The 71505-nt window shown below is 45.5% G+C and overlaps 1 protein-coding gene across 1 annotated transcript; it reads left to right on the forward strand.

Annotated features, from left to right (window-relative positions):
- Window positions 1-737: 737 nt before the first annotated feature.
- Window positions 738-42147, forward strand: PDXK (pyridoxal kinase; the record flags this gene model as incomplete). The annotated part of the gene is made up of 11 exons (XM_084263539.1): window positions 738-830; window positions 19223-19277; window positions 26610-26714; window positions 29648-29731; window positions 32651-32697; window positions 35393-35478; window positions 36259-36304; window positions 39056-39167; window positions 40513-40649; window positions 41211-41277; window positions 42035-42147. The coding sequence occupies 11 exons, from the start codon at window positions 738-740 to the stop codon at window positions 42145-42147; spliced, it is 945 nt and encodes a 314-aa protein (XP_084119665.1).
- Window positions 42148-71505: the final 29358 nt, after the last annotated feature.

Here is a 71505-nt window from a genome sequence, read left to right on the forward strand (position 1 = left end):
GAGAGAGGCGATGGCAGCAGCCGGTGTGACATGCAAGACCCAGCCAAGAGTGGCCGTGGGTAGGCAGCGCGTGGGAGGCCGGCACAGGCAAGGCAGCGGTGCCAGCAGCGGTGCCGGCGGCCCTGCACTGGGCAGGGCTGTGCCTCCGTGGGTGTCAGCGGGCGCCTCAGCTGCCGGCGGTGGGGCACAGCGAAGGACGGAGGGGTGGCACCGCGCTCGCCGGAGGGCTGAGGCGGCGGGGAACAGGAGGGTTTGGCCGTGCAGGGGCGGGCGGTGGGGCCACTCTCCCTGCGGGATGGCGCCGCTGACAGCAAACGCCGCTCGCCGCCCCGCCGACTGCGGGAGGGGCGGCCGCTGAGGCGTGACGGCGAGGGGCGGGTAGGCGGGAGAGAGCCGCGGCGGGACCTGCAGTGAGAGCGGCGGGGGGGGGGGGTAGGAGAAGGGGGGGCGTCATCAGGTGCCGCCGGTGGGCTCCCCGTGCCCCGACCCCGCCGCGGCAGCCGCCTCCCCCCGCGCAGGGAGGGCGCAGGCGGCCATTAAGTTTCCTCTCCGATCGCCTGACAGCCTCGGGCCCGCGCGCGCGGCGCCTCCCGCGCGCTGGGAGGCGGGGGGGGGGGGGCGGGGGGTGTGTGTGACAGGAGGGGAAGGCGAGCGCGTGACGCCCTCCGCGCTCCGCCCCCCCCGGCTCCTGCTACCGGCGCCACCAGATCGGCCCGGCTTGGGCGGGCGGCGCGGCCATGGAGCCGGAGCGGGAGTGCCGGGTGCTCTCCATCCAGAGTCACGTCGTCCGCGGCTACGTGGGCAACAAGGCGGCCACGTTCCCCTTGCAGGTGAGCCGCTGCGGACGGGGCCTCCGCCGCCCTGGGGCGGCTGGGGGAGCCGGGAGCGTGGCATGACGGTAGGGCTGCCCGGAGGGTTCCGCCGGGCCGGGCCGAGCCGAGCCGAGCCGGGGGGCGGGTAGGCAGGTGGACGCCTCCTGCTAAGCGGGGGCAAGGTCAGGGACCTGGCGAGAGCAGCCCGCCCTCCCCACCCTCTCAAGTGTCAGAGCGCGGGGCCGAGGCGGGGGTAGCCGCGGGCAGCGACCGTCCCGGCTCCCCGCGCACGCTGGCGCGCCGGGGCCGGTGCGGCTGCGGCTCCCGCCGGCTGCGCTTCTCACGGCGCGGCCCGCGGCTCCCTCTGCCGTGATGCCGGCTTGGCGGCTGTGCGAAGGCGAGCGGGCTTACAAGGGTGGGGGGCGAGGGGGAGCGCCTGTGGCGGGCTTGCCCGGCGTCGTGGCGCGGTGTTGTGCGGGAGCCCGTGCCTGTCACCCAGGCGTGTGCGCCGGGCGCCCCTGCGTGAAGGTGTCCGCGGCTCGGGCTTGCGTGTCCCGCGGTGGGGCCGGGCAGCGGGCCTTCCTGGACAGGTGGCCTTGTGTTGGTACGAAGCGAAGTCCTTCTGGTCCCTGGGAGCGGCGGGGCTGGGGAACCCTCCGCCCTTCTGTTTCTGAGGCTGTAGGGAAGCTGTAGTAGAGTATAAGGACCACTCAGTGACTGTACAAGGCCGGGACAGAACAACTGGCTGTTGTGTTCTGGGGCTGGATCTTGGCCTTCACGGCTGTCATGTGCTGACTTCAGAGTTCCTTGCTAAGGTCACCTATCTGTGTGCTATACAGAGAGCCTTTGCATGTCTCACCGTGCCTGTATCTCATTCGTGTCTCAGCATCGAGAGATCTTTGAGGCTTGGCGCAGGTGTGGCTGTATGAAGCTTGCTGTCTAAGAATCTCACGGCCAGAACAGAGTGTTTTGTGACGTTGGGTTATCTGGGTACGTGTTTAGCCAACGGTGGTGTATTCTCACTCGACTAGGCACGGCACGAGAGATGGTATTGTCCGATAAACCGTGCACTTGAGACCAGGCCTGCAGCAAGCTAGCACTGCATCCTCTTAGCACCATCCACTTACAGTGCAACCAAGTCTCTTGAGCACTGGTGTGTGGTGAGGGGTGATGTACTTATGAAATCCATGTATTGTGGGAAAAACTCTGTACGTGGAGACCTGTGCCTTAAAGGCTGTCATGATCTGCAGGCCAACTGTCCCTCGTTTCCTACCAAGGGATTTCTACATTGTGTGCCCCTCCCTGCTCCACCAGCTATTTTTACTCTGCTGTAACCTTTCTGTGGCATGTGAGCCTCTGTATGGGTATCTTGTACGACTTGGCAAATCAGTTCTTGTAAAGTGTCTTTACTTCCTTGACTGTGACGTTATGAAATACTACTTCAGTTAAAAAAAAAACCCAACAAAACCCTGTTGATGATGGGTTCAGTTTAGGAGGCTGTGTGATGTTCCTCAGTCTGTGGGGCTAACAGGAAGTTGCTGGAGTGGGAAGGAAGATAGTTGGGGAACAGCTGAGCTCCTGTCACTACAGGCTGCACTTGAAAGCCTGTGTAGACAACCCTTAATGAATCTGTGCTTGCTAGGATGTTATTTAAACCCTGGTTTTGCTGGAACATCAGATGTACCAAGTTGCCACCAAGGGAAGTTTTCCTTTTTTTATGCTTTCTTGAAACAAGGAAAGGAATTACAAACCCGAGTCTCTTTTTTTTAATGCATGTGTATGAATGAAACCTGATGTTAGTCTTGAGGATGGGTGCAAATCTGGCATGTTTAGGGTAATTTCCCATTCTCTTTTTTACTTTGGTCTTCTGAAACTCTGGCTAAATGAAGTTTCCTTCTGAGCTCTTCAGCACTGAGTTTGCAAGGCACGATATACATAGATCTCTGCGTGTGCATCTGAGGTCTGATGGGCTGAAATCCTGACAGAACAGTTCAGGAATCTGCAATTGAATTGCAGCAGCCAAATAGAAAACCAGACTGGGTTTCACCTGCTGTTTGCAGGCTTCTGCAAAAACATCAGTTGCACTTGAGTCAGTTGATCTTTGGTGGAAGTCTGTGATGTTCTTACTTATTGGCAATAGCGTAGCAATGTGCACAGCAGAGAGGTGTTTAATGTCCTTTCTAGCCAGTTGGCTTTGCTTTGTCAGGCTTCCATTACACTAACAGCTAAATTATTTTAAAAGTATTGTAAATGTAGGTGTTTGGAAATACTTTCTCTGTGAAGTACATGGTAAACACTTTCTATATAGCAGTCACAGCACAAGAGACCATACATTAGAGCAGTGATCATAATGGAAGTAATATAACGTGAGTGTGAAATGCTAGAACTCTTTATATGATTTCAGGTTTGAATACATTTAAGTAATTTGAGATTCTAGATTAACTAATAAATCTTAGAGCAAACATGCACCTGGATTTTCCAGGCAGTAAAATACCAGGAAATGAACTGCCCTCAGCGGTGCTTTGAATTCTGCCTTGCTGGATTTAAGATTCATATATTACACCCATTGTAACGTTAGGTCTTTTGAATGAGTGTTTTGGTCTGTGTGGTCAGTCCTTTGGGCTCTGCGAGTTTCTGAGCGAGAGGTTTGAAAGTCCCAAGAAGGGACAAGAGAAGGTCCCAGCCCATTTCACCTGGGCACCGGATGTCAGGGTTTGATTATCCTCCTGTCTGCAAGCCAGGAACTGTTGATCTTTGCTTACGTGTAGGTAACAGTGAGATCCAGAGAGGTCTGTACTTTCTGTTCTTACCTTGTTTGATAATGCCAATGGAACATGATTTATGGCTTGGGTTTTCTTCTTCCTGCCCTAATACTCATAGAATTCGAGAAAAATCTTGCCTCTGTTTTGAATATTTAATTCTTGACTTGTTTTTATATCTGCTTGCCTTAAAGATAAAGCTAAAAACATCGTCAATTGCCATTAATTATTTGGGTCTGGAGAATGAAACAGTTCTGTATGGTAAGACAGCACCATAAACAGCTGCTACAATACAGGTTAAGATGGTCTTTTGAAACCTGTTCAGTGATATTTTAATTTTTTTTTCTTCCCTGCTGAACATAAATAGTTGTCTGTTCAAGTATTAATAAGAATAGATGATTCTCACTCTTAGACTAGTCCTCAGTGATTGACTTCTGCAAAAGAACTAGTAAGTCTACATTTTAGCTCCTCCTTAATTGTAGAAAAGATGGGAAAATAGCTTTGGTCAGCATGGATGGTAATTTCTTTGATATTTAAGGATGGTCTTGAATTGCATTGTTCAAGGCCAAGGGTATAATTTGCTTTCATATGCCAAGACCAAAACCATTATCAACCCATCCTTAATGATTATCTGCCGCCCTAGCAAAAAAGTGTAAGTTTTTTTTTTCTTTCTTTCTTTTGTTGAACAATGTAGTCAAAGGTATTAAGTACTGTACAGAAAGAGAAAGAGCATCTCTTATTTAAGATGACTGCTCTGGTTTTCAAAACCTGCTTCTATTGTGTTAATTATGAGTCAGAAGAACGGTGAATCAATCAAAAGCCTTTACGAATGACAGTAAGAAATGTTCCTACTGGCTACCTCTTATTTTTGTTACAGATCAAAGGCTAAAAAAAGCCTAACCTTTAAAGAAAAAATAAATGCAAAGATAAAATAGTTTATTTTATCTTTGTAGTTCACAATTATTGTCCTCAATTATATATCTGAAATGAATTGAGCCTCTAGAATCATACTTCAAATGACGCTTGTGGAAGCATGGTTTTCTTACTTGCCTCTGTATCTGTTCTTAGAAAGGTAAATGAGGGACAGATGAGTTCAAAACCAAACTAACTCCCTCACCCCTCGGGGAAGGCTTATTCATAACGTTTTGTTGTTGTGTGGATGTCAGTAGTTGCAGAAACCTGGCAAATACCAGGTGGAAAGTGAGGCTCTGAAAACTACTTGTAACCTGGAAGGTCCTAACAAGGTGATTCATGGCAGTCTTGGGTTTTTAAGGAAAGGCTTTACCAGAACTTCTCAGAAGTGCTTGTCCAGATAGACCCTCCTAAGAAGAACAGGTGGCTCTGGCCCTCCAGGAGCTCTGATGTACTGTGAGAACTTTGAACTTCTGTGAAGGTTGTAGGAGATGGACCTTTGACCTGTGTGGTAAACTGGAAGGGGGAGTAAGACAGGTCTCACAGAGCACAGGAAAGCGGAACACTCCTTGAAATGAAGTAAGAAAGTAAAATAGGGGTGGTGACCATCACTCTTTCAGCTCTTAATACTGCTTGAATACAGACTAGACTGAGGCAAAAAGCTGAGAGAAGAATACTGGGATCTCCCTTAGCAATATTAGGTTACATTTGCGTAGCACTGTAAGCTAAGAGATCCCAAATTTCTTTACAAACTTTTAACAGAAATCTTTTCTACTACTAATGCAAAATGCTCAATCTGAAAGATTACAGTAATTTCAGCCTGTGTAAAAGAAGTGCAGCCTGGACTGCTGACGTGCTGTGGACTCTAAATTGCAGAGTCTCTAATGAACTCTGCGAGAGCGGTGCTGACTGAACATCTGAGGTCGAGTCGAAGTGTGTGTGATAGTAGTGTCCATAACTGTTCCTACAAATCACTTAAGTGTGGCAACTTGTTAAATAAGCTTTTCTTATGAAGATACAGAAATGCTGTGGCATGTTCCTACAGGTTGATTGTATATTACAGCTGAAAAGCTGGAAAAAGCATTTTAAGATGCATTAAAGTTTGTTTTGCAGCACGTCTATAGGGCCAATTGACCAGTTGTCATTTTAAACTTTTCTTTTTTCTTTTAAAAAAAAGGAGATTATAAATATTTACAGTGATTGATTATAATTATAATTTGTGATCTTTTTCATGGTATATTGTGAAAATTGGAACTATGCAAATGCATAGACTGAAATTTGACATGTTTACACATGGTGTGCTGGAGGGTGTGCTATAGCAAAGAAGTAATAGCTTTTGTTTTTAGACCTAAATGTAATCCTGTGATCCCACACAACACAGCAAAATGTATTAAGGAGGATCCCATTTGGTGACTTCAGAGCAAGCAAAACTGCCTTACCCTCGTTTACCCACTTGCTTTGGAAAAAAATAAGATTGAGTCATCAAGAAATTGCAAATCATATTGAAGGACTGGAAAACCTTGCCTAAAGGTGGATTTGCACTGTTTGTATGAAGAATATAGTGTACTGAGAGGCTTGGTAGCAAGTGTTTACTTGCTTAAGGCATTTTTTTTCTGCTAGGAAATGGCCTTCTGTCTTTAAGCCTTAGAATTTTTTTTATCATTTGAATTCTTATGCCTTATTTCTGCTCCAGATGAAACAACAGAGAAACTGTTTTTTTTCTGTACAAACAAAAAAGGATGGGCAGCAGAGTCAATATTGATCAGATTTCTAAAAGAAAAAATGGGAGCTTTAAGTTGAAGTTAATATCTATATTAAAATGTACTGAAATAAATGAAAAAAATAGAAGTATAATTTGAAATCTGAAATGAAATCTTCAATTGTATGTAGAGATACAGCTGAGGAAAATGCGACATAGAAAGCTACTCATACTTCTCTAAAATGTCCCTTGCAGTGTTGTCTCTTTTCCTTTTTCCTGTCTACATCCAAAATGATGGTCAGCTTTCCTTGAAGAGCATATTTAGTCATTTTCAATAAAGGATACAGCATTATCCATGGCTGGCTGAGCACACGCCAGGCAAGTATTTTTAGCCTCTTTAGGCTGAAAAGATGCAAGTGGAAGTTCCACTTCAGTTGCTTGTGCTGTGTGGAAAGCAGGCTTGAGTTGGTGAAGCAAGGATAACGTCAGGAGTCTGACATCAGTCCTGGTATAGCGTGCAGCTGTATAGTAACCCACAGGGGGGAACAAAAATAACCAACTGAGGAGGATAAAATCTGAAACGTGCCAAGCAGAGCTGTACTGGTAGATAATTTGAGCCCAAACAGAAGCCAGGATAGTTCATCACTGTGTGACTTGGCAGCCGGGGGGGTAGCTTGTCATAGCAAAGAAGTATCACTGAACTGAAATCTGGCTATGCTGAGATACCTGATTTTTTTTGAAGCGTTTGCTTGGGGGTGCTGGTGGGTGCGAAGCCCGATGTGGCAGTGTGCGCTCGCAGCCCAGAAGGTCAAACGTATCCTGGGCTGCATCCCAAGCAGCGTGGCCAGCAGGTGGAGGGAGGGGAGTCTGCCCCTCTACTCTGCTCTTGTGAGACCCCACCTGGAATGCTGCGTCCAGTTCTGGGCCATGAAGATAATTAGAGGGCTGGAGCACCTCTCCTGTGAAGACAGTCTGAGAGAGTTTGGCTTTCTCAACTTGGAGAGGAGAAGACTCTGGGGAGACCTTATAGCGGCCTTCCAGTACCTGAAGGGACCTACAGGAAGGCTGCAGAGGGACTTTTTAGAAGGGCATGGAGTGATAGGATGAGGGGACATGGTTTTAAATTGAAGGGGGTAGATTTAGATTGGATATTAGGACGAAATGTTTCACAGTGTGGATGGTGAGGCACTGACAGAGGTTGGCCAGGGAAGTGATGACTTGCCCTCTCCCTGGAAGTGTTTAAGGTTAGGTTGGATGGGGCCTTGAGCAGCCTGGTGAAGTGAGAGGTGCCTCTGCCTGTGCCAGGGGGTTGGAACTTGATGATCTTTAAAGTCCCTTCCAACCCAAACCATTCTGTCATTCTGTGACTCATTTGTTGATGCTGTTTCATCTGTGACGCTTCTGAGCTCCAGTTCCCTGAACATCTGGAACAATTACCCATAGAGCAGGAGAGTGAGCTGTGAACTGCAATACCAAAACCTCTTACATGGTTCATTTAAAAAAGTGAACACCACAAAACCAAAAGAGCAAAAAACCAAAACCCCCTCACTTCACTTCCTGCCAGCCAGTGTAGGTTTTAACCATATGGACTAGTTTGGGCCGAGTAGAAATCCTTCCATGGTGATCTAACTTGGCTCTCTTGGGAATGCAGAGCACCTCTTGCCAGAGGGAAGTGTGGGGCTGAGACGATTCAGCACTTACTGAGAACTGGTAAGAGTCTCCCCTGTGGCAAAGCAAAAGCTGGAGAGCTGCTTTCTGATCTGTACATGCAGTTGTTTTGGAGAACAGACGTAAACTGCTTTCCTGACCAGCAAAACCTTTCCAGTCTAACCACAACTGACCCTCTCTTCCCCACTGTGGGGTCCAGTTGTGTTTTGCCTCTCAGAAGAGGATCTGTGTGGAAATCTCAGGCAAGGGCAACACAGCGGTCAGTGACATAAATAAGTGGAAGGGGGAATCCATGGCAATTTTCCGGAATAGCATTCACTAGGTCATCATAAATGAAACTGCCAAAGCAGTGAAGTGCTGGTCTGTCCCACAATATCAGAATAAGGCAACATTTTTTTCTCTTACATTCACTTTTCTGGCAGAAGGCCCTATCTCATAGGTCTGAGCACCATGTTACCTGTGGAAACCATCAGACACTGAGGAGAAATGGGAAGAACGTTTAAAACTGAGGCCAGCAGGGATAGGATTTCCTGCAGCACCTTAATTCTTTATCCTTGCTGGTTGTGGACCAGCACAAGCTACAACCAGCATCGCAGCTCGATACCTTTATAGTCAGATGTTGCTGTTAGATTTCTATTGGGGATGGTGGTTTCTGTTCTCACTGTAGTTAGTGGAAGTAAAATTGTACCTTTACTCATTCATGTAACAACCAAACCGTTATATGGCAACTTAGTGTTTAAATTTGAGAGATTTTATGTTGTCACCTATCCTCTAGGTATAGTTTCACGATCTGCTGGCTCTGGGAGCAAAGCCAGCTTGAGAAGGGCCTGCTCTTCACTTATCACCACCAGCTGGTTCTCCCACCTGCACTACTTTGCTGCCCACTTCAGCTCTTCAAGGAAAGTCATTTTGTGAGGCCACGTGGAAACCTGCTCTTAAGAAGCCATCCAGATAACAAAAAACCTGACAAAGAGTGAAAAGAAGAAAATGTTTTTTTATCTTGTGAATCAGTTTCCTGATCCAGTTCCCCGCACAGCCCCACAGACATCTTTGTCATAACTGAGGTGCCAGAGCAGGAGCAAGCCCCAGGCTCCTGCACCTGGCATCCATGGAAGGAAACATTCCTCAAAGTATGTTCTCTATTATCTAAGACATCTGCTTGGTCTGAAGAATTGGTGAGGCATTTAACTGTTCTCTCCTTTCCCTGCGGTGCCCTTGGTGTGGTGTTTCTATGGTGCAGTGTTTCTTTTGGGGAGTTGCTTCCTGTTCTGTTGTGCTGCAGTTTAACATCTGCAGCCTTGGTTAGGAGGGTGGTACCCATTCATAGCCTGCCAAAGAAGGCCGGATAAAGTGTATGTGCTGGGTATGACAAATCTTTCTTGTAGGGCAACTTCACCCTAGATGGACATAATGTGATTGCAGTGCCTTGCTGATGGACTGGGGTTAAAGGGCTAGCTGTCCAAAATATGAACAGCAGGATTAGGAATAAAATAAAGAATGCATTGTGGGATTCCCTCCCATTTCACTTACTAAAATAAACAATAGATTAAATCCATGCCTGTTGGAACTATTGCTACTGTTATGCCAGCCTCTCCTAATCAGTGTTTGTAAACTTCCTTGGTTAGCACTGTGGGTGATTCCAGTTGGCAGGAGTTTGCAGTGACAAGTCTGGTGTTTTTGTCAGATGACATCCAAGTGCAGAAGGAAGGAGCATGAAGATGATGAATCTGAAATTTGCAGATTTTATAGCTCTACAGAAGAATGTGAAGTTGCAACTTCTTCATCTGAACTTAGAAGTCACTAAAGTCACTCTTACCCGACAGTAAAAAGAGGCTCAGGATGGGGGTGGGAATGTATTTTTTGGGTAGAATGAGATCAGGCAGCTGCAGTACCACCTCATTGGCCTTTTTTTTAATGTTTGTCCTCTAGTGGAGAGAATGAAGGGGGAAACAGAAGCTGTTACTTCCTTGTCTTTCATTACCTTTGCCTTTACAAATCAGTGTCTTACAGATCCATTGCTTGATCCCACCCCAGATGGAAGGAATGCCCTCCTGCCCGTAGGAAGGTTAATAGAGCAGCTGTACCACAAACCTCTTGACTCTGCAGTCGGGTTGATCCTGGGCTGAACTGGTGTAACACATGGAGCAATGGCAGTGAGCGTGTGCATCCCAGGCACAAGAGGCTGTTTGTTTGAGTGGTCTATGAAAAAATGCTGATGATGTAGAACAGGGAATTTCTTAGTGCTGAACAAAATGGCTTTGAAGGAATTTTGATAAAGGCACGAATTTTATGTCAGCTTTGTATTTTGCATTGAATAGTTAACAGTGTATGCTAATTAGTCTGTCAGGGTGGAAAGTGAAACAGAGTGACCTGGTGGTATTTGCTTTAAAGTATTCCAGTGTCTCCAAGGCTTATTTGGAGAAGCATCTCTAAGGCACAATTATCCTTACTTTGAATGTGGCCTGATTATATTTCCGATATATACTTCTATTGTGAGCCTTTTCAGCAAAATCAAGAACTAAACTATTTGAGAACAGAATCACTGCAGTCTCAGGCTGTTCTAGTCTTTTCTGTTCAGATGGTCACGATGTAACAGCTACATCAGCCCATCTGCAGACTCTCAGTAAGCACTGATTTTGCCAGAGCACCTTGACAGAAATGGCAGTCTGCTCTGGCAGAAGAGAGAGGTGTTCGGTTTTCACTCCAGTCTTTAGTACGTCCTCTGTGGCATCCAGTGCTGAGATCAGCTTGTAAATCCTGAAAATTGGTATGCAGTTGATCAGAGGTGAAAAGGGAGTGTCACTCAAGAAAGGGCTTTAGGCTACCTGAGGTCATCATCTTGTCTTGTTTTGGCTCATGTGGGGCTAGTTGTTGTGGAACCTGAGAAGTTGTAGCCATAGAGCAACAATGAAGCATCAAATAAATGTGGCTGCAGAGTATATAGAATATCCCAGACTTCTCCACACCTACCCTGCTCTCATGGATGTTCTTTGTAACTAGAAAGCTAAGTTGGGAAGGAAAGAAGACATTTCAGAGACACAGACTTGAGATTACAAGAAGTTGAGGTGAAAGTTGAGGAAAGTGCCTGGTGGTTTCTGCTTCTGCTTTTTCTGGGATTTTATTTTTTTTCTTAGTGTGAAGGTGAACAAGTCTAACCAGGTTGTTCGTATTGATTGTGTGTGTTGATTGTATAGTCTTCGTATCCTGTATTTTATAGGTTGGGGTTTTTTGTTTTTAAAGAGTGTAAAGCTCTCATTTTTAACAAGTATCTGGTACTATCCAATTACTTTAATATATGTTAGAGCCTTCCCTGTGTTTCCTGTGCCTACCTTTGTTCCTGATGAAATAACTTCTTTATTTTTCCTCAAGGTCATCAGCTGTATTTTTTTATTGTGTTTTGTAATTGTCTGTTTTAACCTCAGAATCTGAAGTGGCCTTTTTTGTACCTGATTAATGAATCGCCAACATCATCTCCAACATCCCTGTTCCTAAACTAGTTTGTTTGTTCTTGTATTTTTGTCCTGGGACAATGTCTCTGATATCTTAATGATTTTCCATTGCCGTGCTTTGCCAACTGGTGCACTAAGATACAGCGATACTATACATGTTAATTAAAATTCATAGTCATGGCTAAGATATTTGCATTGGGATAAACTTCACATTCTTAAACTTAATAAAAAATTGTGTGTATGTTTATTTGTATTTTGTGTATATATATTGGAGATGCAGGATTTGGTCTTAATTTTTTTTTTAAATGCTACCATGTGCTTTGATTGATACAAACCAAAGCTCTTCACCATTACTTGGAAAGCTTGACTGGCTCTTGAAGCTGAGGACTTTTTTTTTTTTCCTTTCTCTAGAGCCCCTAGGCTTTTCTTCTGCTTCCATTAGCTTCTGAGAATTAACCACTGTGTTTTGTTTTGAGCATATTGGAAGGATTCCATAAAAACCCATTTAATTTGTGGGGAAAAATAGCAGGGTTTTGTGTCCGTGGGAGTTGTTGGAGCAGCAGGTGGCATGGTCTGTGCTCTGAAAAACAAAGTACAAGACCACACGTATTGCCCAGTACTGCAGAGCTCATGGCAGCAGGCAGGTAGAGCACATAGAGTGCAGTGTAATCCATTCTCAGTACCGTAAATTCCCGAAGCTCTTTGGTGGCGGGAAGGGACCCGTGTCTTGTTCTAGCCTGGTGTCTGAGGAACAGGACACTGGCTTTTTACGTCTGAGTTCAAGTGACACTAGTTTAAGCATGATGCTTTGCAGAGTGAAGGTCTCCCTTCTTTGTCCCTTTCTACTGAGACGATGGTTCCACGCGAGCGTAACGCTTGTCCAGGTCACAGGGGTCTGTGGCGGCTTAAATCCGTAATGCCTTCAGGAGGGGAATAGCATTTGAAATGGCATGTGTTCTTCACAGCTGCTCTGAAGCCTGTAGTGGTGCTGTGTTCTAGATAGGGGGATGACAGGCCATGTTCTCTAGTAGCTTTCCTTTTACTTCTTTAAATGGCAATGCAATAGATAGAAAAGTGTTCAGAAATGTGGAGGTCAGACTGCAGTGATCTTCCTGTAGTTTAGAACTTACCCATCTTGACCAAGAGTGCAGCTGAAAAGTCTTTCGTTAGCACAAACTGCTGGTGTTGTACCAGGAGGATGAGTGCACACAGGTTTGAGATAATAGACCCTTCTAGAACTGGTTTAAAACAACATTGTAAGATCTTCCATGTTCCCTTCCTCCTTAAGCTCGCTGCAAGGACATGTTTTCCTGCAGAGACTGTGGTTCTAAACTAAGATGTTTTTGCAGCACGTAGGTCAGAGTCTGAGCCAGCTAGCAATAAAGACAAGCCTGGTCGTCACTTCTGATGGAAGCACTTAGATCTGCCAGGGTTTCATGACTTCGTGACTTGTCCCTAGGCATGATTCAGCCACTGAGTAGGAGAGCACCTGAAATTAGTGGTTGTTTCTGAAAAACATACCCATGTGTTGATCTTGCCCAGTAAAGAAAACAAATCAGTAGCACAGTTTGAGTGCACATATCCAAATCCTTGATTTGGAATTCTGCCCATAATTCACCGTGCTGCCTTTTAAAGTTCTGTCTGGATGATGTTGATTCGCTTCTCTAGTCTGTGCTAATTTTCTTCTCACTGTTCTTAATAGTTGCTGCTACTTTGCCTAACTCATCAGTTAGTTACCATCAGGAGGTCCCCTGCTCAAGGCCCCACCAGCACTAAGTTCAGCCCAGGCTGCTCAGGGCTTTGTCCTCTTGGGGCCTTTAAAACCTCCAAGGATAGTGATTCCACAGCATCTCTCTTAGCCTCTTCTAAGCCTCTCTCTAAGTGTGACCATGTAATACAATGGAAATGGTTTGTTTTCTTGGTTTCTAATGGTTAGTACCCAGGAAAGCAAGAAAACGTGGTTTAATTCAGAAGCTCATTTAATTCAAGTGGCAGGTTTTCTTGCACTTTGGAGACCTAAGATATTTATCTGTTGTTTTTTTTTTTGTTAAACTTTTTTTTTAATCCCAAACCTAGTACAAGCAAGGAAAGATAAAGGAGAACTTCTTGAGTAGTATAACCCTTGTGTGATACTTTTGAAATCCATTATTTCCCTGCAGTAGTAAAGCTGCAATACAGACTTTAAACAGAGGCAGTTCAGTAACGACTTTTCACATTTCTCTAAGCCCTTCTCAGAGTAAATAAAATCATTAAATGAGAATTTATATTAATATTTACTCTGAGGCAGAGCTAATCTCTGAAGTTAAGAGTTTTCTATTTCAAGTGGTGTTAACAATCCAATACCAAGTAGAATTAGGAGGTAAAAATGAGCCCTTTTATTTGTCTCCAGACGATTGTTACATAATGTAGATTATATAAATGTAAAGTTTAGCAATCATTAAAACTGAATTTGAGATGTTGCATTTGCTCCAGAATGTTCCAGTTAATTTCTCTGTTGCTACACTCACAGTTTCCCATAATGTGGCATGGTTTTCTTTCTCTTGTTGCTTTGACAATCCCTCCCTCTACATAAACAGGCACAATTTCGGTTGTCCTCGTAAGGAAATGTAGGTTTGGAATCTGTCATTTCTAACAATTTTAGGTAGTAGTTCTTTGTGGTGAAGAAGTAGCATGCCTCAGTATATGTATGACTGAAATGTTTTCTGCAAGGGAGAGTAAAAGATACGCTACATTTTAAGCCAAGCTCGAGTTCATTTTAAGCAAAGCTGTAATTCATGTGTTAGCACACTGGCAAAGTCCAAAAGGCTGCATTTTTAGAGGTGTCCCAGAACTGAGACATGGCTCTAAATAAAACGTGTAAACCTGTGGCATTTTCTGTCTGTCTAGGTCTTTAGGTTATTCTACTAGTAAAACAATCAGCAAAATTTGTAAAATCTGAATCCTGAAGGAGATCCATTTTTCTGGCTTCTTGTGTTTTGGTGGCTGGATGTAAGTTTAAATTACTTCCATGCTTTTAGGAAAACTAGACTCTATGTCCAAACATAGCCAACGCCTTTAGAGGTTGTCCATGTATTTTGAAATCTCTTCTTCCTTTCTTGTGTGTGGACTTTTTCCATGAGCACTTGCTAGTTGGAAGATGGGCATTTTAACAGCTCTGTAGATGAGGTGCCACTGTGGGTGATGCACCTTCTCTTTGTGAGGCTGGGATGGTTCTTTCTCCACTGCAGGAAGAAATGTGATGTCTGTCCCCTCAGTTATTTGTGAGGAAGAACTAAGACCAGTTTGAGCTCACCCATCTTGTTGGAATATGTGTTTCATGTTGGCTGTTCCCTCAAATGATGCTGCTCCAGTGTGTGTATTTTAATTTAATCTCCCAAATATTTTTCTGAAGTGTGTCACTCAGAACTGCCAGCCATGCCTTTCGAATACAAAACTCCTCCGGTTTTGATGGCTTGTGATTTATTTTTAGCAGTGTAACTCTTCTGCCTCCTTTGCTTGGAGATAATTAAAAAATGTGTTGGAATCACCCATTTTCCTCTGAGACTTCACTCACAGTAAATGGCGCTATATGATGTGATAGAGGCAACCTTAGTTTGGGTCTTAAGAAGAACGGTGTTTGGGTTGTGTTTAGAGTGGAGGCTGGGAGATTTAGGGTGAGCTCAGTTTATCTTTTCCCTTTGAAGAGCACTTATCATCCTTACCCAAACTGGCTATGGGTTCAGATTTTCCCAGGATTTGCAGTTCTGTGGACAAATGATACTTACACAGAATGACAGCAGATGATGAGGGAGTGTCGACCAACAAGAGAACCTGTGTAGGCAGGATAACGTCTTGTGGGCCAGGACCCCCGTTCCTGACAGGTCAGCCCCAAGGTGGGGGAAGAAGGGGAAACAGTGAGCCCCCCAAGACCCTACAACCCACTGACTCATTTCTAGACCATTCCTGAGCACATACTGTGCCCGCTCAGTGGTGACTAAACCATGGAGTGGGCATGCTGGGATATACAAGGGGGAAACATAAGTTTTTGGAGCGCGCCCATCACCTGAAGTCTACAGCTATGAGCAGAAATCCTCACTGGAATGCAAGGGCAGTGGTACTTATATTTTTTTTTTCCCTTCTCTCTCTCTCTGCCATTCTCTTTGTCTCTAACTTCATCTTAAGCACATAAGGGTAAGAGCATTTCAAGTTTTGCTACACCGTTACCTTTCCTAGTTCCACTGAGTTTGAAGTAAATTTCTGATTTATTGTTTGAACCTCCTGAGTAATTGTCCAGACTGCTGCACAGAGATTTAAAATTTAACCTCACCTGCCAAGTGAGATGGGACACCATCATAAACCATTGCCAGCTTGAATTTTTTCTCTGTAAACTGTATGCCACAGGACTACTGCGTGGCTCTAGCTGAACATTTATTTACTGTTTCACTTGCAGTCTTTGCTGAATTACAGAATTTTGATTGCTCACGAAGTAAGAAAAAAGTGTTGGACAATTTAACTGGTGCATATATATATACATATATATACTTATTTCAGAAACATGCAGAGGCTTGTTTCCATATGTAGAAAAAGCATCAGTAACTAGATTGGACTCATTATAGAACCGTGAATTAAAATAAGTAATTTAAATGTGTTTCATATCAGCAAGAACAAAACTTGATATAAATAATTGAGTCCTGTTTTGAATTTGTACTTAATAGTAATTTTCCAAAGGAAAGGTTGATTCTTACTGGTTTATGACATTGTACATGTTGTTGATACCCAGCTAAATGCATGGATTTAGGTGATACTCGGTACTTTTGTATGCAAATATGATAGAGTCCATTTTTGTCTCATCTGATTCATTACTTTTGTTCTGATCTCAATTTTCTCTGGTCTGTACATCTGAAAAATCACCTATCTCTAATTGGGTAGCTGACTTTTGCTTAAGGTTTATTTAACATCTGGTTTGGGTGGCATTTTTTCAACAGCCTCAGAATCGGTGGTTTTAGTTAGCTCTCCCCAAGAAATTAAAAATATAGGTATATATTAAAAAGATTTAGCAAGACAGCTTTTGAATACAGCTTCCTTTGTAAGCAGGGAAAGTACTCAGCGTTCAGTGAATCATAAACTGATACGTATGGTCCGTTAGATGTGCAAGGATGATAGCTACCAGTACTGGTTTTTATTTGCTGGCTGAAGGAGAAGATAACGTTTCCTTATCCACTTTGAAAGGTCAGGTTGTTAAAACGAACTGCACAACCCAGAATTAACATCCAGTTTTCTCTGTAGCTGTAGAAGAGGTGGTTGCTCTCAGAAGCTGCCTTGGGCACCTCAGCATACCCTCTCTGCAGGTCGTGTTCTGACACCTGAATTCCACAAGACTTTTCAATTCAGTTTGGCAGCAAACTCTTACTGGTTTAACGTGACTTCAGCATCCTTTTTCATTATTTTAATACTTTATACTAAGCCTGGACCTCAACATCTGTTGTTCTTGTTTCAAAGGTAATATTAATTAGGGGCTTTAATTTTACTTTGGTTTTTAAGTGACATGATGTCTTTTAATTACTCTCTGTTTTGATAAGAACATTTGTCAAAGGACGTTCCTTGAAGTGGAACAAGTGTGGTTTATTTTGAGGGTTGAATCAGGACTCCAGATTTGCATAATGAGATGTGTTACATCGCAGTCATGTACATTTATTCATAACAAAACTTCAGGACAAGTTACAAAGTGCAACAGAGTAGACTATCACCATTAAGTGATGTTTAGGGAGAACTGCAAAGGCTTTTTAGCCTCTTTTGTACTGATGAGAAAGCTCCTTTGTTGAATTTTTGTGAGCGGTGACTTTAACTGTTCAAAAGCACCTCCTTCAACTCTCTTTTACCAACTGTGCAGCCATGTCTTGGAGACAGCTGGGTGTTGGGTTAGGGGTGGCTTTTGTATTTTCCCTTCTGCCGACTGAAGTAGACAGACTGGCCAAAACAAGCTAAAAATCTCTATAGAAAAAGCTTGCTAAGAAATCAAGATAGCTAGCACAGGTGGAAACAGTGAAGGACTGCCCTTTCCACTGAGCACCACCTGGTAAGGGTTTTATCTGTATCATAAAATAGCCCTTCCTACAAGCAGGTGAGCATGCTCTTCTTCCCTAAAACACCAGGTGTAAACCTGATGGTAAATCAGTATATATGTTCTGTATTTAATAGTTGGAAAGATGCAATCTAAATATTACATGGAAATGGATTAATTCACATTTGTTGCCAAGATGTTTGAAGGAAATTAGAACTTGTTAGGTCTGTTCATTGCAGGAAGGGGAACTGAATGTGGGATTACAGTCTCACTAGAAGCAGTATTCTTGTTTATTTTTTGAAGGGCATGTGCAAACATCAAGGTTAAGGTCGTAACAGTATTGCCATGTTCCCACCCCTGTCATCCCAGGGTCTTTAAAATGAAATCCACCGATGTGAAACAAGAAAGAGGGGTGAGAGTAGAAGCAGATGTTAATTTTAACTTGATCATGGGGAGACAACCCACCAGTCTGTTTGTCATTCACTAAGATTACTTTGCTTTCTGGTTCGGAATAAACAGAAACCTTGGTTATGTATTGGAAGAAGATGCTTGTTCTGTGAAGTCCTGTGCAGACTCGGGGCTGCGAAATGACACGCGTGCAGCGCCTGCAAGCAAAGGGTCTGCCCGTTGCAGCACGTACCTCCATCTCCTATCAACCCAGGGCTTGCAGTGAGGGGCTTGTCACTTAATGGCTTTCGTGGGCGAGAGCAGGTACATGCACAGGGGAAACCTAATGTCTGGCACCACACCACCCAGAGACACTTTTAATACATGTGAAGGGGTTGCCGTCGTGATAAAAATGGAGAGGGATGCGTCGTGGTGAAAAACGTGACTGGTAAAGACCTTCATTTGTTCCCCCCCTCCCCAGCAAATTGCCTGAAAGTGGATCATAAACAGCCATGCATCATTACTATTATCTCCTGCTGTGACTCACCGAGCCATATATAGCAGCTCATCTTTTGAGGAGAATTCTTACTCAGAGCAAGTAGGATGTGGAAACAAATCCTGAATGTCAGACTGTTATGTCACGGTTGCATTAGAATTTCATTCGTGGCAGATAAAATGTCTAAAAATGGTCTCAGCAGCAATGTCTGTCTGTTAAGCAAATATTGTCAGGTTAAAAAGCCTCATTAGTTTTCTCTTGATCCAGTGTTCTTATTTTCATAGTATTTACCTCTTTTTGGGCAACAAGACTGTGTTGTTTGATCTAGCAAATTCTTGGATATTTCAGTATTTCTATCGCTGTTAATGCACAGTATCAGGTGGCTTTTGGACCATGCTTTAGTTTCTTTTACTTTGTGTTTTTTAAGAGCCCTCTCCCTTTGATTCTGTTACCACGGCCCAAATTAATTCTCTCTGATTTCTTTCTATTCTCTTTCAATTGCAAGGAAACTGCTTACGAGCCATACTTGGGTGTCACAACGATCCCTTTTAAAATTCTTCTGTCTCCCTTTTAGAAAGATTTGCTTTTGGAATACTGACAGCATCTTTCCTCCGTATTTTGCGTTAATGTAGTACCTTGAACCATAGGCTGTTGTTCTTGCCAAGAAAGACTAGCTAAGGCTTGCTTCAGGGCTTCAGTGATTGCAGCTGGTCCAGCCTCTCCATCCTTATCCCCAGATGAACTCTAGCCTGAGGATCCAGAGCTCTGCTTTTCTGGTGCTGTCGCCACTGTCACTTTCGCTCCATGTCCCCTGCTGCAGTGAAGTACTGCCTTGTTTGTTTGTGCTGCACGTATGTTGACTCAGCTTTCACTTCAAAACAGCCTTCCAGGGTTTGGAACATGCCCTGGGAAATAAGAACCTTTTCTTGTGTTTTGTGATGTTGGTAACATACTAACAAAGCTGTGTTACTAACAGACATATTCCTGTGCTTCATTACAGGTTTTGGGATTTGAAGTTGATACGGTGAACTCTGTCCAGTTTTCAAACCACACAGGTAAAATTTTACGTGTGTCTTCAGATACCTCTCCACAGTCATTCACATCTACTCAACATGTGGCTCACCTCATCACAGGACAGGAGAAAGGAGATCAATCTTAGCACTTCACTCACATTTCTACAATACAGGACAGAAATGTAATTTCCATGTTTGGATTCAAGTCTCACAGAAGTCTGGATTCAGGATTAGGACGTGATACGATGTGGTAATGCTGTCCTGTTCTGCTGCTTCAGAGTGTGAGTTTCTTACGTTAGGCAGTAATCTAATTAACTCAGACAGTGAAATGAGGCAAATATGGCCCTCTGTGCAAGCATGCCTGTGGGTGGGAGTCCAGTCCTCTTTTCTGTGCATTATGGCCCTGTGACTCTAACCATATTTCCAACCCAAACATCAGACAAGTCCTCGCCTAAATGCACATCTGCTGTCTTGGTGGTGGCAGGTTATCTGAGGGGAGATCTACTCTAGATAAAGAAATTCTAAGTGTGTCTTAAATAATCCAAGATCAAATTCTGACTTTTAACATCTTGGAAAAAGAACAAAAATTGCTTCTGACAAAGAAAAGAAAAAGAAAAGTTGAGATGCTTTACTCGTGTTGCACAGGTACAGCTCCATTAATAAACTGCTGAATTTTTAGAACAGAGAGCAGACCAGGAAGCCTCTGTCCTTTCTTACTATATTGAGCTCCATGCAGCTTTCAGAAGGTTATAAGCAATTCCAGTCATGGAAAGAATTTAGTGTCACCCTGGGAAGAAGAAATTAATGTTTCAAAGGTAGCTAGAAAGGAATCCCTGTTGTTGAGGAAAGGTACAAAAGAAGTAATAATTAAACTAGGGGGTGTGGTCTTCCCTGGCTCAGGCAAAAAGCTGCTTATTTTGCTTGTACCCTTTGGCACAGTACAAAGGTTCTCTCATTTTTTAAAAAAAGATAATTAGATGTGACTAATGTTTCTTGGGGATTTTTTGTTTAGTTAGTGGTAAGTGGGTTAGGCTGTTGTAATATTCCACAAATGAAGCAATTTTTTTTCACATGAAATAACTCTGCACTCAAAATGGATGAGCACTTGTCGTTTGCTGGCTTTCAGTTTCAAGATTAAATTAGTTTTATAAGGCGTTAAAAGAGCTTAATAGAGTTTTTATTGGACCATAAACTGAATGTGTCTGAAGGTAGGAAAATTACATTACCAATAGAGTGACCAGGTTCTAATACAGAAAATAAGGAAGATTTTTTTTTTTAAATAATATCACAGCTGGAGAAAGGTTATCAGGCTTCATTCAAGGCTTCACTGATCATGAAGATAGTAGAAGGAACAACGAATCAGTAATGTCTCAAAGATCACAAGTCTATAAAATATGTGAAGCTTTTAGTTGGTGTTCAGGAGTTGCTTTTTTGGTGATGTTGTTTTAGTAAATGTGTTAAAATCCCTGAAGATTGCTGCGCAACCTCGTGACTTTTGGAAGCCAAGGTTTCAGGAAACAATGAAAATACTGGGTTTTGACACTTGCCAAACATGAGTACAAGGAGGTTGTATTTCAAAGTGTTCGGCTGTTGGGCAGAAAGAAGAAACACTGGAAAAGAAAGGACGGGCACATATTGCCTTTTATGGCAGGTCTAGTTTTCTAATACAGCGGTTTTCCCATTAAATCCTTTCTACTCTTTCTTAAATTGAAGGGTAGATTCTAAGCCCAGTGGCTTTGCACCTTCTCTTTGAGAAGGGCACGGAGATGTCCTCATGCGAATATTCCCGCTGCCTGCACATACCTGCAGATGGCTCTTTGTGCGGCAGCCTGTGCTGCTGGGGGATTAATGAACAGAAACTGCCTTGCTGGGCTGGGGCTTGGGTCTGGAGCAGTGCTGCAAAGCCCAGGATGAACTGGGAAAGACAACATGAGAATAATGAGATCTTATGAGAACCCTGTTTGTCATCATCATTAGAGCTGAAGGGCAAATTTTTTGCTTCAAAAAATGTGAACTCCAGTTTCTAAAAGAATGTGACATAGCAGAGGGGACACAGGTAGCAGAGGTTTTGGACATGGTGTTCATTCCTTCCCCATCCCTGTCTTTAAACCAGGTCTTGTTGGCAAAAGATAAAATGGAGAGAGAATTTATGACTAATGGGCTTTCTTTGGTGAATCATTATTGCCCCCCCCTCCCATTTTTAAATTAGTAAGATATTACTGGCCTATTTCTGCTTACTCCTGCTCAGAAAATTCAGCTTTTTAAGTGTTTGATAATGCTGTAATTCAGAACGTGTGCTTTACATCAGTCCCCCTAGGAGAGCGGTTTGTCACGTTGCTTGGTGAGGAACTTTTATGATTGGAGTGACTCAGCCTTGAATGGCGTCATGCTTCATGTACAAATAAAAGAAGCTGCCATGCAACATCTAAAGATTCTGTGGTTTTATTCTATTTTACTGTATACACACACATTGTCTGATGTGCAAAAAAAAAAAACCCAAACCCTAATTTTTAAAAAAATTGTATTTTTTTTGGGGTGCATTTTTAATTCTTAAGTGACTTGCTTTTTATTTTTTCTCTGTTTGGTAGGTTAATGGCAAGCATATAATGTGCTTACTGTACCATCCAAATCCTACCTTTGAAACTCCTCCAGAACAAATACCCCATTTTGCTGCGGGTTTTTTTCCCTCTTTTTAAGCAAAGCACTTTTGACTTCCACTTAGTGGGTGTGTAGTGGGTGGTTGGGTTGGCTGGTAGGTCTAACAGATGAGAAATAATAATTACATCTCATTGATCACAGAATCATAGGGGTTGGAAGGGACCTTGAGAGATCATCGGGTCCAACCCCCCTGCCAAAGCAGCTCCCCAGCTCATATTGCACAAACAGGCATCCAGTCCAGTCTTGAGTATCTCCAGAGAAGGAGACTCCACCACCTCCCTGGGCAGCCTATTCCAGGGCTCTGTCACCCTCACTGGGAAAGAGTCTTCCCAGCCCTCTGCCCACATGCAGTCAGCCATTCACACCTCTGCAGCACAGGACAGAGAGAAGATCTCCACTGGTGCCTGACACGGGTACTATTTTACTCCCACACCCACCAGCTGTAAAAAGTCCTATGCAGAATTTGGTACTGTATTTCTGGCTTTGTTGAAGGCCTCCTGGTAGCTGAAGATTAAGTCATGGGTTTGCACCAGGATGTCTGCTGGAGTTGCGTGGGAATTTAGTGGCACAGTTGAGGCTGGGTTACCTGCCCCTCATGTGCCTTAAATGCTGGGTCACTCTTCCTTTATCCCAAGTAAAATACTTGGTTACTGAAGCTGCTTGGAACAGTTGTGCAGGAAGCACCACAGGGGGAACTCGGAACAGAATGTTCTGGGTTGGGAAACAAAGAAGTCTTACGTGCCTTGCTGTGCTTACATGGCAACTGGGGGGTTTGTTGGGGTTTTTTGTTTGGTTTGTAGTTTGTTTTTTTTCTTCTGGTATGCCTGGGATTTTTTGACTTTTCTTTTTTCCCTTGTTTTTGGAAGCAGTTAAGTGTCTTATAAATACATTCCAAAGGAGTAAAAAATGTACCAGTGGAGGAAGGCCAGAACGTATGTAAAGTCACGCTGGTTGCAGTACTAGCTGCTTTTCTTAGCTGTGGTTTTGTTTTGGTTTTTTTTTCTTTCTTTTCTTTTTCATACAGATGAAACGAGACATTTCCTTGGAGATTAATGAATACGTTTGTCGTTTAGAGGGATAAGTGACAAGAGTCACCGTATCGTAGCTGTTTTTCATTCCCTTATCTGCTTAAAAGCAACAATACAACATTTCATTGCAATAAAAGGCCATAACACAGATATACAGAAGGACTATAAAGATGTTTAAATGTTTATGTTCGTCTGTGCATTTAAAATTATTACTGATCTGGGAGATTAATGCAGTCAATCTGAGTCAAGTGCAGTTTTGGAGAGTTGTACCGTGATTTGCAGTGTTCTCTCTGCTCTCTGAGTCCAATGCTGAAGGGGACTATTTGGTGGCTTTGTGACCAAAACAAGGAAGCCTAAGAGTTCTGCCTCTGTGGAAGATACAGGCCAAGATCTTTTCTTGGATATTAAGACAAGAGAGCAGTAACTTGATCCAGCTGCTACGCTCAACCAGCTCTGTCGGCTCCACATGGGGTGCAGTTGTACAAACTTGAAACTCACTCTTTGGTTTTCTTTGGCTGTGGCTCTTGCATTACTGTGTGCAGATGGGCAGGTACTGTGAGACTCTGAACTTCTGTACTGAGTGCCACAGTGGAAATACTACTGCAGGGTATGAGTGGGGGGAAGTGGTCAGTTAACAGGGGATTTTGAAGTTTTCTCTTGCTCTTTGTCAGATATTTGTATCTAGTGGTATAGGCACAGGGATAACATTTCTAGGAAGCTGACTTACTTTTAGATCTTGCAGGGCAACTCTGGAGCTTCAAACATCCTCATTGCTGACTGAGTTCTCATGCCTAGCCAAGGCAGACAGCGATTCCCTATTATCATCCTTATCAACCACTCATGTTTTTCCTGAAAGCCAACTTGACCTCGTGTGTTTAAGCTCACTGCTGGCATTCCCTGCTAACTAACTTTGGCTTTGGGGCTATTGCAGTGGGGTTTTTGACCATACAGTATCTGTTTGGATTTTTGCTGGATCTTATCCCTGTGCCTTTCCCCTTTCAAAACAGTCCCTCTTCCACAGAGTATCTATCCTTCAGTTAGGGAAACCCTTTTTGGAGATGAGTAACCGACGACTTCTTCCATCCCCTTACAGAAGCTGCTTTTTGGTTGTGTGTTCCACTAAGAGAGTAGGATAAATGCAGGGTTGTGGGATTGCCCTTTGTTCATCATGTTATGTGAAGTCACCCTGGAGAAAGGGGTTAGGGTGGTTTCCATCTGACTGCCTGTTCTGATTTTGTTTGTTTCTTTTGAACATGATTCAGCTCCTAGTAAAGTCCCGTTTCTCTGCAGATCCAGTGAAGGCATTGCCCTTTCTCTTCTGTCTGAATATCTGGGGCTTCCCACAGAGCTTCCATAAAGCTTTTTCTTTTTCCTTTTTTTTTCCCTTCCAGCTATTGTGTGATTAGACTTCAGGTTGTATTACATGTGTCACCAGGAGGTGAAAAAGATTCTCTGGACACCCTTGGAAGTCATTCCTACACAGTTTGGACAATGTCCCTCCTGCACCATGTGGGTAACTTAGCAAATCCTGTACTCAGCTCTGGTGAGGCTGCACCTTGAGACCTGTGTTCAAGTTTGGGCCCCTCACTACAAGACAGACATTGAGGCCCTGGAGCGTGTCCAGAGAAGAGCAACCAGGCTGGGGAAGGGTCTGTACCACATGTCTGATGAGGAGCGGCTGAGGGAACTGGGACTGTTTAGTCTGGAGAAGAGGAGGCTCAGGGGAGACCTTATTGCTCTCTACAGCTACCTGAAAGGTGGTTGTGGTAAGCTGGGGGTCAGCCTCTTCTCACAGATAACTAGTGATAGGACAAGAGGGAATGACTGCAAGTTGCCCCAGGGGAGGTTCAGGTTAGAAATTAGGAGAAACTTCTCAGAAAGAGTGGTTGGGCATTGGAACGGGTTGCCCAGGGAGGTGGTGGAGTCACCGTCTCAGGGTTTTCTAGGAAAGGTTGGCTGAGGTACTTGGGGACACGGTTTAATAAGTAATATGGGTGATAGGGAGATGGATGATCACCTCCCTGGTCCTGCTGGCTACGCTGTTCCTCATACAAGCCAGGATGCCCTGGCCACCTGGGCACACTGCTGGCTCATGTTCAGGTGGGTGTCAACCAACACCCCCAGGTTCTTCTCCTCTGTGCAGCTTTCCAGCCACCAACTGTGGTGGAGTCTGATGTGTCCCTGTATGGCTTGGCTTTGCAGTGCTGGTAGAATTAGAGATGTGAGGAAGAGGAAAGGGCAGAATACTTCTCTCTGAAGCTGCAGATGTGACAGAACAAACATCTGCATGTGTGTTAAGTAAGCCAAATACTGGAGTTAGTTGGAGCCTTGTATACTCGGGACTAGACGTGTGCCTAGGTGATTAGCATTGCTGTTTTGAGTATCTCTGTGTCCTGCAGTGGAACTACAGCCCTAACACAGGGGGATCCCTCACTTCATCCATCTCTTCACAGAGACTTTTTAAAAAGCATTTGCCAGGGAGAGAACTGTAGTGGCTGATGTGAGTCAGTCTCCCAGCCAGCTGGCGGCGAGTCGTGTTTTAGAGGCTGGGCTTTGGTTTGGTGAGCTGAGGAGAACGAAATGATCCATCTGCTCACTCTACTGTGAGTGTATTCGCATTCATAAGAAGGAAAACTGAAAAATGTGCTTCTCCCAGGCTCTAGGCACCTTTTGCTGGTTACTCTAATTTAAACAGAATTCAGTGTGTTAATCAAAGCCAACAGTTTTTATCACAGAATTGTCTAACCCCAGGAGCAGAAGTTAAAGAAAATAAGACCGTTGTCTTCACACGGGGATCGTATGGAAGAAGATACTTAATTTAACATTTCACTTTTTATAGTTCCAGTTAATAAAAAGATAAGCCTTTTAACAAACTGAATTTGTGGTGGTTGGAAGAGTGAAATTGTGGAGCTTCATCTAATATCCTGGAGGAAGGCCCATTCATATACATGGGAGTGATGGCTTCCATTTAGATGGGCAGGTTTTGGTGACAAGATGCATTTATATTTTTAAACAAATAGAGTCTGTTGAGGGAGAATACACCCCACCCCATCACATGAAGTTGGCTGCCAGGGAGCCTGATCCATTGTTTGCTGAAATCAGTTCAGGTTCTCCCAGGTAACTTCGCTGTCCATCTCCTTTTCAGCTGAGAATATTGGCTTGGAATTCTTAGAGATCATTTAAGGATAACAGCATATGGGAATTATTTGTCTGTTTGTAGTGCCTTTCTGATACTCATTTGCCTCCTCCAGCATCCTCTGCTATTTTTGGAAGGAAATCTGTCAGATGACATCGTATGTTTAAGCAGCATCCACGATGAAGTTCTGCTGTGGTCACTATTCGTTATGTGCAGGTCCTAGTGAATGCTGTACTCAGTGGGTGCAGCAGTGCCACATGCCTGTGTCCAGACAGATTCACAAACCTGCTTAAACTTGTCATCTAATACTTATCAACTGTCAACCTTTTTTTTTTAAAAAAAAAAATAATATAAAACCCCAAAAATAGATTATACTGACACCCTCTCCACATTAACTCTTCTGCTGACAGCACTTCTCATTCAGCAGCAGTGTTTTATGGAAGAGGGGCTGGAAATGTGTTCTGGTGCTCATATCTGATACAATCACTTCAAGTGTATACTCCTATGTAGAAGATCTAGCTCTTGAAAAATTATCTGGCCTTTACTTTGCAGGTTATGCCCACTGGAAGGGTCAGGTGTTAAATTCAGATGAACTTCATGAACTGTATGAAGGACTTAAGCTGAATAAGGTCAACCAGTATGATTATGTACTCACAGGTAAGAAGAGCTTCTTCCTTTGTCTCCCCCTGAGCTGTAAACAAAAGTAAAGAAATGGAAACCATATCCCTCCTTATTCCAAATCAAGCAGTTATGTTTTCCCTCCTTTACACCTCCTGCAATTTCATCTGTATATTACAGTGTGAACTGCTCATCCCCCTCAGTTTGAAATAGCCAGGGTTCTTCACCCTGAAGCTTGTAATTGGGTGGGTAAATTGATCCCCTTGTACAGTTTACAAACCATGCTGGTTTGTATGGGCAGGCTTAATTAATGTTTTGGGAGTGTCCCAACTGAAAACAGGCTGAGGAATGTCAGAGTATTATTTTAAAATTCATTATGAAGACAGGAGTTTAACCCTTTCTCCTGAAGTTGCAGTACTGGAACTCTGTGATACTGTAGCATGGTTTTGATACACAGTTGTCTGTCCTTGGTTTTTCTGATCTTTAAGGGGTAGCGCTTTGTTTGCAGGGCAGAGTGTAAGTGGGGCTGGATTTTGATTTTTGACTCTGTCCTGTCTCTTGATTTTTTGTTAATTTATTTTTTGTTTTGTTTTGTTTTGTTTTGTTTGCTCTTGGTACTGTGTAGGTCCCCTGGATACCATTCTGTGGGACATGATGACTGTGTGGTGTTTCCTTTGCTTGCCACTAGGTGCAAAGCATTTGTAAAGGCAGGCAGAGAACTTTCTGTAGAATCCTTTCTGGAAAGGAGAGATTCTATGTGCATTTTTTATTAGAAACTGCTTCTCCTCCAGTTCCTGCTTCTCAGATGGAGATTGCTGATGGGGTTTCACCTGAGTAAGAGCTATGCATCTGGTTTCAATTACAGTATCATTTTTTTATGTCAGCGAACAGTCACTTTTTAAAGGTAAATAGAAATATATTGCCAGATTTGAATGATTTCATGGCTTCACAGGTAGGGAAGAGCTTTATATACAGGGAAAGCTGGAGACTTTAAGTGTATGGATTATAACCCTAAAGCAGTTATTCTGGCTTGAAGGGTGTATCATGTTTGAAGGGTTATTGTCTGTTGTTTTTTATCTCCAAAGTAAAGGAGACTAAATAGAAAATAGAGTGAACTAAGGTTAGGAAATTAATTTCAGCATAATTGGCTTTCTGATTAAGAAATAGGCAAACACCCTTTCTTTGAAAGAACTCACACAGAGGACGTTCCCAGTAAAAACATAAGTCTTTTGTAGGAGTTTTCAGGAGATGTTAGTATGCAAAACTTGTAAGAATGTTTGAGCACACTTTTGGCTGAAATGTTCCTTTTTTTATTTTACTTTGAACTCTTGGAAGAGATCCCAACTCCTTTCTTATCATTGTCTTGTACTGGCAAGCGGATGGAAGAGATTAAAAACGGTATTAGGAAAAACAGAGGTCTCCAGCAAAAAAAAAAAATGGAAGAAAAAGAAAATATTTATTAATATGCCTTTCAAAATAGGAGTTGTGGGTAGAGGGATCAGTGTGTTCATGTTTGTTTAAAAATCTTGGTCAGTGTAGCTGTTTTCAGTATGGATGAAAAGCAGGCATGGGTAGAAATGGTACTAATTTCTTAAGATCTAATAACACTCTCAGTGGTTTAGTGCTCAGTTGTGCTGTGACTGAACTTAAAATTCAGGGTTTTTTTCATTCAGGGCCAACAGACAGATTTTTCTTTTCAAACAGGAACAGCCTTTCACTACAGTGTGCAACTGTACTTTGTACCTCCAACAACCTGATTTATCCAAGCACTGAAAACAAATTAGTTTGTCAGTAGGTGAGATTTGACTGTAATTATATGTCTGGCGACTGTAAATATCTTGGCTGAAATGGAAATGGTAGTCTTATACAAAATAACACTTCATTAACATTTATGACTGTTACTTACTTGTAGATCTTCATATATTTGTTTCTTTTACAGTATAATGCTCAAGGTAAGTGAGAAACGAGTTCAGTGTAATTTTTTTGGAAACACCTCTGTCTAATATTAATTATCCTCTCTGTGGGTTTTTTTTTTTTCCAACCAGTCTACCATCACAGTTCATTTTAAATAAAATATTTGCTTGGCTTTTTTGACTGATTATCAGCATTTCTTAGAGATAAGACAAGGTATTTCGGCCAAAAATCTTGGAAGCTTTTTCCATTTCTCTGCAACATGTAAGAATTGATAGATTTTTTTTGTTTTGAGTTACCAAAAAAGTCTCAAAAATGTATTTGAAGAAGCTACCTTGTAAAAGTAATACTAATTGAACTAAAGTAAATGAAAATAAAATTATTGTAGCAAGTGAATACAGAGGAAAAATGTCAATAAATAAACACCTATAAAATGAAGAAATTAATGATTAAAAAAGAATATTGTGATACTAGCATTGTGTTCAGGCCCTTGAGATATCATAAAAATTATTTCCAGCTCATTTCACTGCTAAGCTTAAAAGTAGCAATTGTATTGGTATATTGACCATTGCAGTAAAATATTCAAGTTTAATTTTCCTCTGCATTGACGTGTTAGACTGGATCAGCACCAACTAATAGGAAAACGCCTGCTCCAAATCAGTGTACAAGAAAAATACAGGGAATTACAAATATTTCTTAGTTGCTACACAATAAATGACATGAATTCAGACTGCTGTTTTGAAAAAAAAAAAAAGAATATTTTTTTTTCTTCCAGCCTGAAAGTTGATATGTATGTCCAAGCATTTTGAAGTTATATGAGCCCTTTGTATAAACATACTTAAGTGGATTTTTAAGGTTATAGTTGTACTTTTGCAAGCAGTGTCTGAATTTGTCTTCCACCTATTATCCTGACTGAACTAAACTGCCTTTGTTCTAAAAATTCATTGTTCCAAAGAAGGCAAGGTATGCAGCGTTCCTATCCAAAATTTAAAAAAAAAAATAGGGGGGGAAAAAGTGCTCATGAAAACAGACTTCAAAAGTGTCTTTTTTTTCCCCTGAAGGGTATACAAGAGATGCATCGTTTCTTGCAATGGTGGTGGACATTGTCCAGGAGTTGAAGCAACAGAATTCTAACCTAGTATATGGTAAGGATGTGTGTTACAGCCCTTTCCACCTCAGCATTGCCTGTACCCATCACTTCACGCCTTACAGTGAAAACCTTGCCCAGCATTTCGCAACCACCTTGTGCTCTGGTCTGGCTGGGGCCAGATGAGCCTCCAGGGGACTTTTGTTTTAGCGTTGAGGTAGTTGGGTTTTTTATTATCTCTTTGATATTACACCTTTCAGTCTGTTTCTTGCATTATGCCACCGAAGGGGGATGTGTCCTGAGGGACTGATTGTCTGTATGAGAGAAAGGCTTGTAAAACCCCAGCCGGCTGCTGCGGTTCGTGGTTCAGAGGCACAGGCTCTAAGTGCTGATAGCTGAAGCCTCCCCTTGATTCCCAAGTCAATCAAAAGCACAATACTGTCCCTCATGTTGCCTTGCCATGATTTCATGCTACATCCCGGAAGAAGTTTCTTACTGTGATGTAGAAGCTTCGTGTTTTAGTTTAAATTCCAAGGCTTTTTGAACTCTGGTCCCCTCTGCGACGATTTCTTAGGAGCACTCAGATCAACAGACTTCAGCAAGTGTTGTCATTAACTATAATGTTGGGTCAGGTTTCAACTTGTGAGAAAAGATTCTCCTCTTTCCCTCCTGACTCTCTGTGTCAGGACTTTCAAACGTAGCCAGCACAGGCAAAATGTTTGGAGTGCAAGGTGTAGTACTGCAGAGTGTGAAACCTGACTTCAAATTAACCCAGCACAGTTTGCTTTTAGAAACATGCAGCAGAGAGAATCTTTGTGAGCTGGGGTTTTGTTGCTTTTTAGCCTTTATTAAAACTGTTGGATTGTCAGGTTCTCTGGAGCCTTGTACCAGTAAGTAAAAGCTAAAGCTGCAGTGTGAGCAGAAGGAAACATTTAGCTGCATAGGACAGGAACTAAGTGATCAGATGGTGATAACAAAGCTAGGCTTCAAACACCTTTTCATGGACAGATTACAACAGAAGGAAAAGACTTCAAAAATGAAAAACAAATTACCCTCTTTTTGCTCATAGGAACTGCCTCATATTTCTTTTTTATCTAGCTAAAATATCTTTTAATCCAACAAATAACGTTTCTTTATGAAGTACAAGACGAGGCTGTTTCCACCTTAACGTTGAAGCTGAGGGCACTTGGAATATGTTGTTAAAACTGCTGATGATCCAGAACCTGTGCCAAATGTGTGTTGGTATTGTTACACCAAGTATGAGCTTTTGTACTTGTTTCATTATAATACATGCATTTTATTTATGTGTACACACAGCATTTTGGTGTGTACATTTGGCATGTGTCTTTTTACGCTAAAGTAAAAATCACAGAATTACAGACTGGTTTGGGTTGAAGGGACCTCAAAGCCCGTCTAGGTCCAACCCTGCTGCCATGGGCAGGGACATCCTTGCTAGACCAGGTTGCCCAAAGCCCCATCCAACCTGGCCTTGAACAATTCCAGGGATGGGGCTTCTGCAACCTCTCTGGGCAGCCTGTGCCAGCGCCTCACCATGCTCATAGTAAAGAATTTCTTCTTAATATCTAAACCTTCCCTCTTTCAGCTGGAAGCCATTGCCCCTTGTCCTATTACTGCAGTCCCTGATGAACAGTCCCTCTGCCACTTTCTAGTAGGACCCCTTAACTATTGGTACACCACAATTAGATCACCCTGGAGCTTTCTCTTCTCCAGGCTGAACAAGCCCAAGTCTCGCAGCCAGTCTTTGTAGGAGAGGTGCTCCAGCCCTCTGATGATCTTCATGGCCTTCCTCTGGACTCACTCCAACAGCTCTACGTCTTTCCTGCACTGGGGATCCCAGAGCTGGATGCAGTACTCCAGGTGGGGTCTCACGAGAGCAGAGGGGCAGAATCCCCTCCCTTGACCTGCTGGTCACACTGTTCTTGACACATCCCAGGACACGGTTGGTCTGTAGCCGCGGTTGGCCTTCTGAGCTGCTAGCGCTCGCTGCCGGCTCATGTCAAGCTTGTCATCGATCAGCACCCCCAAGTCCTTCTCCTCAGGGCTGCTCTCAATCCATTCTCTGCCCAGCCTGTAGTTGTGCTTGGGACTGTGCTGACCCACTTGCAAGACCTTGCACTTGGCCTTGTTGAACTTCATGCGGTGCTCATGGGCCCATCTCTCCAGCCTGTCAAGGTCCCTCTGGATGGCATCCCGTCTCTCCAGTGTGTCCACCTACCCACATAGCTTGGTGTCATTGGGAAACTTGCTGAGGGTGCACTCGATCCCACTGTCCATGTCACCAACAAAGATACTGAATGGTGCTGGTTCCAGTACTGACCCCTGAGGAACACCACACATCAGACCTCCACGTGGACATTGAGCCATTGACTAGAACTCTTGGAGTGCAACCATCCAGCCAGTTCCTTATCCTCTGAGTGGTCCATCTGTCAAATCCATGTTTCTCCAATTTAGAGACAAGGATGTCATGCTAGGCAGCATCAAAAGCCTTGCACAAGTCCAGGAAGATGATACCCATCATCCTTCCCTTGTCCACCATCTCTGTTACTCCATCATAAATGGCCACCAGATGTGTCAGGAATGATTTGCCCTTAGTGAAGCCATGTTAGCTGTCTCAAATCATCTCCTTCATAGGGCTTCTCCCACATGCCTTTCCCACTATTCCAGAGTTTTGGGTTGTGAAGGGGAGGGCTCTCTGCTTTTTCCACTACAAAAGCCCCTTTACTACTAGCAGTCAGACCCTCTCATTCTCATCACCTTTAGATGTAACAACATGAAAGCAGGTAGGAGAGGGTGACTACAACCCTCTGCCAATTGTTGAAGGCACGTGGCCTGCTCTTTCAGAACTGGCTGCCATCACCTGCAGATTTCAGGTTGAGTGTGCTGCAGGAGCTTTTCCTTCCCGTCAGTGTCTCTATAACTGTACCCCATTTCTAAAGCCAGACTTATTCTCTTTCAGTATGCGATCCAGTGATGGGTGACAAATGGAATGGAGAAGGCTCTATGGTTAGTACTTATCTGTTTGGATTCTCTGCATTGTGAGTATTTGCTGTGTAAAGATGTATAAGGCCAATTAATTTTTAAACACCAAAACTAAGCTACTTTACCTAAGTGTGGCTTTGCATCCCAGCACTGAGTAAGTTTGTACTTCAATTTCCTGTATTTGAATGAGTTTAGTATCTGGGAAGAACGATGGCTGCGTAGCTCTGGGATTATTTCCAACCCTCTGCTGAGACAACAGGTGGAATACAGACCCTGTCTGTGGGAAAATGCGCCCCCTCCTTGTCTCACTGGAGTTCCCTCAGCTTCTGTCAGGAGCTCTGTTTTGGCTGGTAGCCTGGCTGGCATTGTCAGTGATCGTGTGAATTGACATACCGCTTGAACCTAAATGAAGATGACTTATTTTGTGTGAGATCCAACAGCTGTTAGGCATTGGGCTGTGATCAGTGACAGAAGGGTTCTGTGTGCCAATACCAGAATACATACTGACAAAGAAACGTTCCTTCTTGATCACAACTAGCAAATAATTATAGGAAAAATGCAATCTGGGAAGACATCAGCATTAATGATGTTTTATGTTTTATCCTGCCTTAGCTAGTCATGCACTATGAATTCCTCTTTGTCCTTGTACCTTTTCACAGTTTACCTGCTCATAAAACATCTCATGAAATAGCACTTAGCAATAAATTTGCCACTGCTTTTCTGTTCTGTTGCAATATTTACTGTCCTGGGCTTGTTCCAACAAGGCAGAGATCTAGCAGATGTAGACTCACCTTGCAGAGCTTTATCTCTTGGAACAAGTCATAACCACAGGCCTACCTATGTCTTTTGGGTGGAAGATAAGGTAAATAGAGTATTTAAAGTACAACCCACCAACTCATTCCTGTCATAAAATGTTACAGAAGATGCCTCAGTTTAGATGTGACTTAGTGCGGTGGTTTGACCCTGGCTGGAGGCCAGACACCCACCAAAGCCAGTCTGTCACTCCCCTTTTCAGCTGGACAGGGGAGAAAATATATATTGAGAGGCTCAGGAGTCGAAGCAAGGACAGGGAGAGATCATTCTGCAATCACCATCATGGGCACAACAGACCCAACACAGAATAAAGGAAAGAAACTCTAATTTATGACGCTGCACTGCACACCCAGTGACACCAGAGTTGGGTAATGAGAAGTGCAATCAGATCTTAAAGCACCTGCCCCCACCCCCCTTCTACCCTCACCTTGGTGCCTGCATAGTCTCTTACATCTTCTCACTCCCTTCTCTGGTGGCAAAAAGCAGCTGCTTGTGGGTTTTTTCTCCTAAATGTGATTCCCAGAGGTGCTGTGACGTCGCTGATGGGCTCGGTCTTGGTCAGCAACAGCTCTGGCCTTGGTGTTTGCTCTGTGGGGCCTGCAGAGAGCTTCTGGCTCCTCCTTGCAGAAGCCACCCCTGAAATCCCCCATCCCTATCAAAATCCCACCACACAGTACCACACCACCTAGCCTTGCATTTCTGTCTAAAGTCAAGAGTCCCTGCAAGATCATCACTTCACCATGGCTGCGTGAGTGAGCTTGATATCAGTGTGACTGGTAGTCTGGTAGCACCAAGTGATCAGCACTGTGGTGGGGCTGTACCTGTTGCTGATGCAATCAGATTGGGAGACACATGGACATGTGTACACATGCACCCTGCCCTGTATTGCTTCTCAGCATAGCAGAGAAAATAAAACATGGACAGAAGGAGTGCTGAGCCTGATTTAGCAAATGGGGTTCTGCCAAAGGGTATCAGCCACTACTAAACAATGTACAGCAGAACTTGGGATGATGAGATGCCCTTTGTACCCATCTAACCCAAACACTTAGCTGAGCTCTGGTGTGAGCCAAAACAGCTGATGCTTTTCAGCTTTGAGTCTGAAGAGCCTACAGGCTGGTGGGCTCTTGTTACATCTTGGTGTATGTCACCTGCTTAGGCAACCAGTCTCCCTTTGCTGATGGGCCATATTTAGTTAAGGAAGATGGGATATAGATGAACAGACAGGCAGAAAGGGGAGTATTGGCCCTCATTACTTAAAGAACTGATTCTCTAGCTTGTTAGAATTGGGTGCAACACAAGTAAAGTACTTTTAATGTCCTTATTGGAACTGCTTTATGGATTAAGTTGTACCAAACAAATTAGAAATCTGATTGCCATTCAGACATATTGATGTACAGCACACCTGCATTGGAAGGAGGAGTCAAAATAACACACAGCATGGATGTTACTTGTTCCTAAGCCCCGCAGTGCAGCACAGTTGCTGTGGGCACACACTGCCACAGCAAAGGGCCTCCGTACTGTTGCCACAACAACAAAGTCATTTCTTTTGGAGGTAAGGACATGAGAAACTAGTTCCCTGTGTTTTAACACTGTATTTCCTCGTGTTTCTGTGTCATCATGCTGAGAGAGAACCCAAAAGCTCTTCATCCAGGCACTGCTTCCTTTTAAGGCTGCCAGTTTGGGCCTGTCTGCTTAATGGGGCTTCCTGTCACCTCCAGTGAAGGAAGGGCTGTTAGTTGTACTGTCACCAGCTGGGGGATGCAATGTCACTGTAGTTATTGCTGCATAAGGGTACAGTGGGAGCTGTCGGGTTACTCAGTGACAGTGGGAATGGTAGTTGAGGGCAGGAGGGCCGCAGTCCCTCAGATCCTGCTGACAACGTTTGATACCATTTCTTCTCCCATAGTACGTGCCCAAGGATCTCCTCCCAGTCTACAGGGACAAAGTTGTACCTGTTGCTGATATAATCACTCCTAACCAGTTTGAAGCGGAGTAAGTACTCATTTCCTTTTATGGCCAAATAAACTTGGGGTTAAAAGCATGGGAGACTGATACCCATTCTTTTATTTGTCTCAATACAGTGTCATATCTGTGTATGCATTGGGTTTTGGGTTTTAGCTGCTGCTTTCAAGTGGTGCTTTTCAGCAAACCACCAACTCTTCTACATTGGAACCAATAAAAAAATCTGGGAGCTATGTGAGGAAAAGATTTCTCTCAGCTTTTCTGGTCTCTCATTTTCATGAGTACTACTTCTTGTCTCCAGAGGGCTGTATCTAGGGCAGGCTGAAAAAATACCTCCCCTTCCCTTCCCCATCGTTACCTGTCCAAGGAAAATTTTTATTATATGTCAGAATATGAAAACTGAAACAGTTGGACTCAAACTTCTAAAATTAGATTCAGAAATACCACTGTGGCAACATCTCATGGGAGTTAAGAATTTAAATGCCTCCTTCTCATCCTGTCTATACAGCTGTGACTCTGGTCAGGAGATGATCTGTTGTGATGCATCACAGCCTGTCCCCCTGAAGGGGAGCGAGCAGGTACTTGGGGGATGGAGAGAAGATGCTTCTGAGGGAATTTTACGATACAGGGAGCTTTGCAGGAGCCAGGTTAGGACCGGTGTGAGTTTGCCCCAGCAGCACTGTGTATCTGTGCACATAACTTAAGACAGCGGCCTGGTGCAGCTACAAACTGTTCAGGCCTGTATGGTGCAATCCCAGCTTTCTTCTTCCTTGAAAGGAAATCTTTCTGAGGTTTCTGTTTTGTTGTCAGGTTGCTCACGGGCAGGAAGATTCACACAGAGGAAGAAGCTTTAGAGGTAAGTAGGCAAGGGGTGGGGTGCGTAAGATCTCTTTCTGTATCCCTGCAGTGCTGCACTTTGCCATATGTCTTTAACCTTGAAGCCACTTCGGCCTCTATCATAGAATCATAGAATGGTCTGGGTTGGAAGGGACCCTAAGGATCATAGAGCTCCAACCCCCCTGCCACAGGCAGGGACACCAACCTCCAGGCCTGGATCTACACAAGGCTGCCCAGGGCCCATCCAACCTGGCCTTGAACACCTCCAGGGATGGGGAATCCACCACCTCTCTGGGCAGCCTGTGCCAGCACCTCACCACTCTCTCTGTAAAAAACTTCCCCCTAATATCTAATCTAAACCTTCCCTCCTTTAGCTTTTATCCTTTTATCCTTTCTCTCCAGTAGTCATTAAATCTGGTGCAAAACACTGCCTGTTCTAGCATTAGACTTGGAAAGAAACTTCCTGTAAGAACCCCAGAAAAAGGCATCAGAGCTGTAAGGAGCAGCAGCTCCCTGTGAGCTGCTTCCCTGCGGCGTGAGGAGGGCAGCGGCGGCAGCAGCAGCAGCAGCACACCGGCCAGTAAGCACAGGCTGCCAGCGCTGTGCATGGGGTGAGAGCCCCGGGTGACCCTGGGCACCAGAAACCTGCGTGAGTCGCTCCCTCTGCTGTCGGCACGGCACTCGTGCAGCGGCAGTGCTGCGTGCTGGGGCAGCCGCCGCTCATCTCTGCACCCACGGACGGCTTGCTTGCAAACCCGTAGGTAGATGGAATGTGCCCTCAGTCTCCTCACGGCAGTGTGTTTGCTGGGGCTCTTAAATTTACTTCCTTAAATTGACTGAGAGAGGAGGAAACCTGGGTTGCAGAAGGGCAGGTTGCACAGATGAGAAACCAGGTGGGGAGTGATGGGCTGCAGGTACTCACCGGGTTGAAGACAGACAAATCTACAGCATTGATGGCATCTGTGATGGCCATACGGAGATGGTAGACGTTCCATGAACATGCTGCATTGAGGTGTAAGGATTTACCCTTTTACAGAAACTGAAGAAAATAAAAAGCTGCAGGGCTTGGTGGTGAAGGACAGAACAGGAATATGGCTTTCCTAATGCACTGATGTTATTTCTTCCAGTTTGGTTTGAACTTGAACACAAAATCCCTAAGCCAACTGCAGCTGCAGTGGCACCCTGGAGAGCAGCTGGGCTTTGTCAGCTCAAATGTGGGGGGTTTTTTGCTTGGTTTTTTTCTTCCAGCAACATCGTGGTTTGGTGACCTTCATGGTAGGAAGCAGCTTCTAAGATTTCAACTCTCTTAGTTTCTACCCCCTGTCATCTCCCCAGTTTTACATTACCCCACTGTGCTAGATGAGGATGATGAACTGTACTTCATGCCACTACCTGCTGACTACACTTAGTTCTTTTGTTGTCACTCTCACCAGTGAAACCACGATGCTTGTTAGCTGAGCAGCCCTTAGTGTTAGTTTTAGTTTTGCACATTTCAGCTGCAAACGCCAGTCACATGTACTAAACTATTTCACAAGTTAGTTTTCTGATAGTCTGTCTGATTCATGCCATAGCTGTTACTTGTGAGGGGCTTGAAAAAATCTCTTCTAAAGAGATGGAATTATACTTAGGAATGGAAGCATTTTAAAAATAGTTGCTTGCAGGATATTATGTTTTAATCTGCCGGTCTCCCCAGCTGCATGTTATATGTAGGTCTATCCTTTTGACTAATAATCCATGCTGGAATTTGTCCTCTTTGGAGGTGGTAGGAACTCTGGCATTGATTTCCATGGTGACATGCTTCCATTCGTTTCTTTAGCAAGACTGGTGATGACACTGTAGTCTTCTAACATAAAACTAAATGCAGTGTAAAGTTGATGTAGGAGGGGCCAAGTCCTGCAACTAGAAACACTGATGATCAGGTTCTTGGTGAAGTGTGACTGAGAAAATGAAACCGAGTTCAACGTCACTTCACAGGTTGGTTGAGTCAGCATATGCTGGTGGATTTACTGCTGCTTTAAAACTCAACTGAAGTCTGTGCAAAGAGGCCTGACAGTTGAAGAAACTTGGAGGCTTAGACAAGAAAGAAAAGCAATAGAGAATTTAAAAATAGCAGAAATAAATCCTTATCATTTAGCTGCTCATGAGTCATAGCCAGCCTGAGAGGATTTTTAGTTAAACTCTTCTGAGAGAATTAATATTTTATCTGTGTTTTATGCTAAACTCATTATTGAAATAATTCTTCTGTGAAATCAAAATCACTTCTGTAGCAACCAATTGTGATGTCAGATGTAGACTGTTAATGAGCTGAAGTGAGGAACACAGAGAGTGGAAATATACCTGTAAAGGTATGCAATTTACAGGTGTAATTTGGGTTTTGAAACAGAATGAGAAAAGAAGATTGACACACACACAGTGGTGCCTCTGATTCTTTTTTTTAACTCTTTAAGTTTGTGAACGTTAAAGTTAGTACCTAAAGAAGACTTCATTACCTGAAGTTACTGGCTTTCTTAGCAAGTGTGTCAAGATGCCAGTTCAGGTGCATGTGTCTGTATATTTGTTCTCATATTCTTTTGGTAATATGTTTGAAAACATGACGCCAATTAATTTCCTTAATTAGGGTGAATTCTTTTGTATAGAAACTGTTTTTTCTCTTTACAAAAGATGCCAAAATAAGGCACTTATCAGAAATCCTCAGTACTATGAATGATGCAAGGTGTAATCGACATGCTGTTGAACAGTCACTGATCCCTGCCTTTTTGCACATGGAAAGGTAATGGATATGCTCCATGCCATGGGACCAGAGACTGTGGTGATCACAAGCTCAGATCTGCAGGCATCTCTAGGAAACAACTACCTAATTGCTCTGGGAAGCCACAGAAAAAGTAAGTTATGAACTGTGCTTTCTTTTAACCTATTCTGTGAATTCAGTTACATTTTTAGGAAGTGGTTTCATCAGACCCATCTGTAGTGCATGGAAAGAGCTTAGATCTCCAAATGAACTTCTCCTATGTTAATATCAGAGTGGTAAAATGGGTTTGCTCCACGCAGGAAGGTGAGCTGGGAGCTGAGCGTGGTCACAGCACAGGCAGAGTACTGCCCTCACCTGTGGGCACAGACCCACAGTATCTGAATATGGTGAGCTGGACAGGATTGGTGATGATAGGGAGGTGCCATTGATAGTCCACCCAGAGAAGGGTGAGATAAGCCAGGCCTGAGATTAATCTGGAAAATCCAGTCAGTAAGTCAGGACAGCAGAGCTGCACACCGGTACACCTACAGCATAGCTGAGGGAAAGATGTCTGCACCTGGGCTTGGGCTACCATGCCACTCCTGGGCAAGTGGGCAGAGGGCACAGGGGTGGAGGATGTCCTAGGGGAGTTTGATATGGGTTGCTAAAGCCCCTAGGAGTGACTAGTGGCCCTTACAAGTAGCAGTGGCATAAACCAGGAACTTTGAAGATTCTGAATGCTTTTATGAAAGGTTTCACTGTCCCGTTAGCAGATTGATTCTCCCCTCATAGGCTGTAAAATGTCCTCCTGCTGCTGCTTTATATCTCACTTTATACCATCACTGAGATTCAGTGGGTGTTTGGACTATCACAGGATGTTTTTACCTGAGAAGGGCACAGTTACATGGGATGGTATATGACCTCGTTTTCTTGTTCATCTAAGGGATCTAAATGTGGGCATCATGTTATGGACTGCTGAGAGACTGTAAAAGCCTTGATATTTAAATCAAATTCCACTAATCCATCAGTGGGTCTTAGCATTTGGTAAATGCTAGGTCTGGAATAAGTCTGGTCATTCCAATGGTTATTCCAATATAGCACGTGGATCAGATATTCTCTGCTGATGTCTAGAGCTGCTCTTGTGCCTCCATACAGCTCAGAGATACATTAGATGATTGTTTGGGATGCCCCATCTAGGATTCAGCAGTCTGATAACTATGTGGTTTCCTGAGCAAGCTGCTGATGCTGTCTAAATGAAAGCAGGTGGCTCTCAATCCTTGAGCTACCTGCTCCCTCTTGAGTGAAGTATGTACAGTATCTAAGTGGTAAATGCTGTCCCAGCTTGGCAAAGTTTTGAAAGGTTGCACCTCCTAAAAGGTACAAAGTTTACAAAGGGCTGTAGCATCTTTACGTTCTAAACAGCAAAGGAATTCAAATGATAGTAAAAGCCATTGTATTAATTGCTGGGTCTGTTACTTAACTCGCTATCTGTGTTGTAGCTAAAGCAGATGGTACCAAGATGACACAAAGAATTCGAGTGGAATCTCCTAAAGTGGATGCTGTCTTTGTCGGGACAGGAGACTTGTTTGCTGCTATGCTCTTGGCATGGACACACAAGCATCCAAACAACCTGAAGGTGCGGGGGAGGTTACCAGTCTCTGCAAGTTTAGACTGTTTCTTTTTTATTATTACTTTTAATCTATGTTGTTATTTAAGACTCTTTTCTGGTTTGGCTTTTTTCTTCCCTCACTTCAGAAGGAAAAAAAGCAGCATTTCCCTTTTGCCAAAACATTTGAGTGTGTATGGCCCTAGACAGTAATTTCAGTTACATGGATTTTGTACTTTGCCAAGTGAGATGTCGTTCTGTCTGTCTCTTTAGAGAGAGTGTGTGCATGTTCGTAATTACATTTTTCACTCTCACTTTGTATTAAGCACTGAAAATCACTCTTTAGATCTATTTCTCTGTTTCTTAAGCACATAGTGAGCTCGATAGTGGTGTGTGGTTTCCAACACCTGTTTTGGGGCAATTAAGAGAGTCTAAAAGGTTCTTTCCCCAAACTCTACACTGCATAGTTGCCATTGTGTTTGCATCTTGTCAGTCCTGTTTGCCTCTTCATATTACTATTTCAAACCCACTGCTGTTAATCTGGGCAGCAGAAGTGTTACTAAAACCTGACTGTATTGTGCTATAATGCAGGTGGCGTGTGAAAAGACTGTGTCAGCCATGCAGCATGTTCTGCAGAGGACCATTACCAGTGCAAAAGGTAATTCATTCAACCTTGGCCTCCTGTTCCACCTGGATTTGTGTCAGTGGAAACATTCAGCGAGCTTTCTGGGCTTCCTGGCTAAAGGCAGCCCTCAGTGCAGAAGCAGCCAGAGGAATTACAGAGAGATTGGTAGTTTGGGCAGCACATCTTCCTTACTGTGTTCTCCAAGCCTATTTTGACAGCACCCAACTGAAGATGTCACTGTTCAGCTTGCAGTGGGACTACAGTCATGCTGACTGTGCTTGACTGCTTTCCAAAACAGTGGCGGAAGAGCTTGAGGAAATGCTGAGTTTGCATTTCCTCAAGGCCTTCCATGCAAGAGAGCTTCTGCTTTGAGTGTAGCTCACTCACTTTCCCTTTGAGTGCACATGTTTAGTATTGAGAAGGGTTTATCAACTAATAATTAACTGTTTGCTGTGTTGGCCATGTGAAGAGCGACTACATTCTTTTTTTTAGCTCTTGTTTCCCCTTGGAGTTCCCACGTTATTTAATTCCGAGGAGATCCAGATGGGATCTGTGGGATCTCAGAGTATGTCTGTGTCACTTGTTAATAACAGCAGAGCTGTTTCTTTCCTGGAGAGACATGCAATCACAGTGCTGACCCTGATCTTCCACCCTGGAAGCCTTTAGCAGGGGGTAGTAAGGGAAACTGGGGATGGGAGGAGGCTGGAAAAAATAGCCGAGTAACAGAACAATGTGATTTGCTTCTTTTTATACTGCTGTCTTTAATGACATTCTGATGTCATCTTTTTAGCACAAGCTGGAGAAGGAAACAAACCAAACTCAGCCCAGCTGGAACTGAGAATGGTCCAAAGCAAAAAGGACATAGAAAACCCAGAGATCATAGTGAAAGCCACCGTGTTATAAAGGCTGTATGTCTCCAATAACGCACAATGTATCGATGTCCTCATTTCTTTCCTGTAAATTGTAATATTTGCCTTAGATCTGTGACAGAAACCTGACTTTCATGAAATAGTGCCCAGCATAGGCCGATATCCACTCTCAAACATATGTGCTGGCCTTGCTCAGTTTTAAAAGCGGAACAGTTAGCGTGCGTTGAAGCGTATTCCCAGGTATCAAAATGGCTGTCAAATTCACTTCGTCTGTGTGATGACCCAGGGCAAGAGAGTACAGTGTTCCTGCCTTGCCAAAGACTTTAGGTGTGAATTTGCTAATGGAATGCTTGACTGACTGGAAAATTTATTTCAAGATGGCATCTAGTGCCAATGGAGCTGGCTCCATGCTACCTTCCTCTGGAGGTACCTGGTTACCAGGCTCTGGTATTCAGGATCTCGGCTACTGTGAAACTAAGCAGGGTTGAAACTACGCACAAAGTTCAGGTTGTGTGTAGGAGTACTTTGAAGATATTTGGCATTTAAGTACTCTGAAGTGACCTTGAGGTGTCATTTGTGTTCCTGATAATGGCTCCTGTTTCTTGTCCGTGATGAGCTGCACAGTTTCAGTTTTTGCAGGCACTGGTTGCTTATTTCTGTTGTCTGTGGGTGTCCACATGATTCTTCTTCCAAAAGCTGCTCCAGAAATACCTTCATTAATAAGATGGTATCTGTATTCAGTAGCACTGATCAGAAGTTTATAGTTCTACCCCCGAGGCTGGGTCAGATTTCTTTGTTTAGTGTTTAACGAAGGACAAATGTTCTGTGAGGCCAGAAGAAAGCAGCTCTTACCCTGAAAGCTGGTGGCCCTAGTTTGTTCCTCAGGGGTGGATGTATTTAGAAATAACTAGGCAGGGCACTTGTGCTGACTACTGTAAAGCAGTATTGGCAGGCTTATCACTGAAGCAATGCGATAGAAGTAGTATTTTTAGTTTAGTAAGCTAGATATGTTGAGTAACGCTGTGAAACAAAGTCAGTTTGTGCATAATGTAAGTCTCTGCAGCCCGTGCTGGTTAGAGGGGATGGAGATGCATCATCAGTAATGCATCTTTATTTCACACCTCTGCTTCGCAAGGCTTCAAAATGGGATTCTTAATAATTTCTCCTGTACATCACAGCCACGCATTAAGCTTGTATATTAACTCTGCCCTGGCTTCAGATACTGACCTGCTTGTACTTCCCTGTCATTTCCGTACAGGACTGAGCTTCCTGCTGCTCCCAGACGGACTCTAGTGTGTTGTACAACCCAGGCTCAGTCGCTGAGCTTTATTTGCCTCAGAGAGCGGGGGGAGATGACAACTGCATCTCTGCTTGCAGTGACGAGACGCAAATCTGCGTGAGAGGAAAGGGCTGAGGTTTTCTTGTGTATATAACCTGAGTCTGTCAGGGAAGCTCACTCTTGGGTGTCTCCGAGGTACCTTTCCTGCACCTTCCTCACCGGGCTTGCCTAACTGATGGTGTCACTTGCATGGCTTGGCAGTCCCCAGAAGAGCTGGTTTGGGGATTGCTTTGGCGTCTGAAGTCTTCATATCCCACCACTGTTGTGGATTTTCTGCCATTGTAGAAGTTCATTGGTTTCACCTCCTGGAAAGGTGTTTTATCCTTTTGAGCAGAACCAATTTTTTTCATAGAGTAAGATTTCAGAACTAATCAATTCCTAAAATCCCTCATTTTCCGTTTCTCTGAAGCAAATTAAAGAAGTGAACAACATTTTGCAGTAAATATAAGAGGCAACATTCAGTCCTTCACTCTGAACAACTAATAAGAATTTTATTTCCTCTCATGCATTTGACATTAAAAATGAAAAAAAAAATCTTATGGATTCAGAATTTTAAGGGGAAAAAACCCCAGAAATGACCTGCAAAACGTGACTCTACTGACACAGTTTTTAGTAACCACTGCCATGAAATATCTTCCTAGCAATAATAACCTTTGTGATGTGAACAGTTGCTAAGACTAGCAGTCAGTAAGAGAGATGAGCTCGTGGCTGATATCCAATGTGTAAGAAGACGTGAGGTTGTGACAGGGTGTATAGATACCTGATAGGAAGTAGTGAGGAAGACAGAGCCAGGCTGTTCTCAGTGGTGCCCAACAAAGAGATAAGAGGCAATGGGCACAAATTGACATACAGGAAATTCCATTTAAAGATTTAAAAAGAAAAATAGTTCACATGAGGGTGATCAGACACTGGCACAGGTTGCCCAGAGGGGTTGTGGAGTTTCCATCCTTGGAGAACTTCAAAACCTGACTGGACGTGGCCTCAAGTGACCTGCTGTACTTGCCCTGCCTGCGCAGCGGGCTTGGACTACACAACGTCCAGAGGTCCCTTCCACCCTCAACCACTCCGTGCTGCTGCGTGAATCTGCAGCGCTGTATTTTTATATCAACACCATTTTTTTTCCCCCTTCCTGAGACATAAACTTCCAGATAGGCTAGCACACAGATCAGTGTTAAAAAAATTGACACATTTTCAGGTAAACTGCTTTTTTGTTTGGCAGTTGTGCCAGGAATGCAGTTGCCTTTTCTGAGTTGGCTGCTTTTAGCCAAGGCAACTAAATACTGTAGCTGGTGTTAAACACAAAAGGATTTTAACAGTTTCTTGCAATGGTTAGAGAAGTCTTGCATGCCGTCTTCCAAACATAACTATGAGTTTATTTATCTTTTAAAATTAGACTATTTCACATGGAAGTGTAAAATTCCTACCAGAGGAAAATTCCCATTTTGGGAAGAAGGGATCAACATACTGAACTTCCCTGCCTGTACATATCACGGTCAGCTTTGTTTCATTATGCTTAACACCCTCACCCAGCTGTGTCCAGTTCTGTAGCTCCTGTGGGCTCTACTGCCTCCCTCAGACTGCCAAGAGTGAGATCAATCCCAGGAGCAGTTCAGGTGCTTCCTAGAGTCCTGTGGCTTGAACAGGACCTGAAAACTGCTCCTGGAAGCTGGGCCTGGAAGCTGCTTCCGGTGCACTGTCCCCTACAGCCAGGGCTGTGGATTGCCCAGCACCCCAGTACCAGCATTAGCTTTGTTGCCAGTCATGTAACGTGGCATAGAGCCAAATTGAGAGCCATATGGTGGCCATCCCGGCAGTGCAGAATTGAGGTTCTTTGGTTCTTCACATCAGCAGGAGAGAGAAGCTCAACACTGGCATTTCAGCTTTGTTTTTTGTAAAGCAGCACTAAGTGTGCACTGTCAAAAACCCCATCGTAGAAACTCTCCCTGTTGTAAGCGTATACGCATGGGAAAAGCCCTTTTAGTAAGTGTGAGACAGCACAGCTGCTTTTGGCGCTAGAAACCCCGGACTTGCACAAGGGAGTTGAGAGAAGGCAGGGCTGGTTTTCTCTGAAATAAAAAAGCTTGCAATTCAGGAAAATGAAAGTCACCTTACAAACAAGGTTTCATCTGTTAAACCATAATGAACCTAGGTCTCGCCATAAGGAAGGGAGTGAGAAGTTTGCTGAAGCAGTTCCTATGGGTCAGGTGTCATCTTTCCCCACTGCTTCAAAGAAAGAACCAGCCCAGTAATTCACACTTCCCTCAGAGTCTGAACCTATCTGTGCTTATAAAAAACCACAAAAAAACACAAACAACACTAATGTGCTCAATTGGCAACAGTTCATCTTTTGCAGTAGCTGGATTCTGTAGCAATGGGCTTCTGGCTGCTTCTGCTTCAGTCCCTGCGAGTGATAATTGTCTTCAGCTCCCACTGACCTGATGTAAATTAGGTCAGGTAAAGTCTTCAGTGAAGAATTAGACTTAACATCTCTTGCCAGGAACGAACATCAGAAATTACCTGTAAATATATTCTGTGGCTAACGTGGCGTTGTCACACCAGGCTAACAGGTATTTGTAAATGTCAAGGTATGAACCTACTCAAACTTCGATGCATTTTTATCTGTTCAGAGTTGCACGGCACTTTTTCATAATGTCTCCAGAACACGGTTTGGAGACTCAGCCACAGTCCTGCCCAGCCTTCTGTTCGCTCCTCTGCTTCTCTGCATAATGCCTGTACCTGTTTCTGAGTTCTCGCTGTCTTTCTGGTGCAGCTGGAAAGTGTCGCGGTGTTAGACAGCTGCCCACTGTTTATCTAGGGGCTTGGAGGAGGCTTATCAGGGTTGTCTGCAGATCCTTACATAAAGAACAACAGTTACTCTGAACTAGTTTGGGTCCCAATTGCTCGCACAAGAACAAGCAACTTAGCCCAGAGAGAAGCCAGTAACTAAGGGGCAATCTTCCACGCCCATCCTGACAGCATGGAAGGTGCCTGTAACCCACTCACCGGTTAGGGACCACCGACTTCACGGCCGCGCTCGCTCGCTCCCCTGTGCACACGTGAAGTTGGCAGCGAAGGGCGCTGCTGATGCCGAAGCAGATGTACGCAGGGGAGCGGCGAATGCCTTGTCTCCGGTTGACTTCCCCAACAGTCTTTTCTCTTTGCTTGCTAGAAGTAATTTGAGTTGGACCCCCTGTTTTCTGGAACGAGCTTTGCGGTGTATGCGTCAGCCATTTTGATTACCGCAAGCGCGCTCGGTTGCGGAGCCACCGTGCAGGAGAGGCCAAAAGTCGTTGGCAACCCATCTGCTCCGTTCTGGGCCCAAATTAGTCTCTACATGCTTTACACCCCGCTTTGGGGGAGACACGTAAAGACTTTGTGCTACGATCAGTGCTGTTCACCCTCGATATTTACTTTAGAAATCTGCAGTATGAATTGTTAACGTCAGTGTGTGTTTGCCGATCCTTACCCTACGCGCAAGGAATCTACAATCCATGTGTTACACCACAGAATCGGAGGACCAAGGTTTCCAGCTACTCATACTGCCTTTTTGAGTATCTTAACTGTATCTTGATTGGACGGTGTCGATCTGTTGTCTGAGACTGTTATGGTGATTGTATCCATTTAATTTACAATGCTGTGTGGCAAGGAAGATTGCAATAAAAGCATCTACGTCTAATATACTGTGCACACACACATTGTTAGATCCTGGTTTTTAATATGCTAACCCTTTCATAATTAAAAAGAACAAGAACAGTTTGATAGTCTTGCTGAATAAAGCGGATGTAATTAAAAGGTTTCCTTAGTTATATCCTGGTGCAGAGAAAGGGTAGTTAATGGAAGAGCGCGTGTTTGCACACAGCAATCAGCTCACTATAAGACAGCGGTATGCAGAAGGGAGTAGCATCCTTCTTGTCTTAATGAATTTATTTAAACAAAAAAAAATTAGATTAATGGGGAGACTACTGCTGGTGGTGTGCACCACGGCTCTCGCACTCCTCTCACTTGCACACGTAGGACCTCTCTGCATCATGCTCTTTATGACTGCATCCCAGGTGAGCAGAGGGACTTGGAATAAGAACCTCGACTCACTTTGCGGTTTGTTTCTTGCACAGCGTTCAGCTGCATTCCCCAGAGTCATTTTTGTTTTCCTGGGTAGGTTAGGGCATCCGAGACTGCACAGCAGGAAAGGAGTGTTCCTGTGTGTCAGAAGCGCTCCCATCAACGCTGTCAGTGTTTTGCAAGAGGGAAGAGAGTGGGTATCCAGTGTAATGAGAGCACTGGTTATCAGAGAAGGTGCTACGTTGGGGTGCTTCTGCCCACTGCAGAGGTTAGGCCTGTATTTACACGAAAGAAAACTGCCTCTCCTGAGTGAAGGTCCCTGCCTGAAGTTCAAATAGAGGCTTTAGAAGCTGAGACTTGCAAAGTTTGGTCACTCTGAAACCAAAATATTTCTTGGTAAGTGGAAACACAGCCCATTCTCTTGCATCCCGTTCCAGCCTTGCTGCCTCACTGACTGGGAGTCGCTCAACTCCCCTGGGAATTGGAGGGAGCTGAAGAACAGGTCTTGTTCATGAAGAACTGTTCAAGAGCTGTTCTTCATGAAAGTCCTTGGCTTCTGATAAGCGAGAGCATAATTACTGGTGAACAGTTCTTGTAGCTTTCTAGAACTCTTCAAGACACATACCAGCCATGGAAACTAAATCTTGAGACATTTGATCACAGCCCCCTAAGCAGCTGTTCTCTTTTAAACAAGTGAGGAAAAGAGGGTGTTTGTACATGTGTGCAGGAGCAGATTTAAGGTAAAGCCACAAGGTTCAACCTGGAACTGGAGTGTGCCCTGAGCTCCTGGCCAAGGGCGTTGCTTGCAGAACGCAAGGGACCTGCAATTCTTGGCATGTGATTATTTTTTTCAGGAGCCTCAAAGCTAATTTTCACATTTTCCAGAAGGGAAGCATCCCATTTGCCTTTCAACAGCCTAGGAAAGTTCCCATCTGCTTTGCCAGGAAACCAGTGCCAGCTGACAGCCCCCAGCGCCACCAGTTTGGTGTTTTTACTGGTCCAGCAGCAACGGACCTCGAGGCAAATGAGACGGTGCCAAGCATGCTCCTCAAGAAGTTCCTGACTTGGTGCCTCCGTGGTGTGAGTAGCACTAATAATAAACCCGCAGTCTGCAGAGCAGTGAACAAGGCAGCGCGTGACCGAGGTAGAGAAAAACCAGCAATACGAGAAGGCCGTGCCGTATGTTACCGCTGACGTCATACGTGCTCCTTACCTAGTGCCCTCGTGGTCGCATCGCTACTTAGAAAACTCTGTGTGTAGAAGAGCGTAGTAGTATATGTACTCCGTGTGTGTACGTGTGCGTGTGTGTCGAAGCTTTATTTGCAACGTGGTGGGGGTGGGAAGCGGGAATTTGGGGGCTGGCTGCGTAGGCCTTCGGGACGTGAGCGGAAGGTCTTCAAAGAGTTATATTTTTATAGATTGTGCTGAAGCTTTGGGTCTGAGCCACACAGAGCCTTTTCTTCCAGGAAAGTAAAGCGGTACGGAGAGTCAGGTGGCTGTGACGTAGTAGGGATAGTACAACCCCACCAGCCCTGGACAAACTGAACTAACTTAATAAAAGATGCCTTTTTAAGTAATATTTTTTTAGTGCTGAATTGTTAAACAAAGAAATATTTATGAGCAAACTTTCTATATGTACTTGAAGTTCGTGTGGTGCTTTGTACTGACTAGGTGGACCTGTTCTATGTTTACACATCTTACTGATCATCCTTCGGGCGTATGTAGTAACCCCGTGACTTCTATGCCAGAAAAAAAAAAAACAAACCCAGTGAAGTTCTGTGTAATAGCAAATGATTTAATTCTGAATGAAATTGTGGGCTTGTGTAGTGTTTGTGTATCTTCTGGTCGGCAGTTACGAGGTGTATTCTTGCTGCAGTAAGGCTTGCACGCTTGGTCATAAAGGGAGGTGATAGGGTGGTAGATGTTATTGTTAAAAAAAGAAAACCCTAAATATTGCTGCCTTATCCATCATAAAAGCGGGTAAGTTGTGGCATAAGCCTGAAATTTAGAATCTTGCATTGGAATAAAGTATCGAACACATCTAGGGCAAGTTAAAAATAGGTGAGGGATTTTTTTCTTCAGTTAAATAAGACTGTGGGAGCTTAGAAGTGCTTCGTAGCACCAGGTAAACAGACAAAGCCGAGAGGGCTAGAGTAAAACTAGCTTGTTCATGTTTTATCAGCCCAGCCGAGCTGGCTTCAGGGCTTGCACTGTGTCTGTGCAACAAATAGGTGAGTAGGTCTAACGGGAGAAAATTGAGACTTCACTCCCCCCTGTAGTTTGTTAGTTGTAATACTGTGCAGCATTTCAATAAGGTGATTTCAATTTAAATACCTAAATATATTCGCTTCTGGAAGAGTGACCAACACAGTCCCATTCGATCGAAAGGCAAGCTCTTGGCACGTTGGAAAAGCCAAGTGTGATTTGTTTCATCGCTCTGTAATTCGAGCAGTTGCTGACCTGGAGGGTCCATGAGCATCGTTTGATAGGACTCTAATGGCAGCACCCCCACCACGCTAGTGAAAAAAATACCGCTGCTGCAAAAAGTACAGGAGAATCGGTCGGAATTCTTCTTCAGGAGCTCCTGAGTTCCAGCTGTGTTAAAGGAGAAGTGCTTCTGCTCTGCTGAGTTAGCGAGAAAAGTGCTGAGGGGAGAGGCTACGGGAGGGGCAGAGCTCCGCTTCGCATGCTTCGCGGTGCTGGTGTTTCCTCCCCCGGGAATCTGTGGGTGCAGCATACCCACAGTGGTGGGGCACAGCGGTTGCACCCTCCCTGGGGGAAGCGCAGGGGAGTTGCTCTGAGCCAGCCGGAGATGCGGTCGGTGTGAAGCGGCTGGGCTGTTCCTCCAGAGGCGCTGTACCTCAGTTCGGGTGTAGCACAGCTCTGCCTGTGCTTCGAGGCGGGTGATGGACGGTGGGTGCGCTGCTTTCCTGGCTGCCCTGTCAGACAGCGCGGTGTCCGTTCTCCTCCCCATTTTGGGAACCTAGTTTAGCGTGCAGTGTCCCTAGGCTTCATCTGTAGGCCATGGAGAACAAGAGAGGCTGAAAACGAATTACGCAGATGATTTGGGCTAGGCTCCTCTTCTTTGGGAAAGGTACAAGCTACTATGCCATAAAACTGTGCCCTGACCTTCCTCTCCCATCACCTGTGCTGGCCCTGGTACTCACCTGTCCCCATCAGGAGTGAAGCAAAGGAGCAAAACCAACGGGGAACTGATGCAGCCAAAAGCCCTGAAGTTTTCATCTCCTTTATTCCCCTTAGCCTTCCCATCCTGGGAACAGGTAAGCACTTGTGCTGCTGCTAGGGAAGGGTTGGGAAGATGCAGCTGGCCAAATGGTGGGGAGAACAAGGGTTGCCTCTTTTCCTGTCAGCAAGATGCTGGTTAAGCAGAGCCTGACTGCAAAGCTGCACGAGGGTTGGTAAAGAAAGACGGTCCTCCTCAGCTAGATACTTGAAAGAAGAGCTTCAGGTTTAGTGACCCAAGAGTGGGGTTCTCAATCCAGCCCATCCCCTGGGCCACAGAAGTATGGCAGTGCTGCAAAAAAGATTCTGTGCAACGGTGCTTGATGATCTCTGTGAAGCTTGTGCCTAGCAGAGTAGAAAACAGCACGGGATATAAAGGAAGTTACCTAACTAGGGAATGTAGTAGGAAGACCCCGGTGGAGGAAAGTTTCAAGCCCACTCTCGCAGCATTTGCAAGGTGTCAGAATTGTCCAGGTCTGGCTCTTTTCCTTCCCGTCCTCTTTATCTGAGGAAGGAATCACACAAATAAACAACAGAAAATAAAAGGAGTTATTTGGGAACTCAAGCGGCATCATCACTGGTCATTTATGCCTACAGATGCTTACGTCTTGCCACACCAAAGGTCTCTAGTTGGGAAGGGGTTTTCAGGAGATGCCTTGCTGAGCAATGCCATACAGCCTGTCACAGCTGGCCCAGAGCACCGCACGCCTCCTGTGATAATGCCTGTGTCCAACAGTGTCGGGATGCCACTGCCAGAGAGGGTACTCCTGTCCTGCGGCCTGCGTGTGGTGGCGAATGCAGGCCTTCCTGGGAGAAGGGGTCTGCAGGGCTGGAGAGGCGGTGATGGGAGGAAACGGGAGAAACGGGCACCACCCGGTGATCCTGTCATTTGCTGCTCATGATCCTTAGCGCGGGGTGTCCCTCTCACGAGGGTTTGCTGAGCAGAAGACAGGAAGGTGCAGGCTGTGTGTTGAGCGGGAAATCTGAACCGCCATTGTTAAACGTGGAGGGGAGGGGTAGCTGTGAGTTTGCCCGAGATCTGAGCGAGTAGAGAACACTGGAGGTTTTTGTCCCTAATTCAGAAAAAAAGCCAGGTTGACCAAATGAGTGCCACGTCTTCAGTGGAGTCCAGCATCTGGAAGAGGCCAATATTTAGGGTTTTTGCCCAAAGCACATGTAGCCCTGCTCTACTGTTTAGCGAAAACACCCCAGTGCAGATGCCGCCAGAGCCTCATCTCGTGGAGTAACGCTGTAATAAAGAATGTGGTTTTCTTGTGAAAGTCTTTAACACACAACTCAGTATTTTCATGGTGTATAAGTGAAATGTAATTTTTTTTTTCAATAAAACACATTTCCTTTCCTAAATGGTTTGGGCTTTTTTTTTGCAGGGGGGGGGGAGGGGGTGGTTGGGTTTTTTTCCCCTTGGTCATGTATCTCTTTCCACAGTTCACTGGGACTGCCCATCTTTACCAGGAAGAGCAACTGGGATTCGGGTGCTGGTATTTGTCCCCACCCCCTACATCCCCCTCAAACCAGCTCCTATGAGTCGCCCAAAGCTGAGCCTCCTGCCCCTCCTGCTGCATGATACCTCTGCAGTTGCCCCCCAGTTCTGGGTCATTTCAGGTAATTATTGTGAGGAATTCCTAAAACCCAGAAGGAAAGTACTTAATCCTGCTTGTGCTGGGACACTGCAAAACCTCACCGTGAGGAATAAACCAGTTGTAAATTACATTGTAAGAATGGGTAGTAAAGCTCAGGCCAGCATCAGAAGGGGGGCTGGCTTGCCAGCTGTGGCTGGGTTTAGTGTCCTAAATGACAGGCCAAAAGGAGCAGTATGACGACAGCAACGGGCCTTCCTGATCCCGTGTTGCCAGCTTTACTTCACTGGATTCTTTATATACGAGGCTATCCTGACGCTTTATGGATGTTAATCCCTCATTTGGGTGTGCTCGTGAATGATGAAGGTGTCTCCCTGCTAAGGATCTGATTGCACAGTCATCACGGGAGAGAACAAGGTAAGAGAAAGCCGCTTTCTGTGCATTCATCAGGGGCACTGTCATCGGTCTAATTGGGCCAGAGAGCTTCTACCTCCCTGATCCCAGGCTCCTCGTGAAATGCTCCTTCTCCAAAGCTGGTGTTCCTTGTGTTTTAGGGAGACATGTTGAAGCTGCTGTCCTCCTCATAGCCCCGTGGTCCTCAAAGATGTGGAAGCACACCAGCTCTCTCCTGTCATGAGCAGTAGCTCTTTCCTTTTCTTGTTCCTTGCAATTTTCTCAGAAGAATTGGAGCACATGCAAAATAAGGAGGGGGTTGGGAAGCGTGGTTTTCCTCCCCCTAGGGAAACCTAGCGGAGCATCCAGCAGGTCCCTCTGCAGCAGTGGGGGCTGTCACATGCTCTCTTGGTCATACAGTCCTGCCTGCCTCCCATGCCAGCAATAAAATTTGGGGGTCCATGGGGGCATGCCAGCCTCAGGGGACTCTGTGTGATTGATGCAAGACATGCAGCTCTCCCGTGTTGCAGAGAAACGAGCAGCTCCAGAAAAAAGAAGTATCTCCACAGGGTCTCCACAGGGTCTCAGCGGGGCAGTCAAGGTCCTGAGCCAGCCCTGGGAGCTGAGAGTTGGGTGAAAAACATCGTTCTTGCTGCCTGTTTGTAGATTTGCACACTGCCATCGTGGTGCAGAGACGGATTCATCACATTGCTCCTCATCTCAGGGGGTCTGCAGGGAGAAGCAGCACAGCTGGCAGGGTCCAGGAGCTGTGACAGGACCAGGCAGGCAGGTGCAAGCTGGCACCATCTCCATACCCCCCTCACACCCCCTCCCCTTTATTCCAAAGATGAGCTTGAATAATAAGCAAAAATGTGTAAAAAAAAATAATTAAAAAACAAAAAGAACAGAAGGGCAATGCATAGCACTGGCAGCCTTTTGAACTGAGCTGAATTATGAGTCAGGTCTGGTGAGCAGCTTCAGGAGGGCTGGAAAGCCACAGCATTATTCATAACGCCCATTAGCTGCGCCTGCTAAGACAAAGACAATTAAATCTGCTTTCTGCAGTACCTCAAATGCAGGGAAGCCAGGGTGGAATTTAACACTCCCCTTCACTGGTACCCAGCATTTCACAGCTGGGTCCCAGGAGCCGAGGGTGATGATACGGCACTGACCCGCTTGGGTATCTTCAGCCTGGGTTTGTTTTAAGCTCTGCTGTTGATCCAGAAAATCTGCCTGAGTGCAAAAAAGCCCACTGCTAATGGTGGCAAAGGTTGTTTTGTGTTTAATATTTATGCAAAGTTTGGCTAAACTACCACTACAAAAGAGTAAGTGCACTGATCAGTAACAACAAACATGCCAAATTGATCTCAGGCCCACTTTTACAGGTCACCTATATTATTCCCTGGAACTGAAGATTTCTAGAGACTTTGGCTGGTTTACCCCAATAGCACAATTTAGGCTCTTGCAGCGTCCATGCAAGCAGACGGCTCAGCAGTGCTGGCTGCCACGGGATGGACATCCCTCAGAGGGGTAAGGTGGCATTGGCAGGGAGAGACAAGGTTTGCAGGTGTGTGGTGAAATTCCCAAGCACTGTGCTAGTTAAAGGCTTATGGTGCAAAGCAGCTGAGGATGCAGCTACATGGCAGTGAAGATGGATTCAGTGCAGAGTGGCTGTGGCCCCACCAACCCCTGCCCCTCACCCCCAGAGCCTTCAGCTGGCATGGAAGCCAGTGGTGAGGTGGTTCAAGGAGCTGACCTGCTGGAAACCACCCTCAGTTAAAAATGGGATTGCTTTTTTATCTGGGAGCAGTGCAGGCATGAAGGGGCAGGGGCAAGGAGGTGGCAGGAGATGAAGGAGGGACAGACTGCAGCAGCCTGGTGCTGTCGGGGACCCATGCGTCACACCAGATGCCCCAGGCCTCGTTCAGCCAGAGCGGTGCCACAGAGCCGGGCAACCTGACCTCCCACCAGGGCCCTTGGAAACACCCTTCCTGCCTTTCTGCTCCCTACCAGGAGCTCCCTACCAGGCCTGAAATCAGCCCACACAGAGAAGCAGGGCATGGGTGAAAACAGGCAATTCGATGCAAGTGCCTGAGGACAGGTAAGGTTGTACTCAATGATCTCAAATGTCTTTTCCAACCTAGTGATTCTGTGATTCTGCCAAGTGGGAAGACTTGTCAGAAACCGCCCTGCCACCAGGAGGAAAGACAGAGGCTTGTTTATTAGAGCCGAGTCAGCATGGCTATAAGGTCTTTAAGTAAATCTGTTATGGGAATTTAAGAAGTTGCTTGGGTGCTTATCCTCAAAGCGTCTCCAAGAGGCTTGTTTCCCTCTTCTGCATCAAGCTGAGGAGCTGTCACACTCTCTCCTGGGAGGTGCCCAGGAGGGAGCCTGTCCCTCACCCTCCAGCTGCAGTGGGGCAGGAGCCAGAGGTTCCTCAGAACACTTTGCCCAGCCAGGCCTCAGCAGCAGGGAGCTTGCCCCAAGCCAGTGTTTCCTGGGCTGTGCCCAAGGAAGCTCACTTGAGACTGAGGTGATAAAGACCAGTCTCAGTGCCTGGCTGAGCCCTTAACAACTCATTAGCTTCCCAGAAGGCCTCTGACCAGGGCTGATCAACTCTGAGCATAAAGGATCTTCACGGAAATGCAGGTAGCGATTCCCTTGCTTCCTACTGTAGATAAACGGGGTTCAGAAGTGGCATGTGCCTGCTTTTGCCTTGGGATCAGGGATGTGGTAATTTTGGGGTGACCTCAGAGGAAGAAGGTGGCTTGTCCCCTGAGCCCTGTCTTTGGGGAATATTGTGAGAGAGAGCCCAGGTGGAGCTGTGTTACCTTCGTGCTCCCCAGGGCCTGTTTTATTGCTTGTTAAATGGCTTCCTGCAGAGTAGAGTAAGTCATGAAATAATAATGATGCAATAGCTAAGAAATAATGCAGCTGCTGATTTATTACCTAAGCAGTAACTGCCTGACAAGCGTTGCAATGGCGATGCACGCTGGCAGCTGCCAAACCTGGGCTAACCAGCCCCTCTAAAGCAGCCGGTAGCTGAATGGATTCCCTGGTTTGGGCCTGGGGCCTTCAGGAGAGCCTAGGGAGCTTCTCCCTCTCTGCTCCCCACTCCTCAGAGACCCTCTGGGAGCCCCCTAAATACTGGGCTGCTCAGCCCCTCCCTGAGGTGTGGGATGCTCCTCGCTGCCCGAGGTGGATGGTTGTGGCTGGCTCCAAAAGGTGCCTACCCTGAAACCCAGAGTTGTGGGGGGCGGGTGGGAAAAGACTTCTCAAACAGGGTCGTGGGGCACTGGAAATAGGAGCACAAATCTCACTGTGCTGACATAAACGTAACTGTTATGGCAGTGCTGCCCCTGGGCTGGAAACATCTCGCTCACGCTGCAGAGCAAAGCCAGCGCGGCCTGGCCCGGCACTTGGCAGGACTGCTGCCCACCCCCGCGACCCCAGCCCTGCTGACTGACTCCTGAGTGAGGTGGGGATGGTGGCGTTTCCCCTCCATGCTAAAAATGGCATGTCCCCCACCTACCATTTCTCTCCCACCCCTCCCAAAGTCTCTCAAAACCACGATATTTGAACTGAAGGGCATGCGTTGTCCCCCGAGAAGTTCAAGGCTCCTCCTGCAGAAAGTCTGAGCAGGTGTGTAAGAGTGTTTGCAGGGCCTGCATCTTAGCCCAGCCTGGTGAGGGAGCACAGATCCACCAGCTCCTTTGGGAGGAGCAAGGGTTTTAAAGGTTTCCTTTATGAGAAGGCTGCTTTTTCAGAACTTTTTTTTTTGTAAGTGACAGATACGTGTTTGAAGTTTTATGGTAATGACTTATTCAGAGACACGCTCTTGCTTTGCAGGAGCAGCCCTACCTCCCTTGCTACCACAGTCTGAAGCAGGCAGTCAGGTTTGGGATGAAGCCCTCGCTCCTTCTTCCCCCCAAGCCCATACATCTTTTCCTCCTTGTCTTATAACACATTTTCTTTTTTTATCTGTCACATGTTTCTATTGACTCTTCTGTGAGGAAAGGCTGAATGAACTGGGGCTGTTCAGCCTTGAGAAAAGAAGACTAAGAGGGGAACTTCTTAATGTTTATAAATACCATGCAGCATCCCAGGTGCACTGGGAGGCTCTTCAGAATCCTCCTGCTCCTTCCCAAACAGAGCTGTGGTGTCCTGGTCTGGTGCTTTTTTCCAAGGTAAAGTTTGTGTGAGCTTAGGTCATCAATGCCATCTCCATGTCTTCTTGCTTCTGTAGCCAGGGATTATTTCTCTGTCTTAATGAAGAGCTATGGGGTAAATTCCCTTCTGTGCATCACAGGGATGAAGGATTTGAAAGCAGGTGAGGAAATGTGGCAGTTGGTGGCACAGATTTGTGGTGTCAGGGTATGCTCAGGGTACTACTGTTCCTCACCCTCTTTATTTTGGAGCACATGAGCGAGTCTGAGGCCCCTTTTCTCAAGGAAATCCTAGGTCAGGATTACTGTTAGCTGGATTTACTGAAGACCTCCTTAACTAAGCATCTGATTTTATAGATGCTGTTCTTAAGATCTCAAATGCTTCCTGCTGCTATCTAGCCACGAGAGGGAACTTATTAGCATATCCAAATAATGAGTGCAAGGCAAGTAAATTCCCTCTGCTCTGTAAAATGGGAATGACTGATGGAAAGGACCACAGGATAGGGATGCTCCCAGCCTGCAATGGAACAGATGTTAATATTTTCTCATTCCTTCCCTTAACACCATGCTAATAACTGAGACAGGCTCCCAGAACCTCCTGCTGTAACCACCTGCAACACAAGATTAGCTACGTTCTTCAGATCTTTGAAAATCTAGGTCCGTTAATCACCCTTCCCTCAGATCTCAAGCATCTATGAGGGATGAGGAACTTATTTTCTGAAGTCTGTACCTACTCATCTGTCCTGGTTCTGGCCAGGCCAGGGTCAACCTCCCCAAGCAGCCAGCCCAGGTGAGCTGAGTTAGCCTAGGCTGTTTCCCAAACCACCTGACATCATTTCCCCATAAAAGGGGCTTGTTGGAGAGAGGCAATTCAGTCCAGCTGCAGGACAACAGCAGTTATTGTTTGAGTGCCAGAACCAGGATATCCTCTCATCCCTTGCACCAGCATGGAGAAAGCAGGATTGCATTGGCTACACTGAAGAATGAAAGGTCAGGTTTAGCTCTTACTTTTCCATTCCCTCTCCTTTGTACAGCCATGGGGCTCATGAAGTGACCTTTTCCCCTGGCTCCTTGCAAGCTCCTCCGCCGCGTGCCTTGGGACACCCAAACCTTCCTAGCATCCTGTCGTAGTGCCTTGACACACCTTTTGCACTGAGCCTCATGAATTGCCCTCCAGCCCCTCTTTGGGTTTCACAGTGTTCCTCAGGGTGAGCCTGTCACTGAAGGCCCACGGTTCTGCTCCTGTCTGTCTCTCAAAGCCTCCCTCACTCTTTCCACACAGAGCTGTTCCCATGGGGAAAAGCTCAGCTGTGTCAGTGGAGGGATGGCAGCTCCCTCAAGGCAGCAATGACCTTGCCTGCCTGTGTGGCCTGTGGAAAGCTGCAGCTCCAGCAACTCCAGCATGAAGAGCTCACCCTGGGTGGTCAGGGGCAGGAGCGGTCCTCTCCTGCAGCACTCCCCTGTTTCCCTCATGGCTTTCAACTCCATAGTGGCTGCTCCCCTGTGCCAACTGCTTCCTAAAGCTTTGAATTTGTGTGGAACAACTCCCCAATACTGCTGTCCACGTTTCTTAGATCTACACTGTACCCACAGATAGGGGCAGGTCCACAGCTCATTACCCTTTCAGGTCTCTTATTTTGCATCACTGCTGGTGGTCCAAGGTTCTGGTAAGTGCTGCAACCCCAGTCAGCCCCTGGGTATCCTGAGTGTTAGTCAGGGGCTTTGAGGTGTGAAGCCCTTGGTAACCCAGGGAGCAGCAGCACAGAAGTGTCAGTGCCTGCACACCTTCTGCACACTTGGTGTGAGGGTGGTTGCTGCTCTCCAGTGCCCCATCTGTCTTTGGAAGTGGAGCAGCTAATTACTTGCTCCCACCTGTTATCTGATAAATCCTGATGCCTCTCTCACCTTGGAGAGGTGTAATTTGGGGTGGGGGAGGAGGAGTGATAGTGACATATCACTTTGACATCCCAGGGACTATCTGACCCTAAATTAATGAAAAGTACTTTCAACTCTGCCCCCATTTTAGTAGCCTTCCAATATATTTCAACTACCTACACCCTCTAATGATCATTTCACTCAAGATCTAATTCACTAGAGGAACTTCCTTCAGGCTACTATTAGGGACAGAAAAGAACAGCTTTTAATCAGGGCTGTTCATTAGCAGGGCAATCAGTCTGGCAGGTAGCAAGGGCCACTGCTCTCCCTCTTGATGTATGTGCTCATTAACAGAGAAGTTCAAAGGAGAGCTTAGACCTTGTGTCTTCAGAGTGGTCTTACTGATTGAATATCTTGCTGACTCTGAATTCAAACATGGTTATCCGGAGTTTACTGGGAAAACTGGTTTTGGTGCACATGACAGGCTTAGTTAAGGCAAAAGCCAAGGAATCTAATCATGGAAGAGGACTAAGATGAAGATCTAATCATGGAAGAGACCCTTCAGATCTTTGAATCCAACCACAGCCTAACCCTGCCTAGTCCACCTCTAGATCATGTCCTTAAGTACTTCATCTACATGCCTTTTAAGTACCTCCAGGGATGGTGACTCCACCACCTCCCTGGGCAGCCTGTTCCAGTGCCTGACAACCCTTTCAGGTGCAATTTCAAGCCATTTCCTCTTATCCTATCACTTGTCACCCAAGAGAAGAGACCAACCTCAACATCTCTGCAACCTTGCAGGTAGTTGTAGAGAGTAAATGCTTTGGGTAGATATTTTTTTTTAGCTGAGTATTATTTGGGGGTTGAGATGCATAAATGTGTGCATGTGAGCATGTGAAGAGGAATTTGACGGAGTCTGGACAAGCTTTTGTGACCCAAAGAACAGGCCTCCTGGGAGGGGCCAGGATGTGGGCTAGAGGGGATTTAGCACAACTGGCAGGAAAACTCTATGGCTTCTCTGGGAAAGAAGGACTGTGTGGTCTTGTGAGCAAATAAGCTGACATCAAAGTCATATGATGCTGTCCTCTGTTTCTTCTCACAACTAGAATAACCCAAGCACCTCCCTTCATCCAAAAGGACTGGGAAAAAAGACTGGGGTGCTGAGTCTGTCCAGAGACCTAATAATGGTCTGCTTTACGCAGTGATGAAAAACCAGGCCTTTCCTCTCATGTCTGTTAGAGAAATGATGTGAAAGCAATGACATACCCTTCTCATGGGGAAATGAGAGCCCTGAAGTGTTCAGGAGGGGCTCTTGAGCCAGCTGAGGACGGGGACTACCACTATCCGATTCAGAGTTCAGCTGGGGGAAATGTTGCCATTTAAAGAGAAATAAATGCTTTCATCAGCCAAAGGCTGCCTCCTCCCCCACAAGTTTGCAGGTGGTTTTCTTTTTGACCTGCTCTGAACTTTTCCTATGAGAGCACACACTGGGCATGGTATGCCTTTGGTGGGGGGGAAGAGAATCCAGATGTCAGTGGAAATTATCTCACTCTATAAGGTATTAACGGGACCTAAATACCCAATGGAGCTGCCATAAAACCTGTTTAGACTGAAGCTCTTCTTGGGGGGATCCCATTTTTCCCTCCAGGCACTTTGAAATGAGAGGACTGTAGTACCAGTGTTCATGGCTGTGTCACATAGGAAATGATGAGTACTTTCGTAATGAGTTGCACAGCACATCAGGTACTCTCTGGGGCCCATGTCGGTTTTGGGGCTTTTTTTTTTTCTGGTAATTACCCTTGGTGACCTCATCCTGGCTTCAGGAAGACCAGATGTCTCAGCCCACCCCCACTGGTGTCCCCTGCCAAGCACCTCAGGGAAGCAGCCTTCCCACACCGCTGGGCAACTGGGGGCTCGTCTGCAAGCAGAGCCCCATGTCCCCAGCCGACGGGCAAACACTCAGCTCTTTATATCCCCTGCTGGCTCAGCCTCGGTAGAGCCCTGCCAGCCACACACGTGTCGTTCACCTGCCAGAAGCTGCCTGGTGCTGCCAAGCTGCCCACAAGGCGCTTCGGAGGCTTCGCTTGCCAGCGGTGCCTTGGTCACAGCTGCAGGGGCAGCGCTGCGGAAACCTGGCAGCTTGTACCCCGGGACAGCCCCGGTAGCTTCAGAACAGCTTCTTCTCTGACCTCTGGTGGTATTTTAACAACGTGCACTCTCCTCGGTGTGCTCAGATGTTCTTTTGTTCTTATATTTGATTTAAAAGCCCAGCTCGTGTGCTGGCACTTGGCAAACCACCAGGATGCAGAAAGCCACGGGTGGCTGCTAAGCTGGAAATGCAAAGGCTGCACCTAGACTGCTTCCACCTGTGCCGCCAGCCTCTCCCCTCCCAAGTCCACCCTCCTCCCCTTCAGTTCCCTGACTGCTGCTGAAGCTGCAAGGCTGCAGTGCCCAGTGCTGTGCCTAGACCTGCTTTGCATAACTCACGAAGAACAGTGTTGCCAAGAACTGCCCCCGGGGAGCCTGCACCAGGCTTTGCTGGGTTTCACTCTGGTTATCATTAACTGACTCTGGTTACGATTAACTCACTCTGGTTATGCTCCATCCTTGGGACTACACCGGGCGCTCCCCCTCCCTTGCTTCCCAGCCTGTGCTTTAAATAGCTGTGGAACTTTACCTCTTTGTGTAACCAAACAAGCTATGTAGTGCTTTTACCTTTCCTTCCCCCATCCCTCCCTACCCCTCCAATATTTCGTGGCTTACCTCTGTGCTTCCCTGCTATCCACTAGCATCTTCCCAGCCCACACTGCAGCTCCTCCAGTGCTCAGCCTTATGGAGCTGGAGGTGTCACCATGCTGTTTGTGCAGGGACATGTATCCCCCCCCCCCCCCCACCTTCCCCTGTGGGACACCCCTGCAGCACCCTGACACTGTGTGAGCCTCACTGGCAGATGAAAATAAGCAGGGTGTATGGTGGTTCAAGCCCAGAAATACCAGACTTTGTTCATTGCTTTGCCACACGGCACAGATCTGACGTGCTAGTATTCATCTAAGGTTTGGGGTGGTTTTATCTTCTAGGTCCCTAAAAATGTCTGACTCAAAACAGAGCTGCCTTTGGCTTGCTAAATGTTGGGTGGATTTTATTTATGATCTGGAAATGAAATATCGGTGGTGGTATAATCTGGCTTGGAAATCTGCCATTGGATTTAGTGGGGCCAGAACACCACCCTGTATTTTAATACTGCCGAGGCAAACCAGTGCACACAATTGCATTTCTTTAGGAGGAGAGCTAGCTCAATGAAACAATACAAAGTTCACCACCACCACCAGAAAGGCCTATGACATTTACTGACTGCTCACTACATCCCTGTGGCTTTTGGCTGGTTGAGAAGAAGTACAAAACCTGTATTCTTCTCTACAAAAGTTCTGTAAGTTGTAAGTCACTTGTGTAAACACCTCTCATATTTCCTAGGATGGTGTTTGCGTGCAGATGTCCCCTGACAGAGCCCTGGGACAGGCTGTCTAGGGGGGTGTGGAGTCTCCTTCTCTGGAGATATTCAAGACCCATCTGGACGCCTATCTGTGTGACCTGTCCTAGGGAACCTGCTTCGGCAGGGGGGTTGGACCTGATGATCTCTCGAGGTCCCTTCCAACCCCTACAGTTCTGTGATTCTGTGACTCTTTCCATCTCTGTCTTAACGCTTGTGTTCATTTTAATGTGTTTATTTTCAGTACGTGCACATTCCTACGAAATTAAACTTCTAACCCAAAGCATTTGATAAGAAATGTTATTATATTTCCACAAAGAAAATTTCTGGGGAAAAACAATGTTCTCACTACTAAGCAGAGAGTAGGTAAGGTGTTTACTGTAAAATTCTCTCTAGATAATTTTAATACTGAACCAGTTACCTTTCGTGAGGTCAGGTGTGACTGTTATTCAGGTCCTCTTAATATAATGCAAAACATCTCACAGTTCTACACATTGCCCAAAATACTTAGGAAGTATACACATTATTTCATAGGTACTGCAAAGTGTGACCTGATCATGTGTGCAGGTGCGGTGCATATTGGACAGCTGGTCTTTCAAGTACCTCTGAGTTGACATCAAATGTTGTGTCCTATGCTTATGAATTCAACTTCAGCCCTGGTAAGCAATAACCAAAGCAAAAAGTAACCGTACTTCTAAGATTAAAAAATATGTATTGAGAGACTTTTGTGATACTTTTATTTAAAAAAAAAAAAAAAAAAGAATGCCAAAACTCAAAATGGAAAATCAAATTGCCCTTTAATTTTTTTTTCCTAATTTCTGTTTTAATTGCAGCCTGTTCTTGTTTCCCAGAGGAGAGAATTTCTCTAGTGGCCTAATCATGAAACTCCACAGGATTTTCCATAAGCACAGCTCCAGGTAGAGGCAGAGCTGTGGTGGTGTATCTACATAGCTGGCTTGTGCTAGTGGATTCTGGTCTAAAGAGTGAAAGATCAACACTGATCAATCAAGTGCATGAAATCTTTATTTATGTAACTCAGAAAAGTCTACAAAATATAAGAATGAGCTGTTTTGTCATGCTCCTTCACATTGCTAAAATATTTAGCCAGGTGAAGTGGAAGCCATGGACATTTCAAGTGACTCCCATAAAGTTCCCATGCTGCTAGTAGAAAACAAAGAAAACTAGGGCTTCCCTGAGAGCCAAAAGCAAACGCAGAACCCAACTGCCTGGAACAATAGCAAGCTCCAGGAGCTGAGCTCCTCACATTTAGCCGTCAGGAAACAAGACAGCATGAAAACCCACCCCATTTATCAGAGTTTCTGTGCACTTCTTTTTGATCTCAGGCAAGAAGTCAAGGAGTGTGTGGGCAGAGGGAATGAGCCACCTTCTTTAGGCCTGGTGGTTCTCATCTGTCTTTGGGGAAGTTCATCGATCCTGCACTAAAAGGAAGGCCACACAGGTACCGCTCTCCAGTCATCGCAGGGATCTTCAGACCTATTCTTCTGACACCTTTAGCCAGCATTAAAATCAATGGAGTAGCTGCAGATGAACGTGCCTGGAGAAACTGAAAGGTGGGAATAAGCGTAATGCCTTTAAGGCTGCTGCTTTTTGACATGAAACATTGAGCTGATGGAAGCAAGTATTTACTATGGGGGGGTTTCCCCTGCTGTGCCCCTTGGTGGGCAGCGGGAGTAAGGTGGTTTTCATCAGCACACCGCTCAGCAGGCAGGGAACCCCGCAGTGGGATTAAAATAGCCACAGGTTATTTTCTACACATCCTGTCCCCAGTCTTGGGCCCACAGCAGCTTTCTATAAATGAATTGTTCCTCTGTTCCATGCCAGCACGGCACGGCTGCAGAGAGCCAGCCAGGTCACGCACCCCTTTTATTCATCTTTGGCTGCCAGGTTTTGGGTGGCTCCCTCGGTTAAACGGTATCTCGTTTTACCCAGTGTGTGTTACCTGTGGGCTTCCTGGGGCTCTGCAGCTCTTCCTCGCTGTGACTCTGAAGAGCTGGTAAGTCACACGCAACCGACGGCATCCTCGACACTTAAAGCTCCCCCAAATGGCCGTACTCCTCCCTAAATTACAGGCTAGGGAATACAGCGTTTGAAAAGAGAGAGAAAAACAGGAGGGTATTATTTTCTTTGTCCTCACAGTGCCTAGTGATTGCCTGCCCAGGCTGCGCTCTCCTTCCAGGGCCCCTCTCTCTATCCAGCTTTTGTAGGCGTTTAGGCCTCACCGCAACGCACTTTAAACATTGTGCTTCTGAAGAGGAGTGTGCTCAGCAGCCACATTTCCCCATTCTGCCTCAGGTGGTGTTCATCTGTAGCTTCCAAACAATTATTTCTTGTTCTTCCTTCTGTCCTTTACCTCCTGGTGCAACTCCAGAAAGGCACAGAAGGGTGCAGGACAGGGGACCAGTCACATGCAACAGCCACCCCTTGCTCTTCATACTGTGGTTTCGTGGCCCTGCGTTCATAAAGGACAAGGCAGAGGAAAAGGAAAGGAAGTTATACTGTGGGAGAAAATAAGGCAATGAGGGAAAGAAGGAAAGCACAGACTGGGCCCTTGGCTGTCCCAGGCTGTGGGACACCTGGGAACATCCTTAAAGACAAAATCTGTTTCTGAGGGGGGAAATTGCGCAGGTGTGTGGGAGCCTACCTGCGAGAGGATAACACAGTACTCATTTCATTTGATAAACCTTCTATTTATAGCAATTCTTTGGGGTGTGTAAGGTCAGAGGAGAAGCTTGGTGGTGGTAATCACGCATCCCCTGCAGAGCCTATGGTTTGGGCTTAGAGGATTGCTTTCAATATTCTCACTGCATGGTTTTTTTAAGGGACAGTATTATGGGCATGTCATGCAATCCAGATGGTCAAAACTCAGCCTGCAGTCAGGTCTGGGCAACTGCTACAGAAGCAAATGATTGTCACTAAAATAACTTCTGGTAGGTTTCTGGGGATTCAGTTAGATGTGTGCGGTTGGTCTGTGGGACTTCCCCTCACAGGGCTGGAGAAACACATGATATTCAAAGTGGGGAGAAGACACAGAGACAGTTCAGGGGTAAATCTCCCCTAGTGCAATTTCAAGCCATTCCTATCACTTGTCACCTGAGATAAGAGACCAGCCCCAACATCTCTGCAACTGCCTTGGAGGTAGTTGTAGAGAGCGATAAGGTCTCCCCTCAGCCTTTTTTCTCAAGACTAAAAAGCCCCAGCTCCCTCAGCAGTTCCTCACAGGACTTGTACTCCAGACCCTTCACCAGCTTCGCAGGTTGGCTTGCCATGGCTTTTCTCTGTAGGAATTGTTGAAAGCAGAAGCTGGTAGTTTCAGAGACAGTTAACTGGACAAAAATTTGATTTGTCCCTAAGAAATCTTTGTGAAGTTTGAAGAAAATATTCACCTCAGTGGAGCATGTGAGAAGGGCCTTAAACGAGGTATATTGAGGTGATAGGTGTTTTTATTTTAGAATCTGCTTGAAATGCAGGCACTGAGAAGGAATGTCTCAGGAAATGAACTTGGGAAATTTGAAATGGGCATAGGTACATTCAATAACCTGGATGTGTAAGATACTCAGTTGCTCTCAAAATGTGGGCAGAGGGAATGTTTGCCAGAAGGAAATTTACAGAAGCAAAAAGAGAGGAAAACAGCTGAAGAAAATGCTGGTTCTCTGATCCATGAAATGCAGGCATAGTGCTAAGTTGGGGCAATTCAGAGTCTTTCCATTGAGTGCCTTGGAGACGTGTCCCTTTGCAAGAGATGAGAAGCTGACTCTCAGTGCAAAAGGTGTTAAACGAACAAGTTAGAGCCCTTGTCACTGTACCAAGACTAAAACTACAGCAGCTGTTTTTAATTCGCCCCCTATGTACTGGCAGTGCGATCAGCGCCTACACGAATTAACACCAGACTAGAAGATGGAGTCTGGTAAACCCTTGGCTGTGGGCTTAGCTCTGGGCCCAGGGTAGCCTCATTAGCCTTCACAGGGGCGAAGGGGGGAGATGGGGGGCCGACAGGGCATCTCAGGAAAAGCACAAGAGTAAAGAATTGAAAATTCATGAATTTACTTAGGCTGTCTCTTGGGAATTGTGATAGGAAGGCGTCTGTAGGAATAGCTGGAATACAGAACACACCCGTAACTTGTAGAACCACATTAATGGAGGTGCTGCGTAAGGCGGCGCTGGCTTCCAAAGTCTTACAATTGAACTCATCGCCTCATTTGGTATGCTTTGTATCCCCTGAGTCACTCTTATTTTTGTGTGTGCACTGTGAAATTAGAAATCCTCCAAATCTGTGCAAAGCCTGCTTCAATCTGGGGAAGATGTAGGGAAGAAGGGGAATGCAAAAGAGAGAAATAAAGGCCTGGGACAGCATCCAGAACTACTCGGCTACAGGATTCTCCATCTGCCAAGAGCAGAAGAATGTCTTTCTAAAATGAATAGCCCACAAAATGCTGAATGAAGTGAGCATAAGAAGCTCTATTAAATCAACAATTATTTGGTGAAAGGAATATGATTTTTCTGGGCTGAAGCAAGCTGAAATGCTAAAAAAGTCTGTTGCCAAATATTACATCTGGAGGACTGCTGTGAAATGTTTTGTGGTGAGCTTCACACAGGCTTCCATTCTACTGAGGTTCCCTGGGAGAGCTGCCGCCCCGTGTGAAGACTGGGGTGCTACCCCCAAAACTGACTTGAGAAAGTAGGTGAACTGCAAGGCTCACAGTCAGGTTTTGGGGGTTCTCTGGGTGTTGTAAGTAGGAGAGAAACAGCAGCTGTCTGCACAGTCAAAATACGGTTGTTGCAATCACTTTCATCCTCCATGGGATGCAGGACACGGTTCTGCTGAGCAAGTGGTTTTCACAGGTCTTCAGACTGTAGCTGTTCATGTGCACGTTTCCCACCCTAGAGAAAAAGGTCATTACCAAAAAAGTGAACACTCTGTAAATCACACAGTCCTATGGTGAGGCTCGTTGCCTTGGAGTTACACAAGTCGGTCCTAAACCTGCAAAAGTCAGAAGAAGCAAGAGTTGTGTTTCTTCTTGGAAACTGTCACTGCCCTTAAATTGCTGCTTGCTGCTTTTCTCTGAGAGGCAAGAATGCTCATGAAATGAAGCTGTACACCATGCTTTCATTCATAAAACTCTCTGCTGGTTTCAGTTACATTCTTGAGACACTTTCCAGCACTTCAGACACTTTCCAACTCTTGAGAAACTTTCCAGCTCTTGGCCTGAGGATATAGATAAGAAGGAACCTCCCACCTTTCTCAGAGCTCTCTTTAGTTTTATTTTTACAAAGAAACTTCAACCACTGCCTGGCAGTGGCTGCCCTGGCCCCATGCACCATCTCTGAGGCTGCACTGGTGGAGGGGCAGGTTGTGCAAAGAAGTGGAAAGGGAAATGGGGAAGAAAAGGGATTCCTAGGGCAGCTGCCTTGGCATGGCTTCCCATCAGCTATGCTTGGCAGCCTTCATATGGGCTTAGCTGCAGACAGCGAGAGCTGGAGAACAGGGTGGTTTGTGTTTTCATGGCAAGGTTTTGGTAGTGAGGGAGGGGCTATAGGAGTGGCTTCTGCAGGAGGTTGCTTGAAGCTTCCCCCAGGTCCGACAGAGCAGATGCCAGCCAGCTCCAAGATGGACCTGCTGCCGGCCAAGGCTGAGCCCATCAGAGACAGTGGTAGTGCCTCTGGGATAACAGAGTTAAAAAGGAAAAAGAAAGAAGCATCTGCTTTTCCTACCAGAGAGAGGAATGAGAAGCTGTGAGAAACTCTTCAGACACCATCAGTGAAGAAGGAGGGGCAGGAGGCCCTCCAGGAGCTGGAGCAGAGATTCCCCTACAGCCTGTGGAGAAAACCATGGTGAAGCAGGTTGTCCCCCTGCAGCCCACGGAAGATGATGAGGAGTAAAGATTCCACCTGCAGCCTATGGAAGACCCCACACTGGAGCAGGTGGAGACACCTGAAGGACGCTGTGACCCGCTGGGAAGCCCACACTGGAGTAGGCTCCTGGCAGGTCATGCAGCCTGTGGGGAGAGGAGCCCACACTTGAATAGATTTGCTGGAAGGGCTTGTGATCCCGTTGGGGACCCATGCTGGAGCAGCTTGGTCCTGAAGATCTGCACCCCATGGAAGGGACCCACCCTGGGGCAGTTTGTGAAGAACTCACGTTGGAGAAGTTCATGGAGGACTGTCTCCTGTGGGAGGGACCCCACGCTAGAGCAGGGGAAGAGTGTGAGGAGTCCTCCCCCTGAGGAGGAAGGAGCAGCAGAGACAATGTGTGATGAACTGACCACAGCCCCCATTCCCTGTCACCCTGTGCTGCTCGAGGGGGACCAGTTGGAGAACTCTGGAGTAATGTTGAGCCCAGGACAAAGGGAGGGGTTGGGGGATGTGTCTTTAGGATTTAGTTCAATTTCTTGTTGCTCTACTCTGTTTTGCTGGGTAACAGATGAAGTTATTTTGTTGAGTCTGTTTTGCTCATGATGGTAACTGTTGCATGATCTCTGCCTGTCATTATCTCAGCCCACAGGCCTTTCATTACATCCTCTCTCCTCCGTCCTGCTGAGGAGGGGAGTGATAGATTATCTTGGGGGGGCACCTGGTCTCCAGCCAGGGTCAGCCCACCACACAGGGTCTGAATCAAAAAGAGGTGGACAGGTGTTCTTCCCCTTTGAGCTGCAGGTTTTGGAGCAATCATCCTTTACCTCAGGAAAGAGCTGGTAGGAAATAAGTCCGTCACTGTGCTCTGTTTTGGGCTGCTTCCCCTCTTTGGGGCTTCACTGACATATGAAGGCCGTGGCAGAACTGTTGCAATTGGTGCTCTCCTGAAAATGTAATTGCTATAAATACTTAGATGAAGCTTGAAGTGGAGGGGATGTCAGAGGGTTTGGCTTTTTCACTGCTACTAGAGGTAAGCAGAATACTAGTAAGTCTGGGAAAAGTAATATATATTGTTCAGACAGTTCAAAAATCACAGCATGCTGCTTTATTTTTGTTTGCCTCCCCCTAAAAGCCTCTTTCTCCCTCTTTTCCCCAATTCCAGCTTTGCTGGTGTGGATCACCTGCCTGGGCTGAAAGGTGGAGGAAGGTATCTCTTTTAATTGCCCCAGGTTTGTCTCCTTTGTCCCAAATGCCATGTCCCCTTGCCTTTTCCTTTGTGCTCTGCATGGAACGAGAGCTGTTTGGGGCTATTTTAATGAAACAAATCTAGAATTGGGAATTGATTTATGGACTGGTTGTGCACACTGTGCAGGGACAGCATGGGGAAGGACTTTGTTACCAGTGGGAGATGGGTATATCGGTGTCTCAGAGATAAAAGAAACAGCCCAGGAACCCACCTTGCCCCAGGGAAATGGTGAACATGAGGTTACTTTGGTCTTTGGTGTCAGCAGTATTGTCCCATCCAGGAATTAAGAAACTTTTGGTTTACACTCTCTCTGCCACCACAGCTATGACACAAAGCTCTCAGATTTAAAAATGTGTATACCTTCTTGTGGTATTATTTTTTTAGCGGCCTCCTGATTTGTGTATCTTTAAAAGGTTGCAGCTTTTCCCCAGGGTTTCATCACTTGTTTTGGCAAAGTGAAGCTAGTCTTGGCCAATCCCTGGCTTCTCACTTTTCCTCCTTGGTGTTTTGTCCTCTTCCAGGCTCTTCCAGGTGGTCTCTCCCACCTGCCATTGGATCTCAAAACTAACTGCTAACAGCCAGGATGGTGCCTCCACCAGGTCCTTTGGTGGCTCCAGACTGGCTTTATCTTCTTCTAGCCTGGCTGCTCTCTCCTTTGCCAGCATGTTAATTGTGCTAGCCACTTGGTCACAGCTGATCTTATTACCATTGTATTAGAGTAATACAATAAGAGGGCCAAGGGAAATCAATACGAAAGTCTTCCCAACCCATCAGTCAATCAGGTGAGAGGCCCAGCAAGGCAGCGAGTAAAACATTTAACAGACTGCAAGCCACTTCTCTTGAATTAAAAACTAATGAGAAATAATAACTAGAAGACTCTAAATTAGCTGTACTCATGTCTGGCCATAAAAAAGAAGATGCAAAAGAGTCTCTTTACAAGGCATGTGGGAGGAGGGTAGTTTGGGAAGGGAACTTAAAGACCTTCCTAGCATCACACACCCCCTCAGCGCTGAATGTGGGACAGCCTCTCCAGTGTTGAAATTTCACCAGGGAAGAGATGGCATCCCAAAAGCCTGGACTAAGTGCTGCTTATCAAGGTCCCCATGAGGTCCCTCAGCAGATTCCTTCTTTGCTGATGGAAGGGTCCAGCCTGTCTCTCAATACACGAAACCATGACTGTGCTGCAGGCAAGGTCACTCCAGAAGAACTCTGTGCTAGGATCCTCCCAGGGGGGTGGTTTTTTCCTTCACAGAGGTATTTCTATCATGGGATGGGTGGGAGGAGAAGACCTCAGATCAGCTCATTTCTGTCCTCATTTCCCTTTTCCTCCTCTATCTTTTTTCTTTACTCTTTAAAAGACAGTGGTCCCACAAGCTGCGGAGCTCACACAAGTGCCTGTGTCCGAGGGAGGGATGGCTTCATTACTGGAGGGCAAAAAAAGGGTTAAAGGGATGTGTTCAGCTCTTCTCTCTTTGTAGAAAACTGCCTTATTGCTGCCTTCTGAGGTTTTAATGGATTTTTTTTTTTTTTTTGAGTCATGATACTGTCTGGTAGACTTTGTCTAATCTCACTGGTCTATAACACATCCTTCCATGTGTTTTCCCACGTACTTCCCCTCACAGCGAGGAATGGCTCCCAGCAAATATGGGTGAATCCATTCCCTGTTCTGCCAAGTCCCTTTTGCCAAAAATGAACTTGACAATAAGCAGATCATTAGTCTGCTGAGATGACCATCAGTCATGTTGCTGACCCTCTGTCATCCTTCCTCTGTGTACGATCACTGAGTATCACTCTCTCACTGGGAGCAGCGTAACCACACCAAGGCCGGCCCTGAGCTATCTGGGGCTGCTACTCAGGAGCAGAGTAATCACACCAGCGCTCACGTGGTCCAACCACCACGAGCACTTGATGAGTTTCTCAGGGAATCCCACGCTGAATTCACAGAATCACAGAATTACAAGGTTGGAAAAGACCTTTAAGATCATTGAGTCCAACCATTCCTGAATATGCTAAACTATATCCCTAAGTACCTGATCTACCCTTTTTTAAACACATCCGGGGAAGATGACTCAACCCCCTCCCTGGGCAGCCTGTTCCAGGCCCTGACAACTCTTT

The sequence above is a fragment of the Gallinula chloropus genome (genome assembly GCF_964237585.1).
Source record: "Gallinula chloropus genome assembly, chromosome: 1".
Classification (NCBI taxonomy): Eukaryota; Metazoa; Chordata; class Aves; order Gruiformes; family Rallidae; genus Gallinula; species Gallinula chloropus.